Source organism: Furipterus horrens, unplaced genomic scaffold (genome assembly GCF_987537825.1).
Source record: "Furipterus horrens unplaced genomic scaffold, mFurHor1.1.pri manual_scaffold_4, whole genome shotgun sequence".
NCBI classification, from domain to species: domain Eukaryota; kingdom Metazoa; phylum Chordata; class Mammalia; order Chiroptera; family Furipteridae; genus Furipterus; species Furipterus horrens.
In genome coordinates this window covers 152,148,302-152,220,390 of record NW_028327174.1, presented here as the reverse complement: position 1 = coordinate 152,220,390, position 72,089 = coordinate 152,148,302, and the positions used below count along the sequence as shown (strand labels likewise).

The window sequence follows — 72,089 nt, the reverse complement described above, 5'->3', positions numbered from 1 at the left end:
GTCCTTACTTTTATTAAGTTGTTTTCTCCTTGGAGCATGACAGGAGATTTCCTTGCTCAGGATTTTAAGAGACACAAATGTTCCATCTCATACAATGTGAGAGCTATAGTAGTTCTCAGAGATCATCCAATCCCCTCTCTCTTTTCACTCCGATCTTAATCAAGGATAATCCTGGGTCTCCAGAGAAGCCAGCAGCATCATGCCAGACCTCCTCCTGAAATCTCCTCCTGGTTGTCTTAGATCCAGGCTGTGCAAAGGCCCTGCAGGGTTTTCTAGCTGTGGTCCAGCCTGGCTATGTTGCTTGATGGGCTGTCTGAGGCCCAAAGGGATGAAGGTCACTGTAATGGCTGCCCAAGGTCACACATAATAGCCTGCCAGTGGGACCCTGCTTTCACTTTCTACCTCATCACATGAACATAAAGGGATGGGCATGTATGAGAAACCTGAAGCCAACATCATACTCAATGCACAAAATCTGAAAGCATTCCCCCTAAGATCAGGAACAAGACAATGATGTCCACTCTCTCCACTCCTATTCAACATAGTTTTGGAAGTTCTAGCCACAGCAATCAGACATGAAAAGGAAATAAAAGGCATCCAAATTGGAAAAGAGGAAGTAAAATTGTCATTATCTGCAGATGACATATGATAGTGTACATAGAAAACCCTATGGACTCCACTAAAAAACTACTTGACATAATAAGCAAATTTGGCAAAATATCAGGATACAAAGTCAATATACAGAAATCAAAGGCATTTCTGTACACCAACAATAAAATATCAGAGATAGAAACAAGGGAAAAAAATACCATTATAGCAATAAGAAAAATAAAGCACCTAGGAATAAACTTAACCAAGGACATCAAAGACCTGTACTCGGAAAACTACATAACACTGAAGAAAGAAATTAAGGAAGATACAAGTAAATGGAAGCATATACCATGTTCATGGATGGGAAGAATCAACATCATTAATATGTCCATATTACCCAAAGAAATCTACAGATTCAATGCAATCCCTATTTAAAAACCAATGACATATTTCACAGACCTAAACAAATACTTCAAAAATTTATATGCAACCAAAAAAGACCCCAAATAGCCAAAGCAATCTTGAGACAGAAGAACGCAGAAGGAGGAATCACAATACCAGACATCAAATTATACTATAAGGCCATGGTACTCAAAACAGTCTGGTACTGACATAAGAACAGACATATAGATCAATGGAACAGAATAGAGAGCCCAGAAATAAACTCAGGTCTATATCGCCAACTAATATTTGACAAAGGGGGAAGGAGCATAAAATGGAGTGAAAAGAGCCTCTTTAATAAATGGTGTTGGAGAACTGGACAGGGACGTGCAAAAAAATGAAACTAGACCACCAACTTACAGCACACACCAGAATAAACTCGAGATGGATCAAAGACTTAAATGTAAGCTGTGACACCATAAAAATCCTAGAGGAAAACATAGCAGAAAATTTCAGCTATCCCACACATAATATTTTCACTGATCTATCCCCTAAGGCAAGGGAAATAAAGGAAAGAACAAACAAATGGGACTACATCAAACTAAAGAGTTTCTGCTCAGCAAAGGAAAACATCAGCAAGATGAAAAGGAAACCAACCATATGGGAAAACATATTTGCCAATGACACCTCGGACAAGGGATTGATCTCCAAAATATATAAAGAACTTACACATTTCTTACACACCAAGAAGACAGACAGCCCAATTAAAAATGGGCAAAGGACCTGAACAAAGACTTATCTAAGGAGGATACACAGAGGGTCCAGATGCATGAAAGAATGCTCAACACCACTAGCCATCAGAGAGATGCAAATTAAAACCACAATGAGATACCACTTTACACATGTCAGAATGGCCATCATCAACAAATCTGGCGAAGATGTGGAGAAACGGGAACCCTAGTGCACTGTTGGTGGGAATGCAGACTGGTGCAGCCACTGTGGAAAACAATATGGAATTACCTAAAAAAACTAAAAATGAAACTGCCTTTTGAACCAGTGATTCCACTGCTAGTATTATACCCGAAGACTTCTGAAACAACAATTCAAAAGAACCTATGAACCCCTATGTTCATAGCAGCACTATTCACAATAGCCAAGTACTGGAAACAGCCTAAGTGCCCATCTGTAGATGACTGGATTAAAAAACTGTGGTACATTTATACAATAGAATACTATGCAGCAGAAAGTAAGAAGGGAATTCTATCATTCCGACAACATGGATGGAACTGGAGAATATTATGCTTAGCAAAATAAGCCAGGCAGCAAAAGACAAATACCATATGATATCACCTAATACAGGAAACTAATGAACAACGCAAACAAAAGAGCAAAATAGAACCAGAGGCAAGTAAACAAGGAACAGACTGACAGTGACCATGGGGAATAGGGGAGGGGAGAAGGGGGGAAAGAAGAAGGGTCTAGTCAAGGAACTAGTATAAATGACCCATGGACATGATCAATGGGGTAACAGGGTGGGGATGGACTGTGGGAGAAGGGGTGGGTGAGATGGGGGGGTGAGCAATGGGGGAAAGAGTGGGACAACTGAAATAGAAAAAAAAATAAATAAAATTTTTTAAAAAAGGACTCAAAATCAGAAGTGAAAGCTGAGAAAAAAACTGACACCAAACAAATACATGAAATTTTAAGAAAATATTATGAACAATTATATGCCAATAAACTGGACAACCTGGATGAAATGAATTCCTAGAAACATACAATCCAACAAAACTAAATCAGGAAGAATCAGAGAACCTGAATAAACAGATTACTCCTAATGAAATTGAAGCAGTAATCAAAAATCTCCCAGCAAACAAGAGCCCTCAACCAGATGGCTTCACAGGTGAATTTTCCCAAACATTCCAGGAAGAACCAACACCTATCCTTCCCAAACTATTTCATAAAATTCAAGAGGAAGGAAGTCTCCCAAACTCTTTTACGAGGCCAGCATTATCCTAATTCCAAAACCAGACAAAGACACTACAAATAAAAATTAAAGGCTAATATCCCTGATAAACATAGATGATAAAACCCTCAGCAAAATATTAGCAAACCAAATACAGCAATGCATCAAAAAGATCATACATCATGATCAGGTGTATGATTGTTGGGGGGAGCGGGATATAATGGGAACTAAATGGTAATAGAAAAAAATATAATAAAGATTAAATTAAAAATAAAATAAAAAATAATTAAAAAATCAAATGTTAAGATCAAGAAAGGCAAAGATTAACAGAAGAACAATTTCAGGTTAAAGGAGGCTAAAGAGGCATAACAACTAAATATAATATGTGATTCTGGACTAGACCTTCTGCCAGGGAAAAAAAAAAGCCATTAGGGGCATTACTAAGACAATTTGCAAATTTGGAATATGGACTGTGGATTAGAAAATATTATTACATCCATGTAGCTTTCTGATTTTGAGAATTGTATTATGATTATGTGAGAAAATGTCCCTATCTAAGGAAAGATGCTCAGAAATATTTAGGGATAATGGGAAACATTTCCAACTTACCCTCAAAATGTTCAAAAGCATGCAGGCATAAATATAGAGAACAAAATAATGAAAATAGGAGGTAAATAAAAACAATTCGTGAATCTGGGTGAAGAGTGTTATATGATTTTTGTAATTTTCCTTTAAGTTTAAAATTATATTCCCTCAATCATGATAAGCTATTTTTGTTTCTTTCCATTTTCCTTACTCTCTGCTCTTAACACTCAACCAGGACTTGATGGAATACCTTGGGCTAGACACACACACTCTCTTTCTAGGCCTCTGATTTTTTACAAATCTGTATAAAAGTGAAGGAGCCCCTAAGGTTCTAGGATTCCAGGACAGGCTGCCAAAATGGAAAAGTCTGGATTCTTTTGTTCACCTATTGGAATTTTGCTATTCTCCAAGTAGCCATTCATTTTCCCAGCTGACTCTGAAGCTCCCAGAGCAAATTAGGTTCATTGTTCCTGAGTTTCCTCATCTCAAGCTGGATGAGGCAAAGGGATGTAGACCCACATATGGACAGGTATACACCCTCTTGGACTGTCAGGATAGGTAACCATGAGCCATTTAAGGTCTCATACCTGACCACCTTTGGTTGTTCAGGCTCACAAAGCAGTTTTTTTTTTTTTTTTTTTTTATATCATAGATTGGCTTTTTGTGCAGTTTTCCTAGAGAGAATGAACAGAAATCAACCTGTTTGTCTTGTTCTTGTTCTCTGCTGTATTCACAATATTTGGTGCAAGCACGCACCTGATGAATCTTCAAGTGACCAAACACAGGCTTTGAGCTGCTTCACAGTTACACATTCATGATACAAATCAGTAAGCTGACATTCTGGATTATGCACTGGACTAAGAGAGATCAACCATTCTCTGGATGATGACAGAATTATGATTCAGGATCGACAAAGCTGACAATCAATAAATTTTCATGACATCACCAAGGTCATGATTCCCTAGGCCCACACTTGGCTACAAGCTGACCTTCCTCTACAACTCTTCTACCTTGCCTCATTTCTCAAACTGCTAGACAGAGTACCCACTGTTATGTCTACATTTTTGCACTTATTCATATATGTCATATATATATACACACACATATATATAATTCGTTAATGTAGGAGACTCTTAGAATGAAAACTTAATTTGTACAACTCTCCTCCTTCATAGTAGGATAACCACATATTTATTTCTTCTTGTTGCTGCTTTTTGGTTTTGGTAGTTTTGATTCTCTTGACTCAGTGCGTGACTTATGACTTTGGTACTTTACAATCAAAATCAAGAATTACCAGAAGACTCCACTCTAGTTTTTTATTGGGAAATTGAGAAGGTGGGACTATGCTGAAAACCAAAGAGGAAGAGGCTGGAAGCTGGTGCTTTGAGGTAAAGAGGTGAAACTGGCCTAGCCTGGTGGGGTGATAACTTCCTGAGCCTGGGAAGAGAATAAGAATCCGGTGTTTCCAAAAGTCACCACCTGCACTCAGAGTACCCAGGGGAGGGCATCTGTGGGAAACCAGGGTATGCGGACTCTTAAGTATTGCAGCTTGGAAGCAGCATTCAGGGTCAGAGTGGAAAACTGCTTAGAGCAGCCATGGGGAGAGGAGTGCCATCCGGTGGCAGAGGGCAGCACTGGCAATAATGGTGACACCACAGACTAAAGACCAGGCTTTGCTAGTCTCGCACCAGGTTGTCAAGGATCCTTATACGAATGCATGGGTTGGAGGCCACAGAGTCCAAATAACGACTGAAAATTGACTTCTTACCTATTCTGATGACAGGTTTAATTTGTCTAGGAAAAAAATTTTCTTACAATGCTACTCAAATTTACTTCTATCATGCGGGAAACATCTAATCGTGTGAACAAGAGCGGGAAGGTATGTTAATTTAGTATGACTGTAGATGGTTTCCCCCTCTCCAGACCTGCTTTAATATTACTCATTCATGCCCTATGATTTTTCATAAGCATTTGTCTTCCTGACTAGCACTATTCACAAATATTCACATGTAATCGATGACTTTTAAATTACTTTGTTTGAACTTGCAAACCTCTTATAAATGCCTGTTTTCCACCTTGTTTATTTTGAATTGGTAAGGAATTATTGAACAGGCCAGGCCCAAATCTGGCACCTCTCCCTTCCTTGAGACTTTATGAGTAACCAGTGGGTCCTAAAGAAACCTTCTAGACAGTCCATTGATAAGGGCAGCAATTAATTTTATCAAGTTGTAAATTACCATAATTAAATTACTGACATGAAAACAAGCCAGTATTTTTATCTCTCCCCTTCTTCCTCTTTCTGAGAGCCAGGAATGGAAAGGAAGATTTGTTTAAAATGATAGCAAAGCAGTTAATTGTCATGTTTATCAGTGGTCACTGCTGTTTCATTGACACTCATCTAAGAGTGAAAACAGTTCCATTAATCCAAAAGCTCCTTTCTCTGTGTTTAGCTGAATGCCTTTACTAGTAGAGATGTCAACTAAAGATCAAATGAAGATTAATAAGCTCAGTGAACTGATTAGTCATGATTTTTCCACTGTGCTTTTGTATCAGTGAAATAAGAACTTCTGATCCTAAGTTAATCATGATGTGCTGAAATCCCACAAATCTAGCTTAATTTCACATTCTGAATTTCACAAGAAGCTTTGGTAATGTTACTAAGAGCAACTCACCTGTATGTAATGCTCAGTTCACAAACCCTTCCACATACACCATTGCATTTCATTCTGAACACAACTCTGTGACATGGGCAGGGGAGACATTATTATTTTTACCTATCAGGTGAGAAAAGCAAAGTTCAGGGAATTAAAGTCACAGTCAGCAAGTAGCCAGGGCAGGACTAGAAGCCAAGAATAATGACTCCCTTTTGAATGCTATAGCCATTATGCCCTATTGTTTCCTGGTTTGGCAACTGAGGGACTTGGTTGTATAGGTCTTACTTTCATGTTCTTTTCCCCAAGGAGAACTGGAGTAAGGAATTTGGGAATTGGTAGTGAAGAAGAAAAAGGACTAAGATAAGATGGCAGTAATTCCCACAAGGAAACCATGGAGAAAGCATTATGACCTCAATGTCTTTATACAGATGGACAAAAAATTAGGAGTGATCACAGCAAACATGGAATTTTAACCCAAGGGAACTATAGTCCTACAGACAAAACAATTGGTGGTTGAGGATCTCACTTAAAGTATGACCCAATGGAAAGTTGAATCATTCAAAAGAAATATCTAGTAGTAGGAAAAGCAAAGTCACATGAAACGTCAAGAGGGTATAGTATTAATTGGAAATCCACAGATATGAAATAGATACAGAAAAAAGCATTTAAGTGAAATAAAAAGAGAAATTCTACCAGTGGAGTATGTCCTTATCCAAAGGGCTACGGCAAATGTTAAGAAAAGCATACATTTCAAGACTGAAGAGATTTAAAAAAAAACCGTTTCTTTTCATAAGGTAGGCCTCTAGACCCATAAGAACTTGCAGATCTGTTGGAGGAAAAATAGACATTGGCAAAATTACAAAAACAAAAATGACAACAGTTAGACAAAATTCCAACTCCAATCATTTCTGATTTCTCCCATGACACATACCCAAAATAATCTATGAAAGTGAAGAAAGACTGGACACAGGCAATGCTCAAATTTTCCAAGTGGGGAGAACAGATTCCAGAAACAATAGACCGTTGGCAAGCAATTAAAATCCAAGCCCCAAGTATTTAGCATAGGGTTTGCCATTTAGAATGGAAAGCAGTGATCTTCAGTGAGGCAATAGCAGCCGTTAAAGCAAGCCAGGACAAGGTGACTTCATTTCTCATGGTGACTGGATTGACAGAGCAAAGGGATGCAAGAATATAGAGGACTTGCCATTAGCAAAGTTTCTGACATTCTCTCACGACATTGGACAAAGTAGAAACATGAGCTGGAATGTTAGAAAAAAAGTTAAACTTGCAGCTTGTTGGACTTGCCCAAAGTGTGTTGATTGGTGTGCCCATGACAACTTGGGAAGTGAAGGAAAGTTCTCTAGTTGGCTTCTGAGCTTGATCCTTGTCTCAATCTTGATCAAAATTTTTATTAATAACTTGAGTAATAACATAAAAGCTGAAGTGTGCTGAAGCTGGTCTGTGAGAGCAGATCATTAAATTTTCAGAAAATATGTGAGCAGGTTGACACCATGTGTTAGATTGTAACTGGCAGTGGTGGGGTATTTAAACCACAGAAAATAGTGAGGACTACAATCAGGGGCTTTCCTTTTCCCTTTTCACATGAGAAGGTTGGTAAATATTTACCACCATACCACTGAATAGAAAATAGGTATTTTAGTCAGGAATCTTTTAACTAAAGCTAAAATTGGTTTAAGCAAACAAACAAAACCCAGCAATTCCAAGTAATCAGAAAGTCCATGTTAAATCTGTCTACAGCCAGAGTGGGAAGCTGAGCTCAGATGATGTCACAAAGACTCAGGCTCTCTCCCTCTAGTCACCTTTCTTCCATGCTGGCTTCATGGAGTAGTAATTCAAGGTTTTTTGTTTATCATCATATCAGCATTGGAACACCACTGGAAAGAGAAGCCCTCTTTCCCAATAATTTAAGCAAAAGGTCCACTGGACTCTGTATTTGGGACCCTTCCATACCTCAGCCTATGCCTCTTCTCATTTGGTTAGTCCTGATTTGTATCCTCTGTAATAAAACTGTAGTCATAAGCATAGTACTTTCCTGAGTTCTGTGAGTCACTCTAGTGAATTATTGAACCTGACGGTATTGTGGGAACCTGTGAATTTGTAGTCAGTGGTTAGAAGTGCAGGAAGCCTTACGACTCCCAACTAAAGACAAGGCTGTCCTGCTGGGAACCGAGCCCTTAAACCTATGGAGTCTGACACTGACTCTGGGTGATTAGTATCAACATTGTACAGCAGGACACCAGTGGGTGTCAGAGCACCTGTAACTTAAACAAGGGATATGACTGTACAGCACCTCTAATGAGTGTTATACCTTCAAAAAGTTTTTTAAAGAGAAGACCGAACAAAATCAACACTTTTATCTTTGCCCACAGAAAAGCCATTACTAGGTAATTAATTCTTACTGTTTCACTTTATGAGATTTATGTTCAAGAAATACAATAAAACTGGAACCTAAGAGTCTTTAGCGCCTGTGATTTCATGTTAACCAACTCCTGTTACCATAAAAGCTGCTGAGGTCTGGTGATGGAGAGGACGGAACCCCTCTTTATACGTCAGAATATGACCTGGGAGACCCTACCGCCTAATGACAAGATGAGCATGTCCACAGCCTCATGCCTTAAAAGTTGGCAAGGTTTTTCTTTTTCCTTTTTCTTTCAGAGAAGTATGAATCAAAGATATCTTCTACCAATTTCACAGAAATTGAGGGGGAAGGGAAATCCACTTGCACGCTCTCCCAGGGCCACAAGGATAATGTTATTGTCCCAGTCCCTTCGGTCAGAGGCTAACAGCAGTGTTCATCCCAAATACAGTATCTATTAAAATCCCTTAGTATGCCCTCAGAAACGCCACCCTGATCCCTGGAGAGTAAAGGGTAGAATGGATTTCCAGGGAGCAGAACTAGGATCAAAGGTGAGAAATGGCAGGGGGACCTTCTGAGCCGAGTGAAAGGAAGAACTTCCTGAGTGCAGCGTGCTTCTCAGGGGATTGAGAATGAACTCCCTGTTACCAGCAGGGTCTAAGCTGAGGGTCACAGCCACATCACGGGGACAAGCAGACAGGAAGATGTGCATACCTGAGAAGGGGTGAGGACACCAGATGACGTCTGTCTCTGCAGCCCTGACACAACCATGTTGAAAGAGAATAACTCCATGTATGGAGACTTTCAGCTGCGTCCTTACCAGACATTTCTCAACAATAAATCCCACTAGATACCTCCTGCACGATGTTATTTAGGGCAGTTAAGAGAGATTTTGGAATTACTTCAATGATGTTTAAATTCATTATCTAATGCTAATTAAAATGATCTGTTTCCCTGTCACCAAGGAAAATCTTGTTAAGGAAACTGATGAGCTGCAGCAAGCTTTCTGTCACGGAGCTGGGAGCAGACTCACGCTTGGAACACCATACATCCTGTGTCACTGACAATTAAGGGTGGGAGAACTGGCCTGGCAGTGTACTCAGCCTCAGAAAGCCAACCAGGCATCTGAAGGGCACTTGGCAGGAGAGAAGACCTGTCTGTGACTCTCTCTATCATCTTGGGGCAGTCACCTCATCTCTGTGGGTTGGTTTAGATCAACGGATTTCAACCTAGGACGCAACAATCCAGATACCCAGGCCCCACCCCAGACCAGTTCCAGTCCTGGAGAAAGGCCCAGGCATTACTATTTTAAAGCTCCTTAGGCAATTCCAATGTGCAGGTGAGGTTGATTACCACTGCATTTAATGGTCTCTAAAGACCCCTCTAGCTCCGTGTCTCTCCCCATTTCCAGACTAATTGAGTGATGGGAAATCATTGGCTAAGTTCATCACTCTTGCAGACACTAGTTACAAGTCTGTCTCAATTGAATTCCACATTGAGTATCAGTGAGGAGGTAACTGCTGTTAAATCATGGTCCACATCTTATTCTATATATGCCTAGTATGTATTAGGTGTTCCGCACTCATTTGACAAATGAATGGTGCAGAGGACACAAATTCAATTTGCAATTCACCCCATCTGTTTCACTTTGAATGGCATTTTAATAATTTTGCTTTTTATCACTTAGCAGAACAAGAAGTTACTGAAGTTAAATAATGTATTAGACCCATTTTAAATAGCAAATTAGTCCCAAACTAGTAGTGGCTTAACAAGATAAATGCTCATTTCCCTAACATGTAAAAATCTTGGCTTTCAAAGCATGGTCCTGGAACCAGTACACTATCCACATCACCTAGGAATGTGTTAAAAATGCAGACTCTTCAGGCTCCAAACCATACCTACTGAATCAGAACTTTGTGGGGTAGGGCTAAAAAATGTTTTGGTTTTTTTTAAACTGTCACCAAGGAAATGCGTAGAGAGGGGACAGGAAGTAAGAGAGAGAAGGAGAGAAACATTGATGCGACGAACATCAATAGGCTGCCTCCTGTAAGTGCCCCAAACCCACAATCAAGGTATGTGCCCTGACTGGGAATCGAACCCATGACCCTTTGGCTTACCAGAGACAATGCTCCAACTGAGCCACACTGGCCAGGGCAAAAATGTTTTAATAAGCCCTCAAGGTAATTCGAGAACCCTGACTTTATAAAAGAACTTGAGAACCGGCATTCTGAGGCTAGCATAGGAACTCCATGAAGCTGACAGGGACCCATGCTCCCCTCTGCTTACCACTCCATCCCTGGGTGAAAACCTGTCTCCATGATCGAGTACAGTTGCTAAAGTTCCAGTCACCACATCTAACTGCAAAGGAGCAAGATGGAGAAAAGACCAGAGGAGGGGACTTTTAATGTGACTATCTGAATACAACACTTCGCCTTACACCTCACAGACAAAAACACTTTTCTGTGAAGGCTGGAGATGTCTGAGTAGGGCATAGGCCACCAGCTAAAAGTTGGGGTTGTTTCTGCCTGAACTAATTACTCATCGATGGCAATAATGAAAACTGAAACTGATGAGTGCTGTGTGCCCATGCACTGTGTTAAACACAACATGAATCTGGTTTAACTTTCACAATTCTATGGGGAATTGTTATTTTTGTAAATGAGGGGGTTTAGGAGGACTAGGCTCTTGCAGAGGTTGGTTAATATGCCTGATGTCACATAACTAGGAAGTGATGGGGCAGAATTTCAACTATGCTTCTCTTATAAAAAAGTGTTGGTGGAGGAGATGAAAGATGAGTAATTTTGCACCCATTCCTCATTAGCAGGAATAATGTAACACTGGTTTTGCCATCACTTAGTAAGTCTCAGCTTTCAAAGCAGCCCCCACTCCACTCCAGATGTCTGGGCTGTTCTTTCTAAGACTGCATTTTCACTTCATTAGGAGAGGTCTGCAGTGGTGTCTGAACATGAAGAAGCTCAGGACTAATGTGGGGAGGATCCAGGGTTTCTGGGGCCTGAAGCTTGTGCAATTTAGGATCTCCCTGTAAGAAAAAAATCAAATTATGAATAAACTATTAGGCAGCAGGCTCTGGAAAGCTCAGCAAGCAAGGAGCCCTGATGCTTAAAAGTCTGCTTCACAGGAAATCTGCTTCCAGCCTCAGCTTCCTGTCCCGGCACTGTTACTGTTTGCTGATTGCAGGGGGCATGGAACACACATGCAGGTGATTGCAGTCAGACACTTACAGACTGTTTCATCTAGAAGAGACTCGGGAGATGATGTTGATGAATATTTTTCTAACTTCTCATTTGTTTTAACAGCAGAACCCTATTACAAAAGGAAATCTTACTCGAAGTCTGCTCATGTTAAACATGTAAGCGGGGCTGCTCTGCTTGATCCCAGGTAGTTAGTCAAGGGTCCCCTCTACTCCTTTCCTGCCTTCCACAACCTCGCAGCTCCCGGGGCACCTCGGGGCACCGTGGGTCGCCCAGGAGCCCATATGAAAATCACCTGATCTATCCCAAGCCCCTTTTCTTATAGAGGACAGAACTAAGGCGCAGAAAGATTAAATAGCTCAGCCTACATTATACACCTGGCTATTGCCACACAGATCTTTCCTCTTCACCATCACAATCCTTCAATTCCCAGGCCAGCTCTCAGATGCCTACTGCCAAGCTGTCTCTCACTTATCCCAAATGCAGTACTTGTTAACTGGGTTGGCCAGAAGTTTTAGTTTTTTTCCATTAGGTGGCTCTAGTAGTGCTTAGTTGTCTAACTTCATTTGGAACAATTTTGTTAGATTGTATTGTGGTAGCTGTCCCATCAGCATGCATTAAAAAAAAAAAACTAATCAAAATTGGTGAATTTTTGTGCAGCCATTTTATATTGAAGATGGAAGAAAATAATGCAACATTTTTGGCACATTATGCTCTACTATTTCAAGAAAGGTAAAAGCACAGCTGAAACGAAAAAAAAGATTTGTGTGGTATATGGAGGAGGTGCTGTGACTACTCAAATGAGTCAAAAATGGTTTGTGAAGTTTCGCGCTGGGGATTTCTTGCTTGACGATGCTCCACAGTCAGTAGACCAGTTGAAGTTGATAGCAATCAAATTGAGATATGAATTGAGACCAATCAACGTTATACCACGCGGGAGATAGCCGACATACTCAAAATACCCAAATCAATAAAGTTATTGGTGAAAATGAGAAATGTGTCTTTTAGGGAAAAAATCATACAAACTTCCTGGCGAACCCAATATTATAAAACCAAAGCACAGGCATTACCTACTTCTATGGCCAGTCAGAACATCCTCTCCCACAGCAGCCCTGGTGGAAGGGCTGGGTACTCCTTCCACTTAATTCACTAGAGGTTATTCCCCTGAACTGCTGCTGGTCCTTTCTCCCTCTGGTTCACCCCGCATCTCTGGCCAATTCCCTGGGGAAGGCGAGAGGCAGGGAATGGAGCAGGTGGGCAGTGTCTGTACCACTAAGAGGGCAAGAGTGGGAACCACTGGGGCTACAGGAACATGAAATATATTTAAAAACTGAGCACAGAAGCTATCTTAATAGTACAAAAAAAAAAAACAGACTTAAAGACATCACATGTAGGCACCACAGATATCTTCTTTTCCATCTTAGAACGGTAGATGGAAAGTTATTATTCTAATACATACACATATACATATATATTTTCAACAAAATACTAAGATAAGATTGCAAAGTTAGACCAACATTGGTTAATGTTCTGCAGAGCAATAAAACTGTAATCTTTGGAGTTAGTCTCTTAAGCAGAAATAGCTTGCAATTTATTGATATTCTACTACATATTGTGACCCACCCACCGTTCCAGAGTCTGGGTCCTAATTAATAGGCTAATATGTCAAGGTTATATCTATATCCCCCTAGAAAAGTCAAATCGCCTTGTGGTTTTGTAGACAGCATTCCAGGATGTCTCTGAATGGGGCAAATCTTTTTGCCTTCTAGGTTTTAGATAATTTTACATAACTGCAACCCCGTGATTTGGGAATTAAAACACAAAATAGCTGATCTGGGGGATCGTATCAACACTGACAGTTTACAATGCACTGTCTCATACACAATCTCATTGCTTCTGACCCCAACCTTCTGAGATTTTCAGGTATTATCTCTATTTTTGCGGGTTAAAAAAACCAGAAGCCCCTAAATATTGTGACTTACCCACATTCTTGGTTAGAGCCAGGGTCAAGCCTCAAAGCCAAACTTCTGAAAACAAATTCCAAGCACTTTTCATCAACGTATGGCTCTCCACAGTTGTAGAGAATCTTACTGTTTAAAGTGTTTGTGAACTGAGGAAACTTGAGGCAGGTGGCTTGTTTTATAGATGAAAAAACTGAGAACCAGCATCACCTGCCTAGCAAGTGACAGAACTCACACAGGGCCCAAGATTCCCAAACAACTCTTAAGGCTATTTCCTCTACAGAACCATCACATGGAATTAGCCCAATGTCTCCTGGTGCTGACCCAGGTAAAGTGACCTCAAATGACCCCTTATTCCTTCCCCAAGGACACAAACTCCTTTTCCAACCTGTATACTTGAAAAGTTCATAGACTTCAAAGGGAGATGTTAATTACAGGTAAGAGCTCAAGGTGCTGTTCCTACAAGGTTTGTTTTTAAGTCAATTTGGACTCCAGTGCCTTCACCCTCTGCTAGCTAACCTGTGGTCAGAAATAATGCAAGGAGCCTATCTTAACCCAGGTACCAGCTACAAGACCGCTCACAGTTTAACTACTGTTCAAATGAACACAGCTGTTTCAAATTGTAAGCTACGTATCTAAAAGTGGTAATGCATCAATGGGTTTCTATGATTTCTTGGCCAACATATACTCAAAAGTACAAGCGCAATTTTGCATTTTGTGGCAAGGGTTGCTGAAATGTTTGATGTCAAAAATCTCAAAGATGGGAATTTTATTTGACTTCCAAGTCATGGCTTTTAGTGATCAGAGACCTTTTCAGCAATCCCCAAATCTGCCATGATTCTGCCTGCCCAAATGTAAGCCTGGCCCTGAGCAAGCCCCATGTGTGTCAAGGCCTTCGTATACATAAACTCACTTCATACAGTGACCCAGTGATATGTGTGTCAACTGCCTTTTATAAATGCGGAAACAAAAAGAGAGGCTATGTATGTTGCTCAAAAATCACAATGTGGTCCTGAGCCAGAGTTCCTAGTCACTGTGCTATATTGCCCCTAATTTTACATGATTTTCAATTTCCAAAGCGGTATGGCTTGTATGCAAATATATATGAGACACGCAGGAATCTAACAGTGAAGAAAAGTTGTGAGAGGAGTAAAAATGTACTATGGAAGAGCAAGCAGGCTATGTAGAGAGGAAAAGATAGGACACTGTATTTTATCAATTGTAACATAACCTGACTGTAAGACCCATTATTTTGTGTCACTAAGAAAAAAATGTCTATTAAAAATGAGCAGGCTAAGATGCCATCAGCTATAAGATGCATCCTTTCAAATTTGTTGAAATAGGACAAAAAAGTACATTTGTACAATTGATGAAACACAGTAACATCCAGGGAGGCCCCACCAGGCAACATGCTAAGGGACAGCATCTTTCATGATTAATCTCAAGAGGCCCAGAACTCCAAATGCTTTGGGGTTTCCATCCCATGCCAGATTCTGATTTGATGCTACTTATTAATGAGAGTATATTTCACCCATAAACTATTCCTTGTGGCCAAGGGAATGGTGCTGATTTGGGAGACATGGGTCATGTGCACCTGGTGGAAGCAGGTCATGATGGCTTCACCTCACCCAAACAGGATGACTGCAAAATGTGGGAGACAGGCCAAAACACATGTCCACCAGCTTATTACAAGATTCCAACAGATCTATACTGTATTCCCTCACTTACCGCGGGTATTACGTTCCAGACACACCCTGTGAAGTAGGAACCTTACATTTATTCTACACTCTTAAACCTACATAACTTTAACAATATATGTATACAGTACTGCAAAATCCCGCGATATAGCAAAAGCTCCGCGATAAATAATTAAATATAATATTTTTAAAAATCCTGCGATACAGTGAGGCCACAATAAATGAACCGCGATATAGCGAGGGACTACTGTATTCAGAATTAGACTTAAATATTAAGCAATATGGATGGGGCAGGATAGTTGATTTGGCAAGAAAAATAAAACCCAAGGCTTGTGAATTTCCTCAAAGGCAGATTTTTTGCTGTTATACAGGTCTTTATTCTTTCCATCACTGTCCACTGCTGAATGTAATACCAGCAAGTCAATGTCTTTACTGGTAGGTATATAAATGAGTTTTAAATGCAAAATAATTTCTATCTAAAAGGAAAGTCTGTTTTCTAGAATCTGGAAGTCATTTAAAATATCTAAATTACTCACTTACAGTGCTTATAGTCACCAAGAGCACAAAGTGAAATGATTCTCATAACCCTAGCCTCCTATCACCTTCCACTCAAGTAGTCGTCACATGTCACGCAGAAGTGAGAGCTAATCATTTGTCCCCAGGACATAATTAATTCCCCCAAGAACAAGACAGCATGGACCAACATTTCTCATTACCATGTTTTCGCAGCTCGCTTTGTCCATTTACATTCAACGCTGGGCATGAGTCCATAATTGGATAAAACATTTTGATGAAGGACTCCAACCACCACTCCTTTATAGGGGTGGGAATGGAAACATAGGAACCCCTTCCCAAGGCACCAGTTTGTACACCATAATCAGTGTCCGTTTACGTCTGTACACGTTGGAATGCAGGGCAGGGCGGCCATTTAGTTACTTTTCATAAAAGCTACGCCAAGGAAAGAACAAAATGTTATCTCCTGGTTAAGAATGTTCATCCGGATATCCAAGAAAAACCACCACCTTTTAATCTAGGAGAAAGGTTAGGGAATTCGGGGCGCTTGAATGGTGCTGGTGTCTCTAAATTTAGAAAAAGGAAGATGACGTAGTTTGCTAGGTCTGCCTAACAAACACCGCGGACTGGGTGGCTTAAACAACAGTCACTTATCTCCTCAGTTTCTGGAGGCTGGAAGTCCAAGACGAAGGTGTCGGCAGGGTTGCTTCACTCAGAGAGGCCTCACTCCTTGGCTTGCAAATGGTCATCTTCTCTGTCCTCACATGGTCGTTTGTGCATGTCTCTGACTCTGTTCTTGTAAGGACACCAGTCATGTCGGATGAGGGCCAATCCATGACTTCATTTTACCTTAGTTACTTTAAAGCCCTATCTCCAAATACAGTCACATTCTGAGGTTCTTGGGACTTAGGATTTCAACACACAAATTTGAGGGGGACACAATTCAGCCCAAAGCAGATGGAGGTGATTAGAAGCTTAAGTTTCCTTGGTGAGATAAGAGCACAAGAGGTCAATTTCTGTATTTATTTAGTTCTTTAGTTTCGGTACAAAGAATATTATTAGTAACTCAGTATTAACTGCTGGCACTTTTTGAGTTTTTGTGCTCTCTTAGCCATTTTTCTAAATACACATCTCTCCTAAGAGTGATTAATTTGTTATAATGAAGATGTAACCTTTTCAAATTTTCATTGAAAACAGAAACAGAAGTGCCATCTCACATTTTAAAGAGCTCTGAGTTCAGGACACAGAAGCCATTTCTTTTAAGATGCCCTTACTCTGTTCTGCAAACCTACATTACTCCAGGCTTAAAGGGAAAAGGAGTTCTTCCTTCTAGGCAATGTCTGATCCCTGGGGAAAGCAATTACAGGTTGATGCAACCTGTAAACTACAAAAACTTCTATTTGAAAATATAAAGACGTTATCAAACCCATCAAGCTCTTACAGGGAAAATAAACCCTCATTTCAGCCAGTGTGTTGGTTTCAGTTGGTTAAAACCATTTGTATGTAGATTTCTGCTTAGAATGGTATAAACTCATAAGAACAAAGTGACAGCAATAAAGGAAGCTACAGAAAGTAGCAGGGCTGAGAAGGCTGACTACCAAGTGCATGCAGAAGAAAAGGTTAATTCTCACCTGGATATACAGCAAATCCCAGTAATTGGAGGTGCCAGATACTGGGAGAAACTGGGGTAAGGCCTGTAATGGTAAGCAAGGGTATTGGCTAAAACTCGTGACTACCGCTCCACATCTTGGTAGAAGGCTGACAGTTTATTTTGTGGACTGATGTTGGTTTAGTTTCTCCAGCCTAGGGGTCTTTAGGTACAAAAGAGCATAAAGCAGAGGCTCTGGACTGAGAGGAGGTGGGTTCACTAAGATCTGCACAGAATACTGGCTGCCAGGTAGATTTCTCTCTGGAGACGATGAAGGGCCCCAGACAACAGACTTTCAGATCCTGACATGGGGAGGACTCCAGTGAAACAGCAGAATCCACACCGAACCACCTGGGCAATGAACAGTCAATAGTAGAGAACAGAATGGGCCCTGCCCCCTTTCCGATCAGTTTTTAGAATATAAGGAGAGTCCAAGATCTCCAAGAAAGATTCAAGAAGAAAAAAGGGACCAAAATAAACAAAAAGAGGAGACAGAAGAGAGGCAAAGCAAAGTAAAACAAAGCAAATAAACACAAATATAACATCCCCAGAGACATAAGACATTTCATCCAAGAAACAAACAAACAAAACACACTTCAATGGAAAGATTGGCAGTGTGTGTGGAGGAAATATCTCACCCAGAAAATCCAAAGAAAAAGCCAAAAGAACTGAAAAAGAGAACCAGAGGATCAAACCAGCATTCAAAATCTCAATTACAGGAGTTCCTAAGAGGAAGAACAGAAAAAATGGGGGTGAGCGGCAGTGATCAGAGAAACAATACAAATACAGCTCCCAGAATGGAAAGGCTTTCTTTTACTGATTAGAACAGTTCACCAAGTGCCAGTATGAAAAATGACAAAGGGACACACCGGACACACCAGTTCACATGACCCTGAAATCCTATGACCTCTCAGAAGTCCCCCCACGCCAAGGCCACATACCAAAGACTGAGGATTAGGATGGCACTGGACTTGCACAGCAATTCTGCAAGCCAAAGAAAATACTGACCAATGCCTTCAAAGTTCTGAGGCAAAGTTCATTTCAAACTAGAATTCTATGTGCAGCTACACTAGATCCCCGGATACGAATGGGCAAAGTCAAGACATTCTGACTCGCAAGGCCTTTAATATTTTACCTCACACGTGTTCTTTCTCAGGGAGCTACTAGGTTGAAGAGGTGTTAACCTCATTAAACTGATCCATTGAACAGCAGCTGCAACAGCAGGTGTTCAGCAACATAAGGAAGTGACAGGATCCCGGAATGGGCCTTCCGTAGCAGAGAAGGCCCAGGATGACGACTGTTGGCTGTGCAACACCCCAGGAGTTGATCTGTTTGGCAGTGCGACATCACCACGTTTCAGATTCTCTCCACCTGTTGCTGCTCAGCCATTCTCTGCATGCTTTTGATCTCCTCATGGTCTCAAGATACTGCATGTAACACCTAAGCATCTGATCTGCACATACCAGGCAGCACAGGAAAGGGACCTTCTTGCAGGTCCTGTAACTTCAAAACCTGCCCTAGGAACACCACTTCCCTTCTAAGGTTCACTGCCCAGGCTCCTTCCAAATCCCTCACCGACTGAAAGGATGGGCCCCAGGATTAGTTCACACCAGTGCCCTTTCCCACTAGACACACAAGGGGAATGTCTGTATAGCCAGGGGAATAACAGAGGTGGCACATTTAGCACCCACTCTTCATATTGAGTATGAGACGCTGGATACAGGAACCACAGGGCAAAAATCAGAATAACATGGGAGCCTCACAGGCTGAAAAAAAGAGTTATAGAAGAGTTTAAGCAATTCTGATAAAAATGTTTGGGAAAGCCCTAGCCCAAGTGGCCCGGTTGGTTGGAGCGCTGCCCCGTGGCCAAGGGCTGTGTGTTTGATCCCTGGTCCGTGACATGTGCAATCCCCAACCCAGGTGTGTGCAGAGGGCAACCGGTGGATGCTTCTCTCTCTTGTATCAATGTTTTTCTCCCTTCCTCTCCCTAAAAGCAATGAAGGAAAAATGTCCTTGGATGAGGGTAAAAAAAAAAAAAGTTTGGGAAAAATTAATAAGAATGTAAAAAAGCAAATGAAAATAAATGAGGCAATTATTAATTCCAGGGAAAATAAAATGGTTTAAGAAATGTAATGAGTTTATTTCAGTATGTTGGTAAAACCATATAAACTCTAAACACTGATTTATCAAAAATGATGCAATTCTACTGGAAACATGGAGCAAAAAAAAACTTGGGGAACAGTGGTGGCAAAATCTTAATCTGTATTTTCCCATAATAGGAAGTTGAAGAAGATGCCTAAGCTGATAGATTAAATAAAAAACACCAAAACTATATATTTAAAAATTTAGCAGAGCTAAAAGAAGTGGAAGTAGTTGTTTCTGGGGAACGTCCATTGCAGGGATGAGGAGTGGGGTAGGGGAAGGATGGCTGCCTTTTATTCTATGCTTTATAGTACCCTCACTTTTAAAATTCTATATGTTATTTTATGTTTTTAGTCACAAGGATGGAACAAATGTAGAGTTCCCCACCCCCCACCCTCTTTCTGAACGGGCCCTTTATATGGAAAACACAAACTCACAACATATGGCTCTGATATTGCCTTCTCCCCATTTACCTCTCCCCATCCCCAGTTCCTCCAGGTATCCCCACCTCCACCCTTAGACTTGGCTGGTTGGTGGGGTCTGGGTGGTATTGTCAAAGGGAATTACAGATGGATCAGCTCTTTTGCTCTTTGGACAGGGTTCAACGTTCCAGGTGGAAGACAGTGGTAGCTTGTATGTTGGAAGTAGTCCTGGGACCCTGTAGTCTGGTCAGGAAAGACAGAGCTATTCTCCAGCCTCCAGCAAATACAATTACAGTGACAGACCCCAATGTGTGTCACATTACAGCAAGACTTGATATCTAAAGTAGTCAGGGTAGGGCTACCTGAGCCTGAATGATGTACCAAACCCTTCCAAGCTTTGCTGCTAAAAGCCAAGAGCAGTTATAAAGTTCAAACATCCTACCTGAATTTAAATTCAAACTGCTGTACTGTTAACATATTAGCATCTCCTTCCAAACTCAAACCCTACAGGCCTCTATTACTTTAGGGACAATCCTGATGAAGAAAATCTCATCAAAAGGAGCTATTTACTTGCAGGCCCTGATACAGACAGGCAGATTTCCCAGTGACGTGACCTTAGTACTGCTATCCACTGTGATCCCCTAATTCATCTAGTACATTTCCCCCTTTTAGCCTTAATTTACTCCAGCAGCTTTCAAACAAAACCTAACAGAGAACCCACTCTATAAGGCAGCTAGGAATGTGGCTGCCCTGGTTGCAAGGTATCCTCCCCTCACTGTATCCATCCAGGCCCTACTGCTTCCTGAAGTTCAATTCAAAACCATTAGGTTCCACCTCACTGCTCTCACCAAATACTCCCACTGGCTCCTTTTCCACATCCTGCTTTCCTCTGAGGTCCTCTCAAGCCCCACATCCTCCGTAGTCTTCTTAAAACTATTGCTCACAGAAGATGTCTTCCCCTGAACCAACTCATGCAACCACTTTATATGTATTTGGTTGGTCCCACAGTGTGACTAGTAAATCTTTTACATTACTACCTCACATTGTGGTTTACTTACTATTCAAGATGGTAAGGAAGACGGCTGGAAATTTTTTAAAAGAACATTGTTAGAAAGCATTTTATAAATAAATTCTTATGCAAAGAACAGACATACAAAGCACACAAATTACCAGTAAGGTGGACCCCAGCCCTTTTCCACAATGGGAAAACAGATCAGAAGAGAAAAATAATTCCATCTCATTAATTGTTTCCATCTATACCGACAGTTTTTCAAGTAGCATTTCTACTCCTTTGCTGGTGTTCTTGTTTTTTTCCAAGGCGGGAATCAGGCTTTTCAGTCCAGCTTTGACTTTGTTTGCGACTTCTTGATCAGAACTCTGGAGAAGGCTGGAGAGAGAAGACAAAAACTAAATTTCATAAGAATCCTAGATCATCTGCAAGTACTATCTGCATCCACAGAATACAGAATTTATTGATTTGTGAGCCAACTCTTGTAACTAGAAATACATTTCTTTTATCAGATAAATGACAGGGGCTAGTAACCTATATTCTAAAAACCACGAATAAATAATTTCATTTTCTTACTGGTGGGAGTCACTCAAGCAAATGCAGGAGCAACTCTGTTCCATACAGAATTGGTCCTACTTTCACTCTATCTTAGGACTAACACCCTGCCTAAAATTATTTACCGCAGTAATCTATCTTCCCTTCTCTACATCAACGTCACAGCAGAAACCGTGTTTTTCTCCACAGCACCACACGTACGGAACAGATGGCCAAGAAATGCTCACTGAGCATGTGACTTAACACAAACAGGTGCACAGAGAGGAAAGGTGGGGCTGTGACAGGGAGGCAGTTACGGGCCTTGTTACTGAGCTCTGCAGCTAAAACACTTAGTGGAAGGGGTGAAAGCTTTACCTTGGAGCTTTACTGCCTGCATCTGAAACCTGCCTCTGCCTCTCAGTAACTGTACAACAAAGAACACACTATTTAAATTCTCTAACTCTTGATCTGTAAAGTGGGATCAACAACAGAATCCACCTTCTTCCTCACAGGGTTATTTTGGGGGCTCCAATGATCTTGTATGTAAAGAACTCAGCCAGAGCCTGACACTCAGTAAACATTCAATTAGTGTGAGTCATTAAGCAGAGTACCATCAGCTCTGCTTTCTGAGACCTTGCTGGAGTGCCACTACCAGTGAATGGAGCCCTGGGTGCCAGCCACAAACAGGCCATCACCCTTTACACAGGGGCTGCGACTCAGACTCTTGACTGTAACACCAGGGCTGAATATCCTGCTCTCTCCCCGTGTCTTCAGGACATTTAATGGTGGACTTCTGAAACATAGCGTTGGTATTTTTTAACTGCCTGGTCCCAATACATTTCATCATGTCCAAAAAGAGGAAAATAAGCTAGCAGCCCCAAGCAGCATTACCCCACTCATGAACACCTGCAACAAACACTGCTTACCACCTATAAAGTCAAAAAGTAAAGTGCCCTTTTAATAGACTGGTGATTCACTAGGCATTTTAATTTTATATAGCTTGGCTAAGCACATAGTTACATATGCACAGTAGTAATAAAAACTGATATTTATTGAACACATATATCATACATTAGACATATGCTAAGCATTTTCTATGTATCATCTCATTTAGTTTTTTCATAACACAAAATTATTATTTATTTCATTACACAACCAAGAAAATTAAGACTCAGAAAAGCTGAATAATTTGCCCAAGGCTGTACAGTGAGCTGGGACTGGCACCCAGGCAGTTTGCTTAGAGCCCAGGTTTTTAAATGCTAGACAGCCCTGCTTCCCTGAGCTCTCTTTCAAGCTGCACACAAGGCTGGTTTCTTTCACCCAGAATGCCTTTTCACCTACTGTACAAAAGAATTTTTAAAAAAGTCCAAGGGTTTGAAGTAAAATATAAACAAGCAGAGAATTTTACCAAACAAGTCAAGTACACGACAATATTCTAAAATCCAAATATTATTACTGTATTAATTACAGTAATAATGATAGATTATCTATAGTTCAACGTCCCTTCAGAACCCCAACTATTTCATGTGCTCCTGCTCCAGTTCTAACTAGTGTTCCATAATAAACCTATAGTGTTCTTATATTTCAAATCCACCCAAGAGCAGCTCTGACTGATGAGCAATATCTATAAATTAATTTTATGGCACTGCTGAAATTTTTAGTTAATTATTAAGCGTAATGAAAGAATGTGTCAGTAGGTGCTAACATTCCAAATGCCTGGTAAAGAAATTTATATCAAAAGACTGCATATTTCAGCTAATGGATTCTGAGTGTCAAACATCAACTGGAAAATTAACTAATTTTAATAGAAAATGAACAAAATGATCAGTATCACCCATGTTTGGAGATACTGATATTCTTGAAAAAAATGAAATGTCCATATGAAATGTGTTTTTAAGTATATATGTACCAAATCAAATTATTCATTAAAGAAACACATTTACAGACAATACAAATGAAATTGAACGGAATTTACAAGTGAAAAATTGAGGGAAATTCAAACTAAGATTGGCAGCTGTTTTCCAAACCTCAGTAACACAGCAAGGAAAAAGATCAACAGTGATTGCTTCAAAATAACTCACAAGCCTATTTTTTAATAAATGTTCTGAACAGAAGAGTTTTATCTGGGAATAGAATGCACTGAAATTTTGATAACCTGTAAATTATAAACTCAACATACTGTGTCCAGAGAATAATGTTCAAGTTAAGCATATGCCTCAATTCACAAATCATCAGTTTTCTATCCATTTTAATTAGAAATAATTCATGTGTAGACTTCAGAAGCAAATATCTCCCAGATCCTTTTAGAAAGTTGAAAACAATAAATGAAAATTACATGTAAATTCAGTCACAATTAAAAAAATAACTGCCACAGTTTTCACAGGGACAAGACTAATTCATTAAAAGGAATATAAATACATTTGGGTCAAAACCATAAATGTGGCAAGACAATCAAATGATTCCTTTGAATGTCATGATTTTACGATCCATGAAATCCGAAAGAGGGCAGATGAAAAAAAACTGTAAGGATTGATTTAAAGAGTTACATTTGCTTTCTAATATTTGGTAAGCCTGTCTAGGCAATGAGTGATAGAGAGCAATGTTGGACTATGGGGAACATTAAATATTAGAACAGAGAAATAAATGTGAGAATAAATGAGCAAGCAAGCAGGCTGGGCCCTGCATAGAGAAAGGTACACTTTATACAAACCTAGAAAGAAGAATGGCGCCTCGATTCACACTAGCCCAGGACTTCAGGTTCTTTATACCAACATGCTCTACGAGGGTTTTTGCAAAACAACCTGTAAAAGATACTGAAACTTAGTGAACATTAGATACCAAGATTTAAATTAAATTCCCAGTCTCCCTCTCTATTGCCCTTAACTCTGTATGTTTTAATAAAAAAAGCTAATAAAAAGTCCTCACCCAAAAGCCCTTAACACTGAAAATTCCAGTTCAGATTTATATAATGCGTTTTTAGTACTGCCATTTCTTTCTAATCTGATCCAAACCCTAAACTATTTTTAGCAATAATTACTCAAGCGAAACGATGAATTCTTATAAAATGCTCATGTGGTCATGTTTGCATTTCTTTGTACTACTGAACGATTTAACCCTGACTTGAAATGTACTCAGGGAGTAATCATTTAAGAGCAGCACCTTGGGTTTGATCAAAATTAAGTTTTCCCTCATGGAAAATCCTCTCAGAAGGTCCCATGGACATAGCTAGTGGTGCTTACGCCTGGAAAGTCCTCTCTACAATATTAGATGTTCGTCCATAAAAAGTACTACCTATCTTCTATTGTTATATTATCGTATTCATTGTGCCAGCTAAGTGTAACTAATTCTTGGATAAAGGAGAAATCCTGAAGGCCAAGATTTACTGTAAATGGAGATAAAGACAACCTATCTTGAAAGCAAACATCTTAGGTAGGTAGCATGTAAAATTTGTTGAAAGATATCCAAATATAAGGAGCCTTTAAAAAGCCAAGAGGCCTATGGCTATTTAGTTTCTGATGACATACGCTAAGGAGAGAGAAATAAGCAGATGGTGTTTCCCAAAGGTGAATACAACAGTATCTCCTGTGTACTCTTCTAGAATACCCCGTCCCCGATCTAGAAATGGAATCAAAGTGTTCTACTTTTGAATCTTAGTGGGCTTTATGACTCATTTAACCAAGAATATGATAAAAATGATGTTAAATAATTCTGAGGCTAAATCATGAAAGAACCACACATGTACCTCTTCTCTTAAAACCAAACCCACCATATTGTAAGGAAGCCCAAGCAGCCTATGGAGAAGAACTGAAGCTGTCAGCCTCAGGCATTACCAGCCATTGTGAAAATGGATCCTCCAACCCCTAGCTGAGCAGCACTCTGAGCAGGGAAGAAACAAGCTCTACCAAACCCTGATCAAATGATTACTGTTTTGAAAACTGCTGTTTTGAGGTAACTTGTTATACAGCAAGAGAACCAAAAGAACTAGTCAGGCTCATCTGATGCTACATGAAAATGACAAATACTTCAGGCCCAAGCAGGCAAGTTTTAGGGCCACCAATGCATTTTAATTAAGAGAAAGAAAAATCACTAGAAAATCCCTGGACTTTTAACCCTTTGAATGTCCATGTCACTGTCAGTGATGCTGACAAATTTTCCCAAAAATGCCAGCGTTGCTCCTAGCGATTTTTTTCGATGGCTATAAATGTAAATAACAATGGAATAATTCATATTTTATGTTTTGTTCTCTTTTTTTTGTACCTCGGGTTATATATATATTGATATGATTTTTCTCATGTTGATCCAAATTTTGAATTACACATAGCATTCAAAGGGTTAAAGACATAAATTCATAATCTGTCTCTTTTTTTCAGTTACAGTAATAGAAAGCCCAAACTACTCAAGTGGGGGAAAATCTCCATTGTGGCTAAAATACCAGATGAAATTGAATTTAGTAAGAGAAGGTCTGGTCAAACACAGAACTGAGTAGGGAATGGTATGCAACTTTTCACATAAGCTACAACAAAGGGTCAAGTTTAAACAACCTACCTTCTCTTCCATTTTCTTTCATCTTTTTATCTTGCTCTATTAGCCACTTCAGAACAAGATGTCCTGCAGGATGTTCTGCAATGTGAAGCTATGAGGGGTCAAGAACACATTAATTTATAAGCTGTTTTCATCCATGCCTTGGCCTATACAATCCATTCTCTATCACCACATACAGACAAGGAACTCAGTTAAGTTGGAAGTTCCATAAGGCTTACGAGATCTTTATCTAGGATGACCATTATACCTGGAGGGACCAAAGGTCTATTTGAATCTAAAACACAGCCACTGAGAACTAGTTCAGGCTCAGCCTCATGAGTTCCAGTTCAAAAGCACCACCGCAATGTTCACTGAAAGATCACGTCCACCACTTTTCAGATTGCCAACATGCAGTTCTGAGGTACAGATACACCGATGCGACAGAATGCTATAGCAGAAACATTAAAACCTAATGCTGAACATTTAAATACATGTGACTATATACAAATATTATCTGATTAGCAGGCCAAGAAAGCATCTTTTTAGCTCAATCTCACTCCTTTTTAAGGGCCATATCATTGTTCCCACAGTACCCTAGGATCTTTTCTTATCAAGCATGAAGACAATGGGCTCAATTTCTTTAAAAAGAAACTCATTATGCATGCATCTTCCAAGTTGTTAATATGATCTGTTTTATGAGGGCAAAGGGACCAGGGCTTCTCTAAGATCACAGCCCATTTCTCTCCCCTTATCTCGTAGGTCAGAAAATATTAGGCTGCCCATACACATCTGTTTGCCAGTAAGGCTTTCCACATGGAAAGTGAAGGAACACAGAGATGCGGGCAACACTTGAGACCGAGGGAAGACGGATGTACAAACGCAGAGAGGATCAAAAGTCCACAGCAAATTCAAAACAGAATTAAGAGCATAGAATATATGAGAAAGACAGCTTGGGGTCAATCATGGACAACACAGAGACACATTAAGAGGATTTTATTTTTACTCATGAAGTCATTGCAAGCCATTGTTGCAACAGCACTGTGTTTTGAATTCAATGTTCAAATGTACTATTGGTATGCAGTGAGTTGAGATAATTATCAATGAAATCCTCTTTATAGCAATGTTCTCAATGACTGGAGTTTTTTGCGGTCACCGCAGCTTTCCTGCCTGTCTTATAATAGCACATTACCTCGCCATCTTTGCCACCAGGATGCAGTTCTGTTGCTGCCAAGCTGGCAACGGCATTCATGGCAGGCTGAACGTCTCCAAGGGCAGCTCCCAGAATGTCAGACACCAACACACATGCAGACTTATCTAGCATCACTTCTTGAGCGTGACCCTGCAGGTAGCTTAACAAAGCTGGAGAGATGGATTCTAGGAGCTCTCGGCGTCGGATCTCTGGATCTTTCTTACTGTTGGAATAGGTTGAATGAGTATTAAGGTAAGATAAATGGCAAAGGAAATATCGTTATCATATTTTTTAAAAAACCTCTAAGGGCTTATAATAGTTTGTGTCACATGCTACTGTAATTGCCTATATCTTTCTGTTATGCACGTACAGAAGTGATTTGAGGGTGGAACACCTGTCTTTCAGGTTTGTGGTCTCAGGATGTGACTAGAACCTGGCACAGAACAAGCACTCAATAAGTGAAGCTTGCTTTATGTAATAAAAAACCCCAAACAAATCCAAAACCAAACAACAACAAAATATCTTATAAGACAACATATGTTTACACTACTTGGGATCAATGGACATGGCCCTTACCCCTCCCAAGACTGGGGGCTGATCAGAAGGGATGTGTATTGTTTTGGGAACAAATTCTAACTCCCTGCTAATCTCCTTTTGGGAGCAGCTTCTTGTCCGGTGACTGCTCCGTGCTGCACATACACAATGAGGTAATGTAGTTCTGAGTCACACACAGGACATGTGCCTCCTTTGTCTGGGACCCCTTATAACAAACCTCAGACTGGAGGAGGCATGGTCTTTCTCCCGCCAACCCACCACCATTGGTGCGCTCCCCTGTAATGTGAGTAATAAATGGCATGTCCACATTGGCTAGTCCACCCGGTGGTTTTTTGGAGTATAATGAACACTTAAGCAGTTCCTTGGTTTGGGGCTCCTGTGCTATAACTATTTAATGGACTCTACTCTCTAAGAGTACTTAATTATGTAGTACCAGTAGCTTTAAAAATAAAGCAAAACCAAAATAAATCAGACACCAAAGTGCCTACTATGCACAAGGTGCTCACAAGCATTCTTTTTGCATGATACTTTTATCTCTTTTTTTAAGATAAAACAACTAAAGCCTTAAAAATGGAATTCCCTTGTTGAGTTTTAGAAAGAGAGGGAGCATGAGAAGGGGTGTACATGCGTGAATAGATTTCTGGAAGCATGTACTACTGAAAATTAATAAATCAAAGGATAAAGGGCACAAGCCCTTCTACTTGTTCTTACCTGTGTGCATTTCCATCACCTTTCTGCAGAACTTCAATGATTTCTCGTACTGTATGTGCAGGATCTCTGGGGCTTAGTAGGTACAATAGGACCTTCCTTCCATATTTGTCATTTACTATGTTAGGCAAAGAACTAATAATTTCCTGTAAAATTATAGAAGCAAAAAATGAATGTGTATGCTTAAAGGATACTTGGAATCTGAATGGCAAAGAATACATACTTAACTATTTTACCCAACATACTTAATGGAAAATGTGGAGCTAGTTGTGAAATCATCTCATTAAAGTATAAAGAGATTTACATTCAGAATACAGAACAGATTCTCTACTGCGACTAGCATTACTGAAAAATCCATTTATATAACTGACAAAGCTCAAGGAGACTTTAAAATATTTAAAGCAGTTATCTTTATTCACTATATAACTGGTATTTCTTAGGCCATCATTACTAGGGACACAGTTTGCTGGGGTCACTGAGCAGATCAGTTAATTTGCAGCTGCACTTAATGTAGCATCAGCATCAATGAAGAACATTCTTATTAGAATTTCCCCATCGAGATGTATGTGAAGGGAGATAAAGAAACTCTATTAAACATAAGAAGTGGGTTAAGGCTTTTAAAGTTAGGTTGCTTATTCATGGCAGATGAAGGCTATGTAAGTATCACAATGAAAATAAAGAGTGGGAAGGGAAACAAATGCAGAAAGACTCCATGAAGCAATTAAAAATACCTACACTGTCAAGTTCCATCAACTTACCCAAGAATAGTAACCTCCATTTCTAATTGCACAAATTTAAGGAACAAAGGCAACATCATCCCTGCCCCAGCTAAAATTCTGTGTAAATTTGCTGATGCTTCCAAAGAAAATTCATTGTTGAAAAATTCCTTTAATCTTCAAGAGTTCATTTTTATTGTATTTTTATTCCATTACCATTTATCCCCCCTAAACCCCCTTCCACCCTAACTCCCTAACAATCACCACACTGTTGTTCGCGTCCATGAGTTCTTTTTCTCCTTTAATCTTAATAGAGAACACACAACAAACTCACCAGTTTTTTTTTCCCGCCTCTAACATTCCTACTTCATGCAACAAACCTGAAAGGTACTCAAAGCCATGTATGTTTGAGCACCAGATTCTTCAGAGCTGGCGGGAGCTACAGAAAGAATTCAGCCCAATCACCCATTACAGATGAGGAACTGAGAAAGAAGACGGGTGACTTTGCTAGAGAATGCAGTTTGTCAGCGGCAGGACTCTGCCTAGTTCTGGTCCCTGATTCTAACTCTAGTATCTTTCAAAGGGAACAGACAATCTCTATTAAGGAAAGGAATTCTCCATGAGATGATATATTCAGATGTGCTATTCTCTTATGTGCCTATTACAATGAGATCAGTAATTTTAGTGCAAGGAGCCAAGCTAAAAATTAAGTCATCACTTCTCCCAAGACATAAAAATGACCAACAGATATATGAAAAAGGGAAATGCAAATCAAATCTACTATGAGATACCACCTCACACTGGTTAGGATGGCTATTATTAACCAAAGAAGTAATAACAAGTGTTGCAAAGGCTGTGGAGAAAGGAACTGTCATACTATGCTGGTGGGAATATAAACTGAACAGCCACTATGGAAAATAGTTCCTCAAAAAATTATTAGTTACCATATGACCCAGCAATCCCTCTTTTGGGTATGTACCCGTAAAATTTGAGAACATTTATTTGTAAAGATATATGCACCCCTATGTTCACTGCAGCATTTATTCATGGTGGCCAAGATAAGGAAACAACCAAAGTGCTCTTTGATAGATGACTGGATAAAGAAGAGGTGGTACATACATACAAGGGAATACTACTCAGCCGTAAGATGAAATACTGCCATTTGCAACACTATGGATGATTCTTGAGAATATCACGCTAGTGAAGTAGATCAGATGGAAAGTGTCAAGAGCCAGACGTGGCTAGTGGCCACCAGTAAGCCCCTCCTGCACCTGAGGGTACTGCTGTCGCCATATGATTTCACTCATATGTGGGACACAAAACTGAAAGCAACAGATGAACAAGACAAACAAACAAGCAAAAATTCATAGACACACACAGACAACAGTGTGGCAGTTACTAGAGAGAAAGGGGTAGTAAAGGGTAAAAGGGGTCCAACATGGTCATGAAAGGACATCTGACTATGGGTGGCGAAAATACAATAAAATAGATGATGTATTACAGAACTGTATATTTGAAACCAATATAATTATATTAACCAATGCCACCCCAATACATTTAATGAAAAAATAAAATAATAAGAAAGAAATTAAGCCAGTCATCAATCACGGGATGATACAACAAAATTCATGACACCAAGGTTGATTGACAACAGTTCCATATTCCAGACACATTTCTTTTTAAAATCCCAAGCTTCCCTCATTTTCTACACAAAAGTATATTAATAATAGCAGCTAACACTTAAGTGCTTACTAGGAACCAGACCCTATGCTGAGAATAGTTCCTCCATCTTAAATACTCCACATCATGATAATGAAGGTACTACAGCTACTTTCATTTTGTAGGTAGGAAGCCTGAGTAAAGTGACTTAAAGTAGATAAATGAAGGTCACTCATCCAGGACATAATCGCCTCTTTCCTTGACTCTCAACTCCACTGTGCGCTTCTACTTTTGAAGAAGTTTATGTCATGTATAAAGATTTCCCCATGCAACATAAAGGTTTCCAGAGAGTATGTGCAATAGATCTAACCACCTCAAAATGAATACAGATTTCAACTATTCAAGGAAAATAAAATTTCAGTAAGAAGGGTAAGAAAAAAGAAAAATGTACATATTGCAGAAGAGAAAGCTCTTCTGTAATTTCGAGGTAAACATGCCCCAAAGTGGACTCAACATATGCATACTTGATAATGAAGTATTCAGTGTTACAATTATGGGCTACCTTTAGTACAGCTTTTCCTTTGTAAGCTTTAACCAGCTCATAAAGGAAGACAGATCTTTAATTTCTTGAAAGACTATGAGAAGACCACATAGCTTAGGCCTATTTCTCTACCATTAAAAAAACCCCACAACTTTGCTATTTCCTTAAAATACTACTCTTGGCTATCATACCTTTAAAACAGTTGCCTAAAAAAAATAATAAAAAGGCCCTGATTGACGAGTTCAGTTGGTTAGTGTTGTACCAATACACCAAGGTTGCGGGTTCAATCCCCAGTCAAGGCACATACAAGAATCAACCAATGAATGCATAAATAAATGGAATAACAAGTCTATGTTTTTCTCTTTCCCTCTCTCAAATCAATAAATAAAAAAATAAATAAGTAAAATTAAACAACAATAAAACTTAAAACAGAAGAAGTATTCAGTGAAGGAATATAAAAGGCTACTTATTTTTAATTATTTTTTCTTGGTGTAAGGAAGAAAAGGGGTGGCATGCACCACAGTCCTCAACGTACCTACTTTTTCTGTGCATTCCACATGGAAGGATGGGGGGCAATCCACACATGATTGGGGCCAAAAAGGTTTCACCTTAACACAAGCTTAATTCCACATACAAATCCTACTAAAGGATTAGTCCACAAATTCATTGAATTTTACTGCCTTTCAATTTGTAATTACGTAGTTGAGAATCTAAAGTTATTTGTCTGAGTGTAACATCATCTAATTCTCCACACCTCACCACCATTCCAGCTTTCCTACTATCAGAAACATGTATCTAAAAGGAAACAGTATGAGCGTTGGTATATGAGAGTACCAATTCATTTCTCTTTAATCTGGGTTACACACAAAGAGGAGAGAAACTTCCAGAGAGAAGACTAACAAGTATGGTGACATGTAGAAATTGGTAAGAAGCACCAATTAACTATTGGTGTAGTTGATTTTTTGCGAATTCAGTCTTTAAGCTCAAGTAGTGTAGTCTTTGGCAAATCCTTTACCCTCTCTACACATCAATTCCCTTCTCTGTTAAAGGAAATTACACACCCACCTGCCTTGTGGGCCATTACCAGGAGCAAATCAGAAAATTCATACTGCAAATCTGCTGTAGTTTTATTTTCATATTAAAACACACCCCTCAATATATAGCATGTTTAACTATGGAGATTAAATACAGCTGTTGGAGTCATGAGTTTGGCATTGTCAACAACAAAAGTTTAATTTTAAAGGTTTTTAACTTAGCTTTCCACTTAAGGGAATTAACTCAGGAGAAAAATCACAAGGCTCTGTTGCTGTAATTTCTTTTTCATATGCTTTACTCTAAAGCAAGTGCAGAAAGTGCCAGCAGAACAAAAGACTTCCCTTCTGAAGACACGTCTGGCCAGTCTGACCTCCTGGTGCTGGAGCCTTGCCAGATTCTCTGGTCCTCTCGTAAAAGGAAAAGTAAAGGTCAAAACGAAGGAAGCATTCTGAAAGTGGTGCTAGGGTGTAAGTGCATTTTCAGTAGAGGAAAGAAACGCAAAAAGCAGCACACATTACTGAGAATGGAGCCAATGGTACGTATACCTTTATGGGTGTGTGGGGACAAAAACAAATAGAACGACCTTAACTTAAAAAAGCTAAAATCTAGCAGAAAAGACAAGAAAAACTTAAATAAGAGATGCAAACACTGGGTAATAACAAAGTACAGAAGGAGGTTAGATCACTAGGCAGTGATGGCAGCCTCTTGAGTGTTTAGTTTTCAGAAATATAATGTTTTGTTTTTTAAATCTAAAAGTCCACCTTTCTGGATGCACTCAAAAAATTGGAAGATGTAATTTAATGAACATAATTTCGGTTTTGCAAGGTAAGGAAGTTCTAGAAAGTGTTTGCACAATAATGTGAATATACTTAATACTAAACTGTAAACAAAAATGGTTAAGGTGGTAAATTTTATGCTATGTGTATTTTACCACAATGAAAAAGAAAAAAAAAATTGGAAGATCTCTCACTGTGAAGCTCACATTCCTAGAAGCTGAGGGCTGACACCCTGGATAGGATACATGCTTGCTCCTTTCCCCACGGTCCACTCCCTGCACTGGGCCTGCTTTAACCTGTTTCCTGGTCTGGTCAATTAATGTTTCTGAATTTGTGAGCCCTGGTCAGATCACAATTACCGTTAAGTGAAAGGATGGCAAGGATATACTATAGTAGTTGAGAGGATGGGGACACCAGGTATGGCTGGGAGATCAGAGAATAATCTGGAGACTGAACTGGAGCCTTGTCTTGTAGAGAATAGGAGGAGTTTTTAGTAGGTTCATGATTTCTACCTGACATTTCAGGAAATCCAGTTACTTTGAACAGAATGCTTAGCAGCCTTAAGCTTTCTTGGCTATTTTTAAAAGCACTGCATAATGCAACAGGTTTTGTAGTGGCCGGGTGGGGCAGACATGTGACTCTACATAAATATGTGCCACATATTGGGCACCCCGGTGATTTTGTTAAGTAAATGCCTCAGAGAAAAAAGGAGACTTACAAGAATGCTCACAGAATTTATGTGGAATAGCAAAATATAAGTTTTAAATGTTTTTAAAATTATAAACAATCTAAATGTCCATTAACAGAAAATGGAAAAATAAACTGCAGTACTCTCATAGTGAAACACTATTTGGGATTAAAAAATAAATAATTTAGAACAAGGGTGGGCAAAGAAAGGCCCATGGGTCAACCTGCAGCCTGCTTTTGTACACCCTACAAGATAAAAATGGTCTTTACATTTTAAAGGGTTGTTAAGGAATAAAAACAAAACAAATGGAGAACAGGCAACAAAGATCATATACAGACCACAAAGTCTAAAATACTACCTGCCCTTTTTAAAAAAAGGCTTGCCCACCCGATGATGTATTTCACAAACATAATGCCAAAAGAAAAAAGCAAGTTGCATGAATAAACATACAAGATATCGTTTACATAAAACTTGTAAACATAGAAAACAGTACCATACACCTCGATGTATAGTAAAAAGATAAGGAAATGCATGTGGATAATAAACAGAAAATTCATCACCATGGGTATGGCTAGGGGTGGACATGCAGTCAGGGCCAGGTACACAAAGGGCTTCAGCTTTAACTATATTTGTCAAGTTTTATTTCTTCATGCATCAACTTTTAGTCACTCTCGTACAGCAACTATATAGTGTACTTAGTTCCTTTCCAGAGGAACACTGCTGTCAAAGCAGCTCCATTACACCAACAATTCCAGAATAAAATGGATCAAATTTTATAAGTATGTTTATTTGGGAAAGTGAAGTACATTGGAAACAGTGTGTATCCATTTTGAAAGGTGAGGGCTTAGCTGACCAGGCAGGCTATGATTTCAACCTGGTATCTTGGGAAGTCTGGTTACCCTGAAGAGAATTCTTAGCAACACTAAGCTTGCTTGGGTATTTTTAAAAAAAGAACTGCATACTGCAACAGGTTTTTGGTAGACAGGTGGGAAAAATGCAAGGGCAATTAGCATTCCAAAATTCTATCACTAACTACAGAGTTTAATGATACACAGACCTGTTGGGCATTTGTCATTTAGAGGCAAGAGATCAGTAAATCAGGCCATTCTTGGAAAACTGCCCTAACTATGAGGAAGTCAATAGGAATGTGGATTAAGTAGTGGTGGGAATCAAACTGATAAGCACAAGGAATTAAAATTGCTGCAACAGCAAGTTTAAGTGGGATAAATCCTTTGAAAAAATCTAGCAGATAAATTGTGGCAAATCCTGAAGTATGGTTTCTCTTGAAATCTATTTGGAACAGTTTTGCAAATTTTAGTTGTCCTGAAAATATTAAACAAAAGAAAACTTTGAAAAGCCCAGTCTGTTTCCATTTTCATGAAACAACTTTATTCATTAGCAAATCAGTGTCACTGGAATGAAAAACAATCAGTGATTGAAGTCAAAAGAGTAATAAAGTCACAAGGAACACGTCAAAACAGTCAGTTTATGACATGAAAGTCTTGCCAAATTGTTTCTTCCCACAATCTTAGCCCAGAGAAAGTCACCACAATCTTAAAATAGTCAGGGGGAAAGTTGGAAAATGACAGCAAGGGCATGAGAAATTCACACCCACTAAGACCTACAGTTGGCATCTAAGAAAAATCTCCTTCCTCTCTGTTAGCTGATACATTTTTTTCTCCTACAACTCAGCTCTACTGGTCCAGACAGGCTATAGAGAGGCCACAGCACCACCACATGCCAACAAGAAAAGTCTTTCTGAACATCCATCTGCTTTTCCCTGCAGACCGAATAAAAAGTATCATAGCTTCTGTTCCTGAGATTTCTCCAAGGGCCCCATCCAGGCGTATCAAACAGAAACGCCTGTTTTCAGACGAATATGTCTATACAGATTATGTGGCTTTTAAAATGTTTCCAAGTTTTGTCACTGTAACCAATGTTGCAATTTCTTAACCCCACCCCTGCAATCTCTATTATATACCCAACAAGAGAAGTAAAGGAAGGGACAAGAAAATAACAGATTCAGAAGTCAATCATTGTAGAACGAAAAGAAATTATTTTAAAATGTAGTTTTTACTTTGGAGTAGTTTTTCAAGAGGACAGGGTCACTTTTTCTGAAGGCAAATTAAGGGTTAAATAAATTAAATTCAATTATTACCACTTTATGGTCATTATACCAGGCTGCAAAGAATTACTGAAATGTAAAAAGGAAGCTGGTATTTGATAATTTTTCATTTTGTATGTCATATGGTCTTATTTATCTTAATTTAACCATTCCTTTATATATTTGAGACAATACTAATTATTAAATATCAAGTTATAAGATTATGGCTTACACAGGAATAAAGCACACTCCCAAAATAGACTTAACTGAGTAAATCAATAAATAGCAAAATATTGTCAAGGTGGATAATTCAAAGTCTTGACATATATGTGTGAAATAACACTTACAAACTCACAAATAATATATCAATTTAACTTAAATTCAAGACCATGAGAATTACTTACTGATATGATTATCTGCTTCACAAGCTTAGTATCATCAATACAATCAAATGCTGCCAATAAAACCAAATGAGAGTATTGGCCCTGTAAAAATCAAAATCCAGGAAAGGTTAAAAAAAAAAACAAAAAACAAGTTTCTCCTTTTTATTCCACACACGGAGTCACTTTATAAAGGTTACCAATCTGACAACCTGCCCAACATAATATGAGTAAGAGGGATAAAAGCCATTCAATCTAATTCTTATTAGGACCTAATTATAGCTAGGTTGATGAAAGAAAAAAGAAACATAAACAGAAAAGCACATTCTTCAATTTCAAATAGCCCAAACTAATTTTTTTAACTAATGAGGATATAACACCTTTCAAAAACAGGTATCCCTGTTAAGAAACAGCTACTAAAAAATCAAATTTAAAAAAAAAAAAAAAAATTCAATAGGCTTAAAAAATCACCAAGAATACAAACCTATTATATACAATTCCAATCATGAAAAAATATTCATATTATATACAAAATATTTGTAATACATGTAAACAGAAAATCCTCGAAGAATATTAAAACATAATAGTCATCTCTGCGTTGAAGAATAAAAACGATTCTGTATTTCTTTTTGTATACTGTTCATTTCTTTAAAATAATCCTATATAATTAGAAGAGAAATACTAAAACTACAATAGAAGGATGTACTTATACACTGAATGAGAATAAGATAAAAATAATTGCTTTTAAAGTTTAACAGCAAGAGATCATGCTATACACTGACTTTCACAATGGTCAGGTCACCTCTTGAAATGATAGATTTAATGATGCTGATGTTGTTTCTCAGTTAACTACTTTATGTTTAAAAAAAAGTGCATTCAGATGCTTAAGTTACAGGCAAGAAGAATATCAGTTGCCTTGCAACTGAATCTTTCCAATAAGAAAGGTGTACATATTTAGAGACTGATTTGTGGGTTATGTTGCATAAATTAACATGTGTTTTCTGTTTTCAAAGGGCATAAGCCTAGGATCTCACTACCTGAGTGATTGTACATATAGGCCTCACTTAATCCTGTCTGCATCGCTGCCTCCTGAGATTCAACGGTTTGGCTGAACTCAGTGGTTGGGTTGGTGGAGAATGGGGTGGTCTGTGGGCTTCACCTTAAAACAGGTTTCTCTTTTCTATCCTAATGGCTTGGACAGAAAGGACCCAGAGGTCTAAGAAGGGGGAAACCTAAAATATTCCCCTCAGCCCAAACTAAGTATAATGGGCAAAAGGGTTTTGGACAGGTGAGATGTGTCTGGCACACCTTCCTCCAAAGAAACCCTTCTTTTTTCCCTAATGTGGGCCATTGAAAAATTAATACCTGTCTTTTGTCATCTAGTGGTTATGAATTGAATGATGTCTTTTAACCCTGTTGGAAATCTATTGCCCCCACAATACAAGGATGCCAGCCTGTTAAACCAAGCATGCCATTGTCCGGGGACAGCCAACTGACCTGGAGTCTGCACAATCCTTCCCCATGAGGGAAGGCCACCCTCCCCTCCGCACCTCCACTCTTATTAGGGATTTCTGGACCCAAGGGTAGGTAGGACGATGACCATGTCCAGCTTGAAGCAGCTAGAGGAGCATGAGACCTTCACCCATTGTCCTGTATAAGATTATAAAGGGTCTTAAGTCTGAGAGGGAGAGATTGTTATTTTTTTTATTGTTGTAAGATTTAATTAATTAATTAAAAATAATAATAATATAGGAAAGGGAGAAACCGGAGAGCTTGTATGCGTGACCCATGGGCATGGACTGGGGAGGGGTGGGATTGCTGGAGGAGAGGGGCGCTGGGCGGGGGGGGAGCAAAGGGGAAAAAATGGAACTATTGTAACAATATAATCAATAAAATATACCTAAAAGAAAAAGTGCATTCAGAGTTTGTGGCATATTCTTTTGGTAACCTAGATAATATGAATCTTTTTTAATTTGGTAACTCTCATTCAGAGCCAGGTCTAATGAATATGGCAGGTAGTACATTTTAGTTAGAAATAAACTAGAGAAAAACAACAAAGGTCTAACATATTTACTATAGAAAGACCAACAATCTACTAAAAATGGGCAAAGAACATAAAGAGTCAGTTCACAGAAAAAGATAAGTACAAATGGCTTTAACCACATGAAATAATGCTCATAATTAAGGGCAATAATTAAAACAATAAAATACCATTTTCTACCTATTATGTAGGCAGAAGTGAAAACATACTAATTTAGCAAAGGTCTGAAAAAGACCAGACACACTTATGTTGTTGGTGAGAATGTAAAGTAGTTCAATTTTTTTGAAGGGCAATTGACAAGATCTAGAACACTTAAAATACATGTACCTTCTGATCCAGCAATTCTAGGTCTGGATTCACCTTCTAGACATGCTCCCACATGTGCACAAAGGACATGTACTGGAATATTACTTGAAGTAACAAAAAACTAGAAACTATGCAAGTGTCCAATAGTAGGGACTGGTTAAGTGGATTATAGAAGTCGTATAATGAAATATTATGGCACATTAAAAAAAGTGAGGTTAGATAAGATGTATACATATTGAAATAAAATGGCCCCTGAGATTAATTCAAGTGAAGTAACACAGTAGAGAACAATGTGCATACAGTACACAAGCACTGGTTTCTGATTTTTCAGTTCCTACACACAGAAACATGGCCAAGCACAAAACATCTCTGGATGATTACAAAAGTAGTTGGAAATAAATTTAAGGAAGAAACAGATAATTCTACAATTACATTTAGAGATTTTGACAGGCTTCTCTCAGCAACTGATGTAACTAAACAATGATACTTATATCAGTAATGACGCTGATGGTCTGAATACAATCAACCACCTTAATCTAACTGACATTCATAGAGTATTCTTCTCTATAACTCCATGAAACACATTCTTTTCAGGATACTAAGATAGGCGATAGAATAAGTCTTCATAAATTGCAAGGGACTACAATAACAAAAGTATGTCAAGAAACTCCCAATATTTGGAAATTAAATGCTTCTAAATAACCCATAAACCAAAACTCTGGGTTGTATTACTCTATCTGTCCCATTCTGAAGCAACTCTTTTTGAGATAAAAAATATATTGCATTGTTAATTTCTTGTTACCTTCACAAAGCCTTGCAGAGATGTTTCGCAAAAATATAGTTGTTATGACTATAAAATTAAAACAACCTAATTTTATTACTTAAAAATGTCTTTTATGTTTAATACATTTTTGAACTTTCTAACATCCTATTTTTATTCATTTCTAATTTAAAATATTCAAATTAAAATGTTATTAAAAAAGACTTATGACATTCTCATACTCTGGAAACAACTCACTAGAGAATCTTATTTCATTTTGTTACAAAAAAGTTACCAGCCTTTTAAGTGGTTTTATACTCTTCTCTTCTTGGTCTCCAACCCTACAGAAGACAGCAGGTACAAGGTCTGTCCAGAAAAAGTCCAACCATTGTTAACAGAATGAGAATGGTTTGTGGGACACCAATATAACCTGGCAGCTAAGGAGAGTGGACTGGAATGAACATGAACAATGACAACTTCAGTGCACTGGTCAGTGGGGTCGGTAGATGCCGTTGAGTGAGCATGTGTATGATGTGGCCATAGCTTTCAATATGACTGAGCAAGCGGAGCAACAAGTCTGCATCAAATTTTAAGTGAAGCTTTAACATTCCTCCACAGAAACTATTCCGATGATTCAGAAAGCCACAGCTATAGGCAACTGGTGATTGGCAGCTACATCATAATAATGCACTTGCTCAGGCATCATGTCTCGTGCAGAGTTTTTTGGTGAAACATCAAATCACCCAGGTGACCCAGCCCCACTACAACCCAGATTCGGTGCCCTGTGACTTCTGGCCTTTTCCCAAACTAAAGTCACCTTCGAAAGGAAAGAGATTTAAAACCACCAGTGAGATTCAAGAAAATATGACAGAACAGCTGAGGACGACTGGGAGAACTGCGTAGAGGCCTCAAGGTGCCTACTTTGAAGGGGACTGAGGTGTCATTGTCCTATGTATAATGTTCCTTGTATCTTGTATCTTCTTCAATAAATGTCTCTATTTTTCATATTACATGGCTGCACACCTTCTAGACAGACCTCGTACGTATACAATCACACAGCAGCATGTGTTTGAATTAGCATTTACTATATTAAGTATTTGCCAGATTAATAGTTCTCATTAGATTTTTATAGGGAAAAGTTGTTGGTATCACTAATTTTAGTTCACCAGTAAATGAGAAGCTATAAAACATATGAAGTGACTGGAAAATATTTATAGTGTTTGCTACCACAAATATGGGGGTGGGAGGGATCAAAAATAGGTTTGCAGTTGTGAGAACATGAAAAGTTTATTCTTGTATTATTAATTATTGTATTATTTTCCATATGAACCACTGTAAACCTACTTTTGCCCTATTCTGCATTCTACAAATACTATGGAAAACTATTTAGTATTTAAATACATAAATGTAATTTTTTGAGGTCATTAATACCTCAGAAAAATTTTATGTATCCTCAAATTTCACCAGGAAAGCTGTTACAGCATCTCCAAAGGATTCCAGTGAACTACAAAACTTAACTAGAATTTATTGTAGGCAGTAATTTCCATTTTTAATAACATGACTGAACAAATTTATTAAATAAGGTAGCAAATATTGGATCTTCAAAAATATCTAATAAAAATGAAAACTGTCACAATACAATGTTAAATGAATAAAGGAGAAATCTCATTTTGTGTAAATTTAATATATTAAAATGCATGCATATGCAGAGAAAGATTATAATTAAACATAAATTTCTTAGTAATTTTCAGAATTTTTCAAATTTTCTATAATAGACATGATTTCATTTTATTAAAAATAATTTTTTAAATATGAAGTTTTATTATACTTACATTAGCCACCTTTTCAACATAAGTCTTCATTGTTTTCACAATCACTTTCCTGTCCTTAAAAAAAAAAATTCTCAACTTTTAATTATAGATAAAAGGTATTTCATAAGCAAAAACTTTAAACAATATTAAATTGAAATTGGAATGTGATGCTTTTCATTAGTGAAAATAGTTATGCATTCAGAACAAAAAAAATTGCAATGTACTATTCACTTTTTTTTTTATTTGGTTTTTCAATTACAGTTGTCCCATTTTTTCCCCAATAGTCTTAGACTTGTATATGAAATCCATTCAGACATAAATATGAAGACATAAAATCATCAGCTGCAAGGCAAACCGAGTGAAATGACCTCTTTTTACAGTGAAAATTGAGAGGTTCCCCTTCCAGTGTCTAAACTGTCTTCAAATATAGAAAGTCTATGACATTCAATTCATAGTTGTTGAACAGAAACTAAATTTCTATTAATTTTAAAAAGTAGACAAAGTACAACTATCTTCTAAAGGCAGAATTACACTGATCAAAGAAATGAGAATTAGTTCTGTTAAACTTCTGTAATTAATACGGACTTTTAGCTTTTCCCTCTAAGTACTTAACACCCATATGATCAAATGTGTTCACTATCTTCTCCCTCATTAAGATCATTAAATGAGGAATCAAAGAACCTATCAGAGGTACCAAAACTCCTATAAATGTGAGCCTAACATACATAATTGTATTATATTTATTTGCTTGACAGGTTACTTCCCAAACAATGACAACTCAAGGTTTTCATACTTTAATGAAAACTCCAGCAGCAAAGAAATACACTAGGCCCACAGAAGGCCCAAAGAAGGCCAATTCCTGTGAGGCCCTGAGACAAAACTTTGCAAAGATAAAGTTGTTTATGTACAAAGAAGGCAGAAAGTCTAGGGAAAGGCAAGTCAAGCCGACACACTTACCTTGGGCGTGCCATGCCACAGGCAGTGCATGGCCACTCTGGCACCATCATGTGTGTGTGCCAGGTAGACCACCGCCTCACGGATGGCTTCGATCATTTCCTAGGGAACAAATGGCACCAAGGCTTTGGTTTACTTTTTCTTATTCTTTTTTTTTTTAATATAGTTTTTTTTTTAAACAATTAAATTAATTAATTAATTAATTTGTTTATTTTTAGAGAGAGGAGAAAGGAGAAAGAGAGGGAGAGAAACATCACTGTGTGGTTGCCTCTCACTCACACCCCCAACTGGGGACCTGACGTGCAACCTAGTCATGTGCCCTGACTGGGAATCGAACCAGAGACACTTGGGTCGCAGGCCGACACTCAAGCCGCTGAGTCACAGCAGCCAGGGCTTATATTTTCTTATTCTTTATTCTGTTTACTCGGAGCAGTTAAGTACAGAGAATGAAAAAGTTTATAGGTAGCAAACAATTTAATTTTGTAGACAAGCATACAGACACACATTTTTCTAGGAATATTCTTTTCCATCAGGAATGGCAAGTACTGCTGGCAAGCAAATTCTATTAAAATACCCATCTATTTTATAAAATATGACTATATATTCAAATGTAATATCTATTCAAAGAATGTACATGTATAGTCTATTTTAAATGATTTTTCAAACAAAAAGGAAAGCTAGGAGGAGCTATGGTAAGAAGGTAACAGAAAAGCCAGATAAAATAAATAAAATGCTGTTTCCTGGAAGAGATAGGTATATAACAGCAGAAAGCCAAAACACTAATTCTGGCTAAAAAAGTTTCTCTTTTTTAGTTTATCACTGGATTATCTCCAAAAATCACATTAATAACTCACCATAAAAACATTAAGTAACATTCCCTAATAAAATTAATTTCTATAGTAGACTTAGGTCCACACTATCAATGACCCTTTAGTAGAAAACCAACCATTAACTTCTTACAAGGTAGGTTAGCTTATTATTAATCTTTATTCTGCATTGTCAATGCATATAATTTCTAAATTATATTTTGGAAGTCTAGCATGAATTCTGGCAGTTAACAATGGCAGGGGCCCATCCTTGTCCATTCCCAATTTAAAAATTTATATTAAATAAGTTAATAAGTTAATAAGTACAAGACCTCCTGCCAGGAGAGGGGAAGGTAGGTGCCTATTTTCATCAATAAGGAACAAGCAATTTCACCCTTATCTATCTTATGATCCTTACCCAGGATGAATCTCAACAACACAGCTTTCAATTTCCATACCTGAATGTATGAGTCTCTTCAAAACCATCTGGTTGGAGAGTTATACATATTCCAGTTATGCTTCTATAATCCTCAAAGGTTTTCTTTTGAGTCTCTCTTTTGAAAATACCCCAGGGCCAGAGATTTGCCTCATTGCTTTATATTCACACTAAGTTGATTTGTTCTTTTAATTACTAAAACACATTTAACACTAAAAAGAAATATTTCCCACCAATGAATATATTCAAATGAACGTTTTTTTCAGTTCTGAAAATGTAGTCCTGCCTCAGTAAATCTAGAATTCTGAGGTACTGTGCTCTGTAGGAAAAGGAGAGAATTCCCCCAAAAGCAGCAGCAGCTGATAGTCACTGAACCATACCATTAGGTTGTGGCTATTCTTAGAAAAATTATTTTGTATGTCAATTTTGGTAGAGTCAAAATTTCTATGAACGTTTAGTCTGGTGTATTTGTGAAGAAGTCAGTGTCTGGGGGGAGGAGGATGTAAGGGTACTGAATGGTAATGAAAAAATACAATAAAGATTAAATTAAAAAAAGAAGTCAGTGGCATTATTTTAGTTAGCCTTTATTATTAGAATTAAGACAAATAAACAATGAGTTCACCGAATGATAAAGCAAGCAAATTTCAGGGGATTAAATCATGAATTCTCATTTGTATTCCCATCACTGACTTGAAGGACAGTAAAATTTACCTTCAATCTGTTTCTTTTTCCTCTCTTATATAAAGTTCGCTTTTTCATGGTTCATTTAGTTTTATATAAGTGTCCTCTAATCTTTTAACACCAACATATTATTTTTGTATAGGCACAAGTGAATTCCAAACTACCTGAATGCTGAATACCCCTCTATTTGTGGGTTAATTTTTAGATTAGGTTAGCTACAGGATACTTTGGATTATAGTTAAAATATAAAAATTCAATGGAGTTGATAAAACTATGGTCAATTCTATTGTCTTCTGGTAAAAATCTAAATGCAATTAGCAGATTTGCTCAAAGGAAGTGTAGTGCGTTATCTTTTCTAAATAAATAACTTTAAAATTTCCAAAAGACAATGTATATCAAAGCAAGTGTTTTACATGTTAACATGGCTCTTCTTTTGTTTTGGTTTAAAAATTAAAACCAAGAACTTACTGATCTTAGCTTTGGGGGTGCATAGGTAAAAAAGTCCAAGAATACTTTATGCACCAGTGAGTGTTTAATCACAGCCTCCCTGGAAACAAAAAAGGGAAAAGAGAATACGTCAGACCTGGTGCTAAAGCAATACAGATTTGGGTAACCTCAGTTGTCCTAAAGTAATCAAAGCAAGTGAAATGGTTTTGGCAAATGTAATTCATCAAATGACAGTATCTCTCAACAATATGAAGATTAAAAAAACCCTTTTAGACTATAAAAATATTTTACTGTCTGCCATCTATGACCAAAACCAGGATAACAAATATCTAGTATTAATCATCAAAGATGAAATCATTAAAAATACACTCTCTTAAATAAGGACATCTGTATTTGTTACCCAACCATGGACACATGATTAGAAACCCATATGTGGACCTATTTTTATAGCTATTTTCTTTCTGTCAAGTGTCCTTTACAATGCATCAGTTTCATAAAATAATCTTAGCAAAGTTAAAACCTGAGCTGACCAAAAGAGAATCAGTAACTGCAATGCCTAATTGACCTAAGCTTCCTGGTGTGATGGATGAATTCAAGTGTACAGTGAAGGCTGATGATCAGGCACCAAAGACAACAAGTTCGCACTGAGTGTCGAAGCAGATGGCAGAAACACGTTACCTTTATGGGCAAAGCATTATTCTGAGTGTAACGCACTATTAACAGCTCAAGGCACAGAGTAGTTAAGTTGCCCAAGGTAACACAGTTAGTGATTGAGGGGGCACCAGGAGTCACAGCGAGGCTATCTGGTCTCAGGCTACACCTTAATCATTCCACCATGGTCCAAATGCCAAGAAGATCACATGCCCTATTCTAAGTCTTGCAATCCAAATGAAATAAACAGACTATACTTGGAAAACTATCCACCCTTTCTACGCAAGGGTTATACAAAATTTTCCTTCCTCAAATGCTATTTGTTAAGAAAAAACAAAAGCTTTCTTACTTTTGGGCCATTGGAGTTAGAATCTGTTTCATTTCATCCATGATAAGCTCCAGTTTTTCTGGCTGTACCTCTAATACTTTGTCCAGAGTTAGGTGATCTGCTGACTGCAACAGAAGAAAAAATCAAATCGTTCTAAATTTAATCAAGTTTCTTTATAACAAAGAAAATCAATCTTAAATTAAGTTTCAGATTTCCCATAGTCATATTAAAAAAGCCCCACTGTAAATGAACACATGGAATAATTCTTGATTCTCAGTGTATACGCCCACCACTGCCCTTAAAGAGCCAGGCTAAACAACCACCCAACTCAACCAGCCAACAGGTACTTGTCAAGCGCCGAGCATACGTTTAATCACGAGATCAAGTAATCAGTTTGAAAATCCTTGCCACAATGTGTTTCATTCTTACCTACACATTCCTATAATGACTGTTACAAATTTCAACCCAGGAACTGAATCTGATCAGTAGAGGCAACACAGGAATAAATCCATAGCCCTGGAGACAAGTGTGGGCATTTATGTCCCAAGGTCTGAAACAGATTCTTTAAATGCTCTAGACTCATTTTTGGCCTTTTGCAGATTCAATCCCTGTACTATATCCAAGGTTAGGTCTCTATACTCCCTTTTTCTCTAGATACAACCCGGAAAAGGATAACCCACACAGGTGACAGAACACAGGAAAGGAAGCAACAGGGAGCCCAATGTCCTTGTCAAAGCTGGTTGGGGGCACTTACGAAGCTACGCTAACTGTTAAGTCTTCTACCTCAGGCTGTCTGACTGCAGAAATGGAAGTCTGACGCATTACACACAGCACCTGGGAGGGAGTTACAAAAGTGGTTCAATTAAAAGGGTATTTAAAAATAGTGCTCTGGGTGAAAGGAAAAGTATAATCACTTGCTCACTACACCAGAGACAAAATAATCCACTACTTTAAGATGGTCTCTTAAAGGACCAGCCAGAGTAAAAATACATTCTGAAAACAGGGCATCAGAAGGTAAGAGCGAGCACATAGAAAAAAAAAAAGCCTTAAAACGTGACCTTGTAAAGCTGAAATGTGTTCCCATACAGCTCCTCTGCCAACATGTTCCTCTGCTCCAGAACGGCTTTGTCGTTGTATGCGTACTCCACGATGGCGGAGGCTTCCGCGTGCCGCAGCATCTTCCTCACGTGGCCTTTAAAACTTCTTATTATCTCCGCAATCTGAGGTTTACTCCTAAACCCGATGCAATAATGGGGAAAGATAAGCAATACAAGGAAAAAGCGGGGAGACAACAAAACTTAGCTTAACACCAACAGAGTTCCTGAGACCAGCTCATCACCGGACGGTGGTGGGGGTCTACCGCAGAGTAATGCTTATGAGAAAGAAAATCAAACTGCCTTCTATTGTCTACCTCAAGCTTTCCCAGTTACTCAGTAGTCAAAACCTGCTCTCTTTACCAGCTGGAAGACCCTGAACAAGTTATTATACCTTTCTGTGCCTCAGCTTCTTCATTCATAAAATGGAGAGAATAAGGTTGATGTAAGGATTAAAAGAGTTAAGATGTACCGAGAACTGTGACCAGCCCATAACAAGTGCTCAATAAAGGTCAGTTCCTATTAAATTGTTCAGCTTGAAAAAAGCAGGGAAAGAGCAAGGGTAAAAGTCAAAGATGCATGGAAATATGAGTAAAACATATGCTAAGGATGCTCTTTTAAGACAGGAGTTAATCACAAGTATTTATATTACATCCTAAAATCAAGCAGCTGATAATTATAGTCAGGAATAGATTTTGAAAATTTTGTTAATTGTACTTTTGTTGTTGTTGATTAGCATATTTCGGCACATTATTACACTCAAAAAGAGCAATCATGACAAGTATCAGTTCCACCTGATTCAGAAAATCGTTCCATCTTGACATTTTCTGACTCACTGCCTCTGCCTGAGTCTACTCACCGGCCCTTCTGGCCCCTCTACCCTCTACATACTGGTAACAAATTACAAGTTAATTATCCTACTTCTCTTCTTCTAGGGCTTCCAGATACACTCCTAAGAAGGGTGAAGGCAGCAGCATCGTTTTACCTTAACTTCAATAACTATTTTTAAGACTGAACTCCCTGCAAATATTACAAGCACCTGTTGAGGGCCATTATTATGGTCACAAACTTTTAAGTAACATTTACAAACAATCAGTATCCACACCTTTAAAAAAATAATAAAAATATTTTACCAATAAAACAACTCACCCATACATGAGAAATTTTTTAACAACATTTCTGGAATATTTAGCTTTACTTAATTCGACCAAATCATCTGAAAAACAAAATAACATTACAATGACTCTTTAGAAGCAAAGGAAAGAACTAAATAAATGAACAATTCTGGAAATACAAACAACTAACTCTGTCTCAGGCAAAAAATAAAACAAAACAAATAAAAACAAAATGTTTCTATAGAGGACACATAGCTTTCCCATAATGAAATTATTTCCCAGGATAGTCTTGGGTATTTCAAGAGCAAACAAGTGACCATTACAAATGATTACAACTAATCTTCAAATAAGAAATACCTCGCAGTTCTTCAAAAGCCTGTTTTCTCTGTTCTTCATTGCCATACTGAATGTAACACTGGATCACACGAGTTGAATCATGTGCAAATGCAATCTGTAGGAAAGAGATTGAGCCTTTAGATTAATTATCCCTGAGATCTGTGCTTCAATCTTGTTATTTATGTTTCAGTGCTACCTCTTTCAGAACTCCTTGTTAGAAAAAAGGTAGTCTTCGTGGATAAAATTACATCTACATTACTATGGAGTAAATATATTTATTTTAATTGTGCAAAATGGCATTCTTTGGTTTTGCTGCCTACTATATGGCATTGAGAGAGGGACAGATTTAACCATTTTGCAAGGTAAAGATCACTATTAATTAAAATCAAAAAGCAATCTAAACCTATCTAATGATTATACACACTAGATTTCTCATTTCTCTGAAAGTTACTTTCTCTACAAGGGGAATTTTCCAATTCAAAAATTCCATTATTCTATTATTTACATCTAAGAATGTTTGGCTTTGGCAACTGAAGGTATGGATGCAAGATAGATCTAAAAAAAATCTTGCTATACAAGCAAACGAATCTATACACACACTGGCAACTATAAGTTAATCCTTCCATTTCTGACATTTTCATTATGATTCCCTGAACACACATCTAATTAATTCCTAGAATTCGTTTTATTGCAAATATGATTCCCCAATCCATCCTCTCCTCACACTACTGGATGGATTAGGTTCTCATTGAAGGACTGGCTCACCAATTTTCTGTAGCAATACCAATAGTCATGCAAAATTATTTTTTACTATGCTACACTACAGTCGAAGAGTGCTTATTATTTGTTGCTCAGTCAGTCTTTAAAATCAGAATGTGAAGGCACACACCTATCAAAGCCATAGATTTCAGAAGAATTTCCTTAAGGATATTTATATAGACAGTTATGATTAAAACTAAAAAAAAAGAAAATTTTTTTAAATAGGGCTGTTTTTATGCATATATTACTTAACTATATAACCAATATTTCCTGGCTGGTTTGGCTCAGTGGATTGAGCGTCGGCCTGCGAGCTAAGTGTCGCTGGTTCGATCTTCCAGTCAGGGCACATCAGAGAAGGGAAACTCTGACTCCAAAAAACCTCTGCTGCCTTGCGGCATACCTCTTCAGGGGAAAGGCTAAGGGAGTAAACCCCGACAGAAAATCCGGAGCCGGAGTCCCTAAGGCGGTTCGACATTGTAGTCAACACCAGCAACTCCTGCGGCGCACCTGAAGCCAAGCTGTATTGACTCCGTCTTTCCCTTGGACCCTTCAGCTGCGAAGAGAGGGGGGGTCTGCTGCATGGGCAACAGCAGACCCTCCATATCACCCTGCCCAGGCTCTGGAGCTTCAGCTTCACTGGAGAGGACACTCCAGCGTCATCGCAAGATGTCGATTCAACACGGGAGGAGACAGATACCGTGTCACTCCCGAGTCGGACTGCACAGCCATTCTCGGCGGTGCAGATAGACTCTTAAGAAGCTACACCATCGTCTCTCGAGACGGACGGCTGCCGACGACGATAACCAATATATGTACTATAAATATATATTTCTCATTTAGACCTCAAAGCAACTTGAAGAGTGGGCTGTTGTTATTCCCGCTTTACACTTGAGAAAAGTAAGTTTACGGGAAGTTTAGGAACCTGCTATTTCTGTGACTGTGGAGATGAAAGTTAACTTGTCTGAGTCCCAGATGTATGAAATGTGTAATAGTGATAATGACCTTTAAGGTAAAGAAGTAACTAACATATGCTTTGGTTAGCACAACTCCTAGCTCACAATAAATAATAAAGAAGTTGTCATTGTCTAAAGGCACACATATGTCAAGCAGCAGCGTTATTTGAACACCAGATTTATACACCAGACTAACTTCCGCATCCATGGGCATGTAGTAATAATCTAAGGGTAATTCAGAAAGGATCGAGTGTAAATTACTTGTAAATAGAAAATAATAGATTGCTAGATGAGAGGAACAGTTCTATACTAAAAAGACCTTGCTGGAGCCCTGGGTAGATAGCTCAGTTGGTTAGAGCATCGTTCCAAGGTTGTGGGTTCAATCTCCAATAAGGGCACATACAAGAATCAATAAATGAATGCATAAGTAATCACCAGAAACTGATGCTTTTTTCTCTCTCTTTCCCTCTTTCTTACTAAAATCAACTTAAATTTTTTTTTTTAAAGATCCTGCTGGATTTATAAGAAAGCAGCAGCTGGGAACTTCCTACTTCAAGACATCCCTTTGAACTGGAACGTAGCCTCTGGGTTGGCACACACTGCCCCTCCAGAGTCCCCAAAGTTATTGAGTTTGTTGTCTTACAAGTGAACAGTCACTAAGTATTTATCCAAATACACACAAGTCAATAGAAGTTTATTATAAAGCAGGACTAAATAGCAACAATGAAAACTACTTTAGAACTCGCAAATCAATTATATTTTAAAGATCTTTGCATGTTTAGAAAATCATGGAAGAAAAGAAAGAAGTAATCATGTTTGCATCACTCACACACACACACACACAGAGACCCAGCAATTTAGAACATACAAAAGTACATGGAGTTACAACTCTGGGAATTTAGCCTAAAAAACCCCCTGAAACATTCATTTGAAATAATATATGCTCCCCTATGTTCACTGCAGCATTATTTACAATAGCAAGATTTGGAAGCAGCCCAAGTGTCCATCAACAGACGAGTGGCTAAAACAGCTACGGTACATTCACACAATAAAATACTACTTGGCCATAAAAAAGAAGAAAGATTTTACACTTTGCAAGAGCATGGAAGATGAACTTGGACACTGTGCTAAGTGAAAAAGCCAGTCAGATAGACAAATACCATATGGTTTCACTCATATGTGGAATCTAATGAACAAAGTGAGCTAACTAAGAAGCAAAATAGACTCACAGACAGAGAGCAGGCTGAGTGAAGGGATTGAGAAAAAAAGAAAAAAAAGAGAAAGAACTCATAAACAATCAATAATGTGAAGATGAGGCAGGGGCGGGGGGCGGGTAGAGATGAAAGAGGCTATAGGGGGGATAAATGGTGATGGAAAAGAAAGCATATTGCGTTCAGAACAAGGCATTCTGACACATACTATTGAATTAATAAATTCTTCAAGATAATTTAAAGAACACTGATTTAAGTAAATTATTTTAAAATGACACAGCCAAATACTTGACAGTCTTTTTACAATTTTCCAGCAATAAATTCTCTCATTATTAAACATTTTAGTCAGTATTTGAAATTTTTGGCCAAATACATTTAAAATAAAAACAATTTCCTCTGTCACAGAGTCAACTATACTTTATTGAGAGTAAATCAATTTTAATTGTTAAAATTGCAACTGTACATATGTCCTACTTACAGTTTTAATTTTTCCTTGAATCAACTTCTGTAAATCACTTATCAACTTCATTCTTTTTTCTTTGTCACAGTCTTTTCTATAGAAGAGAATAAAAGGAAGAAACATGGCTTAAGTAAAAACATGATCTTAAACCTGCAAAACTCGAACTTCTTTCAGTGTATGTGCACCCAATTAGGTGCGATTTTCTCTTTGAAAGCAGTAACCCTTTTGACATTAAAATTAGTATTCCAGAGTAGCCAGAGAAAAGTAATTTTCTCGAAGGCAGAAACTCATCTCACAAGGTATAATTTCATGCATCAATCTAAATTGTAACAGCCAGAATTTCAAAAGTAAAAAGAAATAAATAAATAAAGAATAAAACAAGTGCAAGATACCAAATACTTAAGTATCTCAAAACCAGCTGATAAGAAGAAATTGTCCTTCATTTTTTCAGAAATCTTTCAGGAAGAATGTCAAATCCAATTTAACTCTAATACCTTTTCATAAACATATCTGACAGCATCCTTAGGATTCCCCACATTTGCGCAACGAGCAGACATCCAAATACTGAAGCCTCTATGGAGTGCTGTGGGTGCTCCCTACATCATCCCAGTGCTGTGCCATTTCCTTTAGGATATCTCACTATTTACAAAGTAACAAAGTGCATTAAGTAGCATTACCTTCTTACAATCTCCCAAATCTGCTTTGCTCGAACAACAATGTCATAGTTGGTTCTATCACTGAGTTGTCTGCTCTGCTTCAGCTCTTTCTTCTTCTTTTTGAAATCATCCCATTTGGGTTTCTTGGCAGCTGACTCTAGTCATAAAAATTATTTCTGATTACATTTAACATTCTAAGTGCCACAAACAAGTACAAATCAGGTACAAAGAGCAATCACTGATCAGGATCTACATATACTCAATGGGGAAACTAGAAGGGGGGAAATATTCTCTATAAAACTTACACTTTATTTCATTTTCTGAGCAGTTTATAAATTTTAAATTTGGTTGAAACTAGCCATTCATTCACTCAACAGCTATTTATTGATTCTTAAGAGGATACCTACTAAGAAAAAAGGGAAACCAAAAGGACGGTAAAAGCAATCCTTCTTTAGGTTCATTGGACTTTAGTTATAATCAGTTCTTAAAGTAAACAAAAATTAGCCTCATTAGTCCAAATAAAACCAGGAAAAACAACAATGAAAAATTCACTATTCTGAGTGCTGTTATGTATTAAGTTATTTAATTCTTACAACTCTATTGTAAGGTGAGTTTTTTTTTTTTTAAACAAGATGAGTTCTGGGGTAGACATAGGAAAAAAAGACTGCAAAATCTTACTTCCATGTAGAATGTAATAATGTCAGATACATTGAAGCAGAGTAGAACAGTGGTTACCAGGGGCACAGAGACGGGAAGAATGGAAAGTTGCCAGTCAAAGTGTACAAAGTTGAAGCTACATAGGATGAGTAAGTCTAGAGGTAATGTATAGCAAGATGACTATCCTAAATACTGTACGAAATACTGGAAATGTGTGCCCTGGGCAGTGTGGATCAGTTGGCTGGAGTGTTGTTCCATAAACCAAAAGGTCACAGGTTTGGCCCCATGTTGGGATGCATACGGGAGGCAACTAATCATGTGTTTCTCTCATATCAATGTTTCTCTCCCTCTCTCTCTCTCCCTACCTTGCCCTCTCTCTAAAATCAATAAACATGTCCTTGGGTGAGAATTTTTTTAAAATTCATAGAAATTTGCTAGGAGATAGGTACTATTATTACCCTGTTTTTCACATTGAAGAAACAAAGACATCATGCCGTTAAGCTCCTAACTCAAGATAATACAACTAGTAAGTGGAAGAGCCAGGATTCAAATCTAGAGACAACTCTGAAACTTATGCTCTGCTGCCTCTTACTCATGACTAGACACAATCAAAATTCCTAGGTTCTCTACAGAGTAATTCTATAAAAGTCAAGTGTCTATTAGTATTTTTATCCTGAAAATCTAAGAACCTAACCAATTGAATCAAAAAGCCTGATGAGGTCAAACAAAGAACAACTAAATAAAATGTGTATTGTTAATATGAGTATCCTGCAAAGAACTCTTTGGAGAGTTAGTTTTAACTCATATGACTCCACACCAGAAAGACAAACAATCCAATTAAAAAATGGGCAAAGGACCTGAACACACACTTCTCCAAGGAGGACATACAGATGGCCAATAGACATATGAAAAGATGCTCAACATCAATAGCCATCAGAGATGCAAATTAAAACCACAATGAGATGTCCCTTCACACTGGTCAGAATGGCCAGCATTAATAAATCTATACACAAGTGCTGGAGAGGAAGCAGAGAAAAAGCAACTCACTGTTGGTGGGAATGCAGACAGGTGCAGACACAGTTGAAAACAATATGGAATTTCCTCAAAAAAACTAAAAATGGAACTGCCTTTTGACCCAGTGATTCCATGGCTGGGGATATACCCTAAGAACCCCGAATCACCAATTCAAAAGAACCTATGCACCCCTATGTTCACAGAAGTGCTATTTACAATAGCCAAGTACTGGAAACAGCCTAAATGTCCATCACTAGATGAGTGGATAAAAAAACTGTGGTACATTTACACAAGGAATACTACACAGCAGAAAGAAGAAACTCCTACCTTTTACGACAGCATAAATGGAAGTGGAGACTATTATGCTAAGTGAAATAGCCAGTCAGTGGAAGATAAATACCAATGATCTCACCTATAAGAGGAATCTAATGAACAAAATAGAATCAGAAGTATGGAAACGTGGAACAGACTGAAAGTGACCAAAGGGGAGAGGGGTGAGGAATAAGGGTGGAAAGAAGAGAAGAGACTAAAGAGCATGTATGAATGACGCAAGGACATGGACAAGTGTGGGAACAGGGGGGTGAGATGGGAGGAGGAGGACAAAGGGGGAAAAATTGAGACAATGGTAATGGAATACTAAAATATAAAATAAAATGGGCAAAGGGAAAAAACCCTACAGGAAAAGCTAAAATAATAAATATTACACTTCAAAAATTTATTTTTCTAAGTATCTCCCTTTCTCTGATTAGAAAATACACTCATTAAGGAAAACCTAGAAAATACAAAAAAATTCCCCTATAATCTCAAAACTTAGATATACCTGTGAACATGATTTACTTTTTGTCTTTTTCCTATGCATGTTTTATATTACTCTTTCTAAAAATTCAGAATCTTACTGTCTTCACTTAAGCTTAATAACTATATTTTAAGTGTTCTTCCATGAAAATAAAAACCATAATTTTTAATGGCTATACAATATACAACATATTTATTCCCCTTACTGGTTATTTATTCCTGGACTGGTAACAGAGAGGTATAGGTAACAGAAGAAATATTTACCATTAATATTATACCATCATTTAATTCCACAAACATTTGGGTTCCCTTGATACAGGCCATGCTAGGTTGCAGTAGATATACCAATCTGGGGAATGCCTAGTATCCAATCTCCCTCAGTTGCTAGTATAAATATAAGAAAATAAAATCAGAGTTCCATTTTGAGATGTCAGGAACATATCTCCCATAGCAAAAGGGAACCAGACTACAGCATGACAGGATCTTAATGTGAGAATCTATGTATTTAAAATGCAGGTGCCAAGAATTCCAGTAGGGAAAGGAAGATTTAGGAACTATTAGAGAGGGTGGCAAAGAGGAGATAAGAAAGAGAGCCTGGAAGAAAAACTACGGGGTGTGGGAGTGGAAAGAAGAGAAAGAAAAGAGGATCAAGAGAAAACAGTGGAACCAGAGCACCAAAGGACCTACAGGTCTAATGAGAAAAAATGAAAAACTTCCCTCCCTTCCTCTGCCCCAACCTTCCTGTCTTAAGGCTGCTGTCCCTCTAGCCAGAGAGTAGCCCCAGGTGGAGTACAGAGCAGGGCCCAGGGCTGGGGAATTGGACTGAGTAGGCTGGATGGCATGGTCTCAGTTGACAGCAAAGGAGCTGGGTTAGGATATGCCATGTTGGAGAAAAAGAGAATAAAAGACCCCAGAGAAATTCCCATGATGCTGCAGAGAAGGTATAGGCATGGTGGCAGATGTAACCTGGAGACAAGTGCAAGATAACACACAAGAGGGGCACGCTGTACAACAGACAGCAAAGCTCGGAGTTAGAAAGACCCCCGGAACAACATGACAAAGAAATTAGGAGTTTGTTTCAGTAGACAAGTAGGAGCCCTGCCAGTGCATGCCCCCAGTCAGCAACTGGTCCTGAACCAATGAAAGTCCAATACGCTATGTGCACACTACACCTTCCTTGAACTGTCTGCTGGATTTGAGCCACCTGATGAGCTGACTATAGGAGAGTGGCCTAAGCTCTGTGAAAACAGGGTCTTTTATGTCTCTTATTCACCAAGACATCCTTAGCCAAGGCAGATATTTAGCTATACACAATCATTACTTAAGGCCAGTTTTTATGCTAATTGGACAGGGCTTGCACACTTACTGGTTGTTAGTCTCTTCCCATTTCCAAGAATAGTATAGAAAACTCAAATATTTGTTTAATAAATGACTGCATTAATAAATAAATTTTAGCCTATTAAAAGCAGTGTTTTATTGAGATTCCTCTGTATAAAGCCATTACAACTTAGCTTAACTCCACAGCTAGGGTAATTCAGCAAGGGACTAGGACATAAGGAACTCTTAAGCACCAAAGGACATTTATGACCAAGGAAGATGCTTTCAGTTGTTTATTCAATCCCATCTACCCCCACCCCAAATGTTGCCTGTCAGGAACAAGAATGGGAGGACTCTAACAGATTTCTAGAGTCCCTGTGCCCAGTGGTTCTGGCAATAGCCCAGGCAGGGTACGGCTTCCGCAAAAACTACACTGAAGGAATCAGTGCTTACCATCACTTTTACCGTCCGCCTGGAATTTTCTCTTCTTGTTGAATTTATTTGCCTGCTGGAGTTTGTTCTTTGGTATTTTATCTCCTTGCTGCTTATTTTTGAACTGCTTCACACCTTTTTTCCCTGGTTTTGTGGCACTTTTCTGAAAGTTCTTAGATGTGATTTTAGGCCCACCGTCCTTAACAGCCTTTCTTGGAAATGTCTTTGAAGAACCAGAATCTAGTGACAAAAATAAATAATTATTAGTTCAATGATCCTGAGCTTAGGCCTCTTTTATCTACTGAGTTGTATTTGTTACAGAAAATTATACCCTCTTTAGTAAAACATACTTTGTCTTACTCTCAAATAGGGAGCAGAGCAAGACTTAAAATACCAAAACATGCCCTGGCTGCTGTGGCTCAGTGGATTGAGTGCCGGCCTGCAAACCAAAGTGTCACCAGTTTGATTTCCACTCAGGGCACATGCCTGGGTTGCAGGCCAGGTCCCCAGTTGAGGGCACACGAGAGGCAACCATACATTGATGTTTCTCTCCCTCTCTCTAAAAATAAATAAATTAAAAAAAAAAAAAGAGTATCATATAATACAGAATCATTACAGAAAACCTATAAAGTAGAGAAATGGATTATAAAAACTATCTATAATTCTAAAGATAACCAGTTGTCAGTTTGCTGTATTTCTCTATTTTAAGCATAGAACAGAAAGAAGCTATTATTTATATACCTTTGTATTCTACTTTAATGACTGCATGTCATTAAAGTCTTTACACATTATTTCAAAAATTTCAATAACACCATAGAGAGCTAAAAATAAAATAAACACTTTGAATTTAGGAGATATACCGTATCATCAAATTAAAGATGTTATTTTCCAAAATTCTAATTTTGAAAATAGTTTTCAAAGCCTATAATAAAGTTATTAGATGAATATCTTCTTTGGTTAACAAAGCCTGCAAATTAAGTACCTAATAAAAAATGAAAATGGCAAAAGCTATGCCCTAAGACTGCTGCTAAGGAAAAAAAAAGAAAAAGGATTGCTTAGGAAACATTTAATAATTTACACAGACTTTCCTATTTTACAATACTAAGACCTGATGTAATAATAAAGACATCACAACTAGAAAGCTTGAAGGTAAAGTATATGGTTTACCAGCAGTATGTATTAATCAACCACAATTTATCATGTTAAAATAAAATGTGAATTAGTGTGACTAACATGGGTTAACAGTGTCACTAGCTGACACGAGGAGTCTTTTATGAATATAGCACCCCCTGATTTTCCAGACAATTCCTTAAATGTCTTAGTTTCACAGAGAACACACATACTCATACACAGTGAAACCAATTTTTATTATTTTAATCAGAATCCTAACCCATGAATACAGGCTACATGCTACATGCCCCTCCATGCCACAAACCCCTCCTAACCCTCCCTTGAATTATAAGGGCCAAACAAGCCACATGGAAAGCATATTTTGGTAAGGCTATCTTACCATTGTTTTTATAAAATCTTTTCTTTTCTGGAGATGTCTTTGTACCTTTTCCTGTGAATTTCTTTTTTGGTTTGACTTCCATCACAGCAACTCTGGAAAACAAAAAACCCAAAAGTATCACTGAATTGCTCTCATCTAAAAGTCAATAAATAGTCACGCCCACATTTAGTGCTTAAGTTCAGATGCAGGACAGTTCATGTGGGTACCCACACATGTTCAGAAAGTAAAAAATTACTGCTTCTAAGATTTTATAACTGAAAATAAACAAGATACCAACACAAATAGATAAGAACACATACAAAAACCTGCATGTGCCCATGTTGGCTAATGTGTGATATATTTGGAGGCAATATTTCAGCAAGAGTACTGGCTAAAAATAGACCATTATTGTTCTGGCTGATCTGGCTCAGTGGATTGAGTGCCAGCCTGTGAACCAAAGGGTTGCCAGTTCAATTCCCAGTCAGGGCACATGCCTGGGTTGCAGGCCAGGTCCCCAGTTGGAGGTGTGTGAGAGGCAACCAGAGTGATGTTTCTCTCCCTCTCTTCCTCCCTTCTCCTCTCTCTAAAAATAAACAAATAAAATCTTTCCAAAAAAAAAGGACCATTATTAACATTAAATATGACATACATGTGAGTGTTTGGGTTTCTTATAACCCAGGAAGATTTTGTAATGAGAATCTGACAGCATTATCATTTGTTTTCTTCGGTCTCTGCTCTGAAAAGTCAGAAACAAACAACAGACTGATTTACCATATATTCAAATTCAATAAATGAAAATAAAGGATTATCTAAAAGATCCTTATGTGTAACTCAATGTAGCTAAGACAAAGACTAATTTCAAATTTATTATTAAGTAATTTTCAGTGACCTCCAAAATAGGACTCCATTTAAAAATATAATAGTTCATTTCGAGAAATCTGCCTAACAGGTCATTTCTGGGTACAGAAATCCCATTGTACACAGGACAGACAACATAACCCCTTACTTACCCAAGGTTCCTGAATGCAGAATATGTCAAGAGCAAAAGTCATTTGGCTATTTCTCTGCATTCCAAAGTTGCATATTCAGTTCATTCCTAAATTTCTAAAAGTTGGCCCCCTAGCATAGATGTTAGGGATCTCTACTCAAACCATATTTTGGTGACAGTTTGTCAGTCTTGTTTCTCATGACTGAGATACTTGAAAACTACTGGTCAAGCACTTTGTAGAATATCCTTCATTTGGGGTTTGTCTGATATTTTCTCACGATGAGAATGGCTTTATGGATTTTGTGGGGAACAATACCACAGAGGTAAAGTGTCCCTGACATCACATCATATTACTAGGAACATTGTATCATAACTGGCAATATTAGCCTTGATCACTTGGTTAAAGTACTGTTTGCCAGGTTCCTCAACTGTAAAGTTACTATGCTTCCCTCTCCCTACTGTATTTATTAGAATAAAGTCACTACGTTCACCCAAAATGAAGGGGAGAATTAAGTTCTACTTCCTTGAGAGAGAAATAATAATGCATATGTTAAAATATGTATGTTAAAATCAGCATAGCAACTAATAAATGTTTTGGGTGATACATTTTGAGATTATATAATATTCTATCTCCCAATAATTTTAGCATTCCCCTGTGAATCTTGCCTGCATCAATTAATATATTATTTTAATGTTGAATTTGTATTTCCCTCATTACCTCTACCTTTGTTATTTTGAATTTTATGGTAGAAAAAAATTTGTTTCTTCTTCCCCATTTATTTAATCAGTTATTTACATGAGTATGGTTTCATAGATATTTTATTACTTGGAGTTATAACAATACTATTGTTATTTTGTTGCTCAAATTCTTGCAACATTGGCTAGGGAAAAATCTTTCAGGTTGCTGTGACCTTTGACAAGACCCATTTTTTTTTTCTTTTAGAAAAAGTATGTCCTCACTTCCTGGTCCTTGTTCTAAGTTCACCTTGTAATTTCCCTGTGATAGCCATGAAATCAGCCATTTCACTATGAAATGCTGGTTCCTTTGACTAAGAATGGTATTTAAAAACCAGGATATGAATGCTAGGTGTGTTTGCTGTTGCGGGGGTGTCATTCCTTCCAGGTATTTTTAACCAAACAGGACCAGTATACATGTATATGGATACTAATCTGTGTGTACAACACAAACCTGTATTTCTGTAACTATTAAATAGGCTCCTACGAATGTCTCCAATTCTAATCAAGTGCTAGAGGGATCTCTCCTCTCCCTCTCTTGATTACTTATAACTTCATTAACAGTGAGAAATTTGCCTCTCCGTATCTACAATTTGTGTATTGTTTAACCCCAGCACACATTTAGGTTCAGAATTGCTAACCTGCACTCCTATGAGATACAAATTTACCAACTATAGTACAGTATTTATAAGCATTATAACTAAAGTATATATAAAGTGTTCAGGGAGCCACAGAGCTGAAGCCCAGATTGTGCCTTGTGAAGGGAAATAGCAGGATTTCCCAGAGATAGAGAAACCGATCCTTCTTTAAATCCTTTCAGCAAACTTAGCACTGCACTTTGAAAGTAGTAAACACTCAATACCCAACCTCTAAATGTTGGCATTTCTCAAGTCTTCCCTTCTCTCTCCACACTTCTCCCTAGGTGATCTCATTCAATCCCATGGCTTTCTATCCTGAGGACTCCCAAACTCTCTCTCCAGCAGAAACATCTCCTTGGGCTCCAACTTGTGTATCTAACTGCTTACCTGATACCTCCATTCACGGTATGTTCCCTACACTTACTAAGTCCAAAATATAACTCTTTATCTCCACTGCAAACAACACCCAAACAATAACATTCTCATCTTTTCTTCACCCTATTCTTCTCCATCTCCACTCCACTGCTCAAGGAAAAAAACCTCACGATTTACCTGACATTTCCTTCTCCCTTGTCTGCTACATTCACTCCTTCAGTAAGTCTTCTTCAATCCCCTTTAAAAAAAACACCCTAACTTTCCAACTTCGATCTCCACCATCACCACCTTAATCCATACCATCAAAAATCTCCGATTATATAACCAACAATACAAACTATATATATTTTCTAAAAATAACTAGGGGCCTATCATGTTTTTCCCTTGCTCATAAGCCTTCATCATTTTCTATAAAGGGGAATGTATTCCCACTGTAGAGAAAACCTAAACTTCCCCACCATGGCCCCGCCCCCTAATTTTATCTTGCGCCTCACTACATTGGTTCCTTTTCTATAGCTCCTACCTCAGGGACTTAGCCCAAGTCACTGCTTCCGCTTAAAGTAGTTTCCCCTGGCTTTCAGACTTCAGGGTTGCCTCTCGTCATGCTTTAGGCCGGCTTAAAGATAACTTCTTCAGACTCCCCTGTCCTCCATCCCAGTACCCGGCAAGTTTCCCTCCCAGCGCTCAGAACTTGCAACTGTACATCCATCTTGTAAACTTCGTATCCAGCACTAGGTTGAGCGCAAAGCGGACGTCTGCCAAACGAAGGACAAAAAGGCTGAATGCAACTACAGCGGGCCAGTTTAGAGAATGACGGTAGTCAGACTATTCCAGCACTCTCTGGACAAGGTGGTAGAAATGACTTGTAAACCCGCCCGGTCGCCAGGCTCCCGTCAATCTCCAAACTCCCACGACAGAAAAGACCAAAAAAGATTGCCCGGCGAGTGACAGGTGTGAACAGCTCTGGCCTCGCAGGCGGCCCCAAGACCCTCCGACTTCAGCGCCGGGTAAGGGGGGAATCCCTGCCAGAGATCGCCGCCAAGCCCGCCACACTCACCGAACACGTGTAGTTCAAAGCAGAAACTGCTCCCGGCTCAGGCTGCCGCTTCCGCTTCCGGGACTTACCCCGCCCCCGAGTTCATTCTTTTCTACTTCCGCAGGGGAGCTTGGGTTAAAGGGCGGAGATTAGCCAGGAAAACGGCATTTCTATTGGTCCGCTCTTACTTACCTGCTCTGGAAGAATCAAAGCTATGCCACATGCGCGTTTTGGCCCTTGAAAAGATCCGTCGGCGAGGACGTGTTTGCGGCTCCTGAAAGTGACGTCATTAACCCTTTCGTTTCCGTGCCCCGGAAGACAGCGCCTTCTCGTGGGGGCTGACCAAATTTTTTGGTATCCGGCTTTGTTGGCGCTGTTATTTCATGTAACCTGAACTAGTACTAAAATACTTAACGTTTTTAGAGTGCGTTAATTTGCATCCTCCGGGCAGTCTAGTGCAGAGGATAAAAGGGATACCTCGGGAGTCGGTTTGAATAGTAATCTCGTTTCTTTCGCTTGCTCGCTGTGTAGCATTGGCCAAATTACTGAATTTCTCTGAGCCTTGATTACCTGAGCAATAAAATAGAGATAGCTAAGTCATCCATGGAACGCTCTCAGTACAGCGACTGGTCATGATAAGCGCTCAATAAATGTTTGCCATTTTTAACGTCTGCCCGTTCTTCCAGACTGCATTTATCCCATTTTCCACTTGAGAAAATGAAACGTTAGGAGAGTGTCCCCATTTTACACATGCGAAAACTAACAGCACAAACTCGTGTCAAACAACACAATTTATTCTCCAACAGCTCTGTAGGCCAGAAGACGAAAATCAAGGTGCTGGCAAGGCTGTACAGCTTCCTAAAGCTCTAGGGGAGAAACCTTTGCCCCTTTCACTTCCGTAGTTCAGGCATTATTTGGCTTGTGGCTGCGTAATTCCTATTTACGCCTCTGTCTTTACATGGCTTTGTTCTCTGTGTCTGCTATCCGATTAGGGCACCGGTCATTGGATTTAGGTTCCACTGGAATAATCCGGAATGATCTCATCTGGAGGTCCTCAATTACACCTGCAGAATCCTTTTCCCGAGTGAGGTCACTTTCCCAGGTTTTGGTGTTAGGACACTGACATACCTTTTGCAGGGCCACCTGAAAAGTTAAAAGAATTGGAACTTGATACCAGGTGTGTCAAGCTCAGGTTTAAACTACTTTTTCCACATTACAGTTTACTGCCTCTTCAAGACTTTAGACTTGAGCCTGGTAATTCACTAGACTTCCTGAAGGCAGGGCCATGGTTACTTTGCAGGCACTTGTCCCACTACTCAACACACAGATGTTTGGTAAGTACCTATTGTCTGCCTCAATCATTACATTTGCATTTCAGCTCATTTAAGTCTCATAAGAACAGTTCAAGTAGGTCTTTTCCCCTCATTTTATGGAAAAAGAGGAAACAAAGTAGTTTTGATCTCATGAGCCTGACTCCAAACTCTACTGCTTTCCTTAATCCATTAATTCTCCAGTGCTCAAGAGAAGCAAATACAGGACAAGACTTGCAAGTCTATCAGCAAGCCTATTAGGCAAATATTATGGTATTTGCTAGCCAAAATAATAATAATAATTTTCACAAATATACCCTACCACGCAATACCTGGAAGGGACACATTTATATTTCCAGGGCCACCTCCTCTCAGACACATCATATAGCTGTCTTACACATGTACGTCAAAACCCTACTATTCATGTGCCTTTTCACCGGGAAGAAATATCAAATATCGAAGTCCCAGATTAATATTAACAATGTTATTTATCAAATCCTTTCTACTGTCAAAAAGAAGATTCACCTGAATGTTTTTGTTTGTAGTGAATTGAAAGTACCTTGTGGTTTTGCAGGACAGCAACAAAGCTTATTCTAATTTTATAGTTAACCAAGTCCACCGATTCTTCAAATATCTAATAATCTAAATATCAAGTATTATGTGTATTCCTAAAAGCACAAAATGCTTTCCTAAATAATAAAGAATACAATTTAATCAGAACAGCTAGACTTGTACAAGTGGGGACCCCTCAAAAAAAACTGGAATTATATTCTGGAGGGTGGTCCCCTTGTAGTACAGGCTCCCAGCCAGGTGAGTATTCTAGGAACCCATCTGTATTAGTGTTACAGCCGGTGGTGTTGTGAGAGGCTGCATTTGGCTTCAGTGAATATTTTTGGAAGACTTTTTCAACGTGTTTGCCCATTTCATGATGGGTGATTTATGAGCGCACCTGCCCACACTGTGCTGAGTGTTGAGCTAGTTTTGCCCCAAAACAGCATGACCTCCATGCCCCACCCTTTCTATTCATCCAATTTCACCCTGAGCAACTTTTTTTGTTGTTTCACAGATTAATAAAGTCCTCAAAGGGAAATGTTTTGCACATGTGGAAGAGGTAAAAACAAAAAACGGCAGAAGCACTAAAAGGCACCAAAATCAACGAGTTCAAAAATTGTGTTGAACAGTGGATAAACATCTCGATAGGTGTATTGCATCAAATGGAGAGTACTTTGAAGGTGACTGAAGTTCAAATATGTAATAATAAATACACATTTTTTTTATAAATAAATTCTGTTTTTCTGGGGGTCCCCCCTCATATATATTCAAGACATTTACAGCAATGTAATTAAGAGGATTGACATTTGAGTCAAGTGAATCTGGCTTTAAATCCAAGGTCTTTATGACCATGAACAAGATAGCTAATTTGTATGGGCCTCAGTTTCTGCATATATAAAATGGGAATAGCAACACTTATCTTTTGGGGTTACTCTGTGGCTCAAAACTGAGAATAACTGTAGTTACTAGCCAACAGATGTTGAGTGATTCACAACTTGACAGACAGAGATAGAACAAAACTGTGTCCATTAGAGATGCTTTTGGCTGCAAGTAATAAGAATTCAGCAAATTCTGTGGCACAGCAAACAATATACTTTTTACGTATCTAACAAAAAAAAATGGTATAATTTTGATTCTTTCACACCAGATGGCTGTTGTTGTGTTGGCTGTTGTCATTTTTTTATGTGACAATCTAAGACAAATGAGATCAGTGCCCCTGACTAAATAGTCAGGTTCTGCATGTTTTAAAAATTCTTGCAACACATCATTGTACCACTTGTGGCATAATGGTTGAATATCCCTGCTGTAGTTCAATGCCTCCACAATGTCATCAGAGACTCATGTTCTTCCACAGATTCTATGCTCCACCATGCTCAGCTTGTTAACTTCATTTTCACAGTTGCCGCTTTCAATTTTTCCACCCCCTTTGTACCTTTTGACCATCTACATCCCTCCCCCTGCCCCCATCTCTCTCCACTCTACGTCTGGCAACCACCAGTCTGTTTTGTTTCAGTGAGTTCTGGTTTTGTAGATTCCACATATAAATGAGATCATATAGTATTTGTCTTTGTCTGGCTTATTTCACTGTTGCTTTCTGATTGCAAGTTGCACTTCTCAGTTTCAGGATTTTTATCAGAGTTCAGGGCTAGAACAATGGAGAAAAGAATGAGGTGCACTTCCCCCCCCCCCCCCCCCAGTAGGCTGCTATCCTTTTATCGCAGAAGGAAAAGACCCAGCAAGGTTTCCCTTCTATATCAGTGCCTAAAAGTGGATCAAGATTGGAAGTCCATCATACATAATGTTAACCAGGCATTTAGATTTCACTCTTTTTCCAGTACTCGAAAAAAAATTAAGGTCACTTGGCAAATATGCCTTTATCCAGCGGTAGAGATTTAATTTGTAATTTAAACTAATCTGGTTTAAAATTTAAAATTTAATATTAGTAAGCTAAAACTTAAAACAATTGAAGTATCCATGGTGGTGAATCTCAGTCCTGGCCACATATGAGAAAGACCTGGGGAGTTTAAAAAGCAAAAAACAAAACCAGTAAATCTGATTTAATTAGTGTTAGTAGGACCCGGGCATTAAAAATTTGGAAAGCTCCCCAGACCATGCTAACCTGCAGCTAAAATTAAGAGCCACTTGTTTAAAGCATGGGGTTCAAGTTGCTGATTTGATTTTCTAGTTAACTGAGGATTAAACCCTGTAACCTTCTGATCCCTCTTTTGTGGTCACCAGAATCAAAGAATTAAATGTATAATACACTTATTTCTGTAAGTAGAATGTCTTGAACGTAACTATAATATGTCTTGTTCCTTGAGGTTTCCTGTAGTGATGTCATATAATTAGGTACTGAAAATGGTTTAAATTTGAACTATATACTTTCAAATGTATTCTTAAAAATATTTGCTTTTTCAATTCTTCATGATTTTGTGCAATTTTTCCCTTTTTCAATAAAGTCTGTTAGGTGTCAACTCCCACATGTCTCCCTTCCCCCAAATCAGTTCTTTAGAGTTCTAATTAATGGATTTTTAAGTAATTGGTGCTTTTCTCTGTTTCCAAAATGCATAAGCAGGGATAAAGGGCATGTTATTGATATAAAGCATAAGTGAGATTTTGGCAAAGACTGGATTTTATTTTCAGGACCCATTAGAATCATAAATCCATGGAAACAGAGCATTTGCCAATATTTTTTCTTTAGTGAAAGGACTGCTTTGGAGGAGGAAGGATTATGTTTTTCAATACTATAATTGCTAAAGAGTGTACTAGTATAGCCTAAACATTAACTGTATATTCATAATGTTCTGGTTGTTGTCTAGTAAACGCAAAATTGACCTTGTCCTAATTTACTTTCTTCGGTGAAATGCTTAGGAGCAGCAGTAAAATCATATGACCAAAATGAAAGTTTATCTGATTGTAGTACAAAGCAACACCTTTAATGAAAGATCATGTCAGCATATGACAGAGAAATAAAAATGATTAGTTAATATCACTCGAAACCCATGAATTACCATGTATACATAGAACGCTCAAATTATACTATGATTTTGTGAAAACATAACTCCTCAAGCGACATGGACCAGCTCTGGGTTTTAGCTAGAATAAAAACAATTAACATGTTTTGAGGGAGTTAAGTTTTTGTTTAAATTTTGTTTTCAGGCTTGATCAGAGGTCTGTATGCATTGCTTGACACCCTTTTATATATGGGCCTTGAGCATCCACAGGGATTCCCTGGAACAGTCTCTAATCATTGGCCAATGGCTCAAACAGCTGATCAGAGGCCTGCAGGGGAAAGGACAATGGGAGACAAGGAGGCCCAAGGTAAAGGCATGCGAATGGACATATGGGAGTGGATACAAAATGTGAACATTTTCACACGTTAATACCCACTGAATGGCATTCATTGTGGACACTGAACAACCAAGTAGACAAAACGTCTCAGCCCATTGACATTAGTCAGCTTTCAGCCTTGGGTGCTCTAAAACTGGCATGATGTTTACATGAATGGAATGGCAGTGATGGAGGCTACATGTGGGCCCAATAGCATAAACTTGCATTTACCAATCTAACTACTGCCTCCTCTGAAGTAGAACCTGCCAGCAACAAAAACCATTGCTGAGACCCTGATACGGCACTATTTCCCAAAGAGAACAACAGGCCACCTGCTGGTAAGTTGATGACATTGCTTCCTTTCGTTCAGGAAGAGCCAGCAGTTTCTCCTCACAGGGACAGAGTCCTATTCTGTGGGCTTGCCTTTCCCGCTCACAGAGCCTGAGCCAGAACCCCTGCCTAGAAGTTCATGAAGTGCCTGTTGCGTAGGCATGGATGCTACATAACATAGCATCTGAACAGGGGACACACTTCAGAGCAAAGGGGGTCATGTGATCCACAAGTCACATCCCACACTGCACCACTTCTCCTTCTGCATGAAGTGGATGGTCTTGCACACTGCTTGCCTGTTAGGGAAATTTTCTCTCTTCATTGTCTTTCAGCCTGAGTGAGGCTAAAACGATGCTGTCTAGTTTCAGTTTGCACCCACAAACCTAGCCAACTCATCTGTATACTATGCTTGGGCTTTTTCTTCCTCCTTCAGCTATTTGTATGGCACCCTGCTCCATGGCCAAAATGAGAGCGGAGGAAGCGGGGCTGGTGCAATCATGTGGGTCACATGGAAGTCTGTGCTCCCTTTTCACGCAGCTAATTCATGCCCTTCAGTCTGACTTGGGCTCAGTCCCCGATATACCATTTCCATTTTACAGTGGATTGTTGCTGGGTCCATCTGGCTTTATGAATTGACCAGTGAAACGTAACTCAACTCACATAGATGGATGGTCGTAGGCACATTATAGTCAAGCATCCTCTATCAGGGCTCAGCAACAGGCCAGGAGCTGTTTCTTGAGAAGTGTGTAATTCTTCAGTCCAGATGGTATGAGCTTGCCCTGGAACCTCAAGGCCCTGGCTTTTGAAACTCCTAGTTGGGCTTAACTGCATCTCTTCCCAACACTGACACCTCCCACCCAACAGCACCTTCCAGATGTTCTGGTCTAAGAGAGCAGGCTGCTTTCACTACAGCCTGGGCCTGCTGTACAGCTCCCTCCTGAGCCAGGCCCCACTTCTAGCTGGCAGCCTCCCATGTTGTTTGGTGTATAAACTGAAGCAGAATTTCTAGATGTGGAATATGTGGTCTCCAGAATCTGAAGCGGCCCACCAGGCATTGTACTTCCTTCTTTGTATTAGGGACTGCAAGATGAGGCAGTGTGTCTTTATTTTGTAGGGGGTGTCATGACATGCCCTGACCCTAAAAATGTGCCCCCCCCATTTTTTGTTCATCCTAGCTTTTATGTTTTATGAAAGCTTTACTGAAGTGGCCCATCCCTGAATTTCTGTAGTTTGGCTCCCACCTTCTTGAACACGTTTCTTACGAAGGTCTCTAGCATGCTAGCTGTATCTTTATTGTATTGATGGAACGGATCAATGTTCTGTGGCATGTCCAGATGGTCCAGATCTCTTTGAATTATATTAAGAAAGAAGGTGGGTGAGCTAACATATCCCTGGTACAAAACCGTAAATGAATATTACTGTTCATTCCAAGGAATACGAACTGTTTCTGATCCTGTATTCTGCCTATTGTTTATCCTACTTTACCATCTGCTATGACAACTTAGGCCTTTCACCTTTGCTCTCCAGGCTCGAGAAAGCCCCATAGCAATGTGTCTGTTTTGTCTCCCAGGGTTCTTGCTATGGTGTTAAATACTAAGTCCCAAAACATTGACCTCAAGTCAAAGTTTTTCTTTTTGTTTACTGTTACCTTTGAATCCCTTCGTCAAGCAACATCATAATCCAGTAACTGGGTGCTCTTCTGCTCTTAATGGTGTATATGCTGGCCAGTTCTTACAGGTCCTTTGGGGTATAATCTCTTTTCTCACTCAGCAGGTCCAGCATGCCCTCAGCTGGCTTATGCTGCATTTAACCCTAGTTATTGGCCTGGCCTCCAGGACAGACAGTGGGGGCAGTTCCTAAAGGCAGGGAGTTGGGGGAGGTATTGCTTTGCAGGGAGAAGCCTCTTCAATGTCTTCCTGCACAGGGAAGCCTGACTCTTAATAAGGAGGTGTGGGCCATTTCTGCAAGCTCTGCAACGTTAGGGCGGTCAGCAGAGCCAAAATCTTCATCCCACATTTCAGGGTCTCAAGTTTTCCTAACCAGGTGACTGGTTTCAGTGTAGCAGACTACCTTGGCTGAGCATTTAAAAGATTCAGGAGATTCATGACTTGCTCCTCAAATTGTTCTCTTTGTAAGCTTCCAAAGATGCCTCTGGCTCTCCCACTTGCCTTTAACTACCTCCAGTTCTCATTATCACTGCAGGAAATCCCCAACTCCACTGTCCTTATATTCATCACAGTGCCCCCCTCACCACCCTCATTACTTCCAAATGCTCCAGGCAAAGGCATTCCTCTCCACCAGCTGTCCTTCTGGTCATCAGTAGTGACATTTTTAGTAGTTGAGCAACCACCTGTACCAAGGACTAGCTGTGCCCCACATACCACTTGGATGGTGATCCTCCTTGCCAGTCCATGGTGAGTGATCCAGTCTGAAATCCCATCTTATTGCCAGCTTTGTGTAACCACTACAGGTACCAATTGTGTTATTCAAGATTTCTGGGAAGAAAAAGCAAAGACAGTATTAGAAACAGAAGAGCTTTATGCAGGAAATAGCCTGTGAATGATAAAGGAAAAGGGAATGGGGTGAGTGGGAAAACCTCTGCCTTCAATGTGGGAAGGAAGGATTGTGTCGGAAGAGACCTAGAGAAAGGCTCTGAGAGAGATTTGGGCAAGTGTGTCAGGAGCCTCAGAGCAAAGACTGACCATTGGAAGAGTCTCAAGTAGGGAAGGAAAGTCCTGGCTCTTATACCCAGCCATGTTCTGTTGTTGGTTTGAAGAAGCCCCAGGAGACGGTGACCTTGCTTTGTTTTTACCTTTGTTTTTATCCTCACCTGAGGACATCTCCCCCCCAACCCCAGCAACCGAACTGCTTTCAGAGTGAGAGAGGAAGGGAGAGAGAGAAAAAAAAAATTGATGTGAGAGACGTTGCTTTTTCAGATTTGCCGTAACCAGGGATTGAACCTGCAACCTGGGTATGTGACCTGAATGGAAATTGAACCCAGGACCTTTTGGTCCATGGGATGATGTTCCAACCAACTGAGCACACAGGCCAGGGCTGTGACTTGTTTTGATTACTGTGGCAAATCCTGAGAATAATAGAGTCAAAGGCTTTAAGCTAACCACACCTCTCAGGTATCCAGTAGGTTCTCTGTGGGAAGAAGCTCTGAGAGCACTCTCTACCTGCCACAGTCATATGACTAGTGTAGTGGCAAGACCAGGACAAAAACCCTAGGATCAGGGTTTTATTTATTTATTTATTTATTTTAAAATTATATTTTATCGATTATATTATTACAGTTGTTCTGATTCTTCCCCCATTGCCCCCCTCCACCCAGAAACCCCCACTCCCTCAGGCCATCCCCGCACCATTGTTCATGTTCATGAATCATGCATATAAGATCTTTGGCTGCTCCATTTCCTATGCTGTACTTTATATCCCCATGACTATTCTGTAACTCCCTATTTGTACTTCTTAATCCCCTCGCCTCCTCATCCAGTTCCCTACACCCCCTCCCACCTGGCAACCATTAAGAAACCATTTAAGAAGAAGAAGATCAAAACTATGAACAATAAAATGGCAATAAGTGCATATCTATCGACAATTGAATCTAACAAACTAAGCAAACAAGAAGGACAGAGACAGAATCATCAATACTGAAAAAGGTATTTCCTTGAGTATCCAGCTACCCAACTACAAGAGGAGGGCTGAGCCCACTCTCTTCTTGTAGTTGAGCCTTGATTGCTGTTGGCAGATCAATGGGAGGGATTTACCCAGGCCAGTCACCTTCAAGGATTGGTTGTGATCACTGATCACCACCCTCTGCCCTCCCTGAAGGATCAGCTGTGAAGGGGTAGGGTGGTGGTGCTCTGGTGTGGTCTGTGGCTGTCCACTGGGTACGCTGGCCAAGGTCAGCCCCCACCATGCCTGAGCTATAAAGCAATCTGAAATAGCTGCTATTTTTGCTGGGTTTGGAGATTCCCATGGGATGCCAAGCTGTGAATCTAGCTGGCTGTTGCTCGTGCTGGGCCTGGGGCTCACTGAGGCCAGCTATTGCTTGTTTGATAGGATTTAGGAAGTTGTGAAGCATGAGCTAAGACCAACCATCATATGGCTATCGTGGGCCTGTAAATTGGGTGGGGTGGAATTACTGGGAATCTCCAAGGCAGGCCAAAGATGTTAGCCAGATTGATGGAGTCTTATATACAGCACCAGCTGCCAGCTCTGTGTGGGGGAGGGTTTAGAAAAGGGACAATGACTTCTGCTGACCTTGATGCCAGACACTTAAATTCCTCCCTGTATGCCACTGGTGCTTTTCAAGCTGCTTGCTACCCTGGTGCTGGAGCTCAGAGGGGATGAGTCTGTTTAGGCGAGTCTATATGTGGATTCTTTAAGAGGAACTGCTTGGGGCTCCAGAAGTTTCTTCCACTGACTCCATTCCTACTGGTTTTTGCAGTCAGAAGTTGTGAGGACTTACCTTCCTGGCACTGGAACCCTGGGGGCTGGGGGTACTGGTGTGGGGCTGGGACTCCTCACTCCTGTGATATTCCTCCTGAATTTTTATCCATCACATGTGAGTGAGGGACCAGTTTGTTCTGCATCTGTGCCTCTCCTACCAGTTTGGGTGGATATGGTTTCTTTAATTCTGTACGTGTTTGACTTACATTCAAGTCGATTTCTGACAGCCCTGTGTGATGGTTGTTCTATATTTTAGTTGTAACTTTGCTG

The 72,089-nt window shown here is 38.9% G+C and overlaps 1 protein-coding gene across 2 annotated transcripts; it reads right to left on the bottom strand.

Moving 5' to 3' along the window:
- Nucleotides 1-19,698: 19,698 nt before the first annotated feature.
- PUM3 (pumilio RNA binding family member 3) lies at nt 19,699-61,927 on the bottom strand. Of its 2 annotated transcripts, none has more exons than XM_090274138.1 (18): nt 61,864-61,927; nt 58,092-58,183; nt 56,603-56,821; nt 52,388-52,523; nt 51,729-51,804; nt 48,349-48,442; nt 48,026-48,092; nt 46,841-47,015; nt 45,804-45,907; nt 44,825-44,903; nt 42,437-42,535; nt 41,501-41,554; nt 36,586-36,666; nt 28,666-28,808; nt 27,400-27,622; nt 26,235-26,322; nt 24,400-24,490; nt 19,699-21,533 (listed from the first exon to the last, which is right to left on the bottom strand). In XM_090274138.1, exons 2-18 carry the CDS (start codon nt 58,171-58,173, stop codon nt 21,401-21,403), a joined length of 1,944 nt encoding a protein of 647 aa, XP_090130264.1. In that variant the 5' UTR covers nt 58,174-58,183; nt 61,864-61,927; the 3' UTR covers nt 19,699-21,400. The 2 variants fall into 2 exon arrangements, with proteins under 2 accessions (XP_090130264.1, XP_090130265.1); XM_090274139.1 differs by having other exon boundaries at nt 58,137-58,183.
- Between the last annotated feature and the right edge of the window lie 10,162 nt (nt 61,928-72,089).

Bases quoted from the DNA above. Each gene is read 5' to 3' on its own strand.
- PUM3 (XM_090274138.1), bottom strand. From the start codon at position 58,173: ATGGAAGTCAAACCAAAAAAGAAATTCACAGGAAAAGGTACAAAGACA. The intron at 48,093-48,348 runs GTATTTCTTATT...TTTGTTTTTCAG, and splicing joins GGCTTTTGAAGAACTGCGAG to ATGATTTGGTCGAATTAAGT. The intron at 24,491-26,234 runs GTAGGTTGTTTA...TATCTTTTACAG, and splicing joins GAAAGAAAATGGAAGAGAAG to GTTGTTTTGCAAAAACCCTC.